Raw genomic sequence first — 72,089 nt, forward strand, 5'->3', positions numbered from 1 at the left:
ACACACAAACACGCAGCCACATGACTTTACACATTAATCTCCATGGTGTAAAGTACCATTTTATATCAAATTAAAGTTATTTTAGTATTATTAACATACATCTCCAATACATATATTCCAGTGTAAAATGAAACAGAAAAAAAATAACACTAAGCAACTGGGTTGGTTTGTAATCCCTTTAATTCAGTCCTGGACTAAGAAGCATATTCAATGAAGATTCTCCATTTAAAGTAGTTTATAGTCCGGGACTAGACTTAATCTATGTCCAGGAAAACTAACCCATAATGTATGCTGTGGATGTTAACGCAGAGTACTAGCTATATTTCACTGTATTTGAGGACCAAAAGCTCTGGAAACCTCTTCTCAAAGCTACGGATCTGGATCTGTTTCTGGTTCTGTTTTTACACACACACATTATTTCTACGTAGCTGCTGTTCACACTCAACCTCCCTTCACGTTTCTCTCTTTACTCACCATCCTCTGAACCATGAGGATGTAGCCTAAGTCTCTGCCTCATTTGAACGAACAGGTTACAACCTTCTCTGTCTGTTTTAAAGGCAATTGTAGTTGCACCGGAAGGATGCAGTCTCCACACATTGCATTGGAGCAAATACAATCTGCGTTTTGTGTGATGATGTAGGCTAATCTTTGTAGTTGCTGCCATATCGTAGCCAGAGTTGCTGAAAAGCAAGACATGTCAACCATGTCCGTTTTGTACAACATTTAGTTTGTAGGCTACACCCATAGATATAGTCAGAGGAAGCAACATTGTATCTATCCGATTATGGCGTCTATGAGAGCATCTCCATTTTGAAGTAGTAAAGTTCTTCTTCTACTACTTTTATGAGTTGGTAAACAAAATGAATGTGTTATTTGAACAGGTATAAACCAAGGTTGGCTATTTACTGCCACCTGCAGTTATGGAATATTTGCTCACAATTATAATTCATTGTCTGATCCCTCCTGAAGACCTGGATGGAATTATGTGATCCTTCCTTAACCTTTTATGGCTGCAGGGGCAGTATTGAGTAGATGGATAAAAGGTGCCCATTTCAAACGGCCTCGTACTCAATTCTTGCTCGTACAATATGCATATTATTATTACTATTGGATAGAAAACACTCTCTAGTTTCTAAAACCGTTTGAATTATATCTGTGAGTAAAACAGAACTCATTTTGCAGCAAACTTCCTGACAGGAAGTGGAAAATCTGAAAATCGATGCTCTGTTCCAGGGCTTCCCTATTCTTTTGCTGGATTTTTATTAGTATACATGCACTTCATACGTCTTCCACTAGATGTCAATAGGCAGTGAGAGAAGAAATGGAGTGTATATTTTGATCTGAAGTCGAATAAGAGCTCTTGGAATGACATGTCACCAATTTCCTGTTTCCTGGAAAGCGCGAGAAGGAACCTGGGATTGCCTTCTGAAAAGCTGTCGTTATAGACTGCTACTATCTCCGGCTTTGGTTTTATTTGATAAATGTGACAATATCATCGTAAAGTATGTTTTTTCAATATAGTTTTATCATATTATTGAAATTTTTTCGGGAGGTTAGGCGTGTTGCTTTCTCTGCGTTTGTTCAGGAAGGAGAGCTTCGTGCCACTTGGCTACTGTGCTTGCTAATTCAAGAGGGAAAAAGGACATTCTAAAACCAAACAACGATTGTTCACGACAAAGGACCCCTTGTACAACATTCTGATGGAAGATCTCGCCATAACGTAAGCCTTATGTCGTAATGAAGTTATTTTTCGAATTCTAACACGGCGATTGCATTAAGAACTAGTGTATCTATCATTTCCTATACAACATGTATTTTTTAGTAAAGGTTATGAATAGTTATTTGGTCAGAATAGGTGAGTGTCATAAACATACCCGGACATTCTGGGAAAAATATGCTACGTTACCACAATATATAACCACTGATATCAGCTCTAAATATGCAAATTTTCGAACAAACCATATATGTATTGTGTAATATGATGTTAGAGGACTGTCATCTGATGAAGTTTATGAAGGTTAGTTAAATAATTAATATCTTTTGCTGGTTTATTCGCTATCGCTACCGTTTGCCTTGAATCAATGCTGTTGTGTGGTTGGCTATTGTAGTAAGCTAATATAACGCTATATTGTGTTTTCGCTGTAAAACACTTAACCCATAGAAGTCCCACCCAGTTGACTTCTTCAAAATCGTGAAAGCCCTCAATGGCGCTGACCATGCTAAAAAACTATTTTGGGCACTATAGTTCTCTATCTATCTCTATGGCTACACAAGCCAAAGGCGATCATCTACAATCAAGGAGGGGAAGCGGCAGTGGAGCGCTGCGTCAAATCGGGTTTCCAGAAAATCCAGAACTGCAGCGACTCCGGTATGTGAGCTTTTGTCCACAGGACAAATGCTTTTAGTCATCATTGACTGCCATATCTGTAGTTCCTCCACATAACCAGCTGGATGTGACAGATACCTTTTATAGTTATATTTGTAAATATGAATTCTCATCGTATAAAATAATTAGACATACAGTATGTATAAAAAAAAAGAAACATTATTACATAGTCGGTAGGTTGTTGCTTGCTTGATTTATTTATTAATTGAATGATTGGTTTATGTATTTACTTATTGATTGGTCAATTTAAATGATTGGATGGGTTTCCCATTTTCACTTCAGCTGTTTTGTTTACACATTTTATTTTGAAGCATGTACAGTGATACTGTATTCATCTGCATGTTTTAGTTTTCATTTACAGAAATAAGACAGTATGCAAAACGCTCTACCTGTAACACTTCCAGTGGTGGAATAAAAGAGTCAGGTGCAGAGAGCCGGAATATCTTCAACAAGTGGATGTTTATTTCCTTATAGAAATAACATACAATACGGCGACGCCACACAAAACACTGGGCGCGTAAAGAATACTGTCCAAGGAAAATGTATCATAGAAATCCACTACTGAACACCACCAACACGAAACAGAAAAACAAGCCCGCACAAAAGTCAGCGGGCAAACTGGGTTTAAATAACCCCTAACCTAAACACACCACAGGTGAAACAAATTAGACCAACTCAAAGGAAAACAGAAAAGGGGATCGGTGGCAGCTAGTAGACCGGAGACGACGACCGCCGAGCGCCGCCCGAACGGGAAGAGGCACCATCCTCGGCGGGATTCGTAACAGTACCCCCCTCCCGACGCGCGGCTCCCGCAGCGCGCCGACTCCGGCCTCGAGGACGACCCGGAGGGCGAGGAGCAGGGCGCTCCGGATGGAGGCGGTGAAAGTCCCTCAAGAGGGACGGATCCAAAATGTCCCCCACCGGTACCCAGCATCTCTCCTCCGGACCGTACCCCTCCCAGTCCACGAGGTACTGCAGGCCCCTCACCCGGCGTCTTCAGTCCAGAATGGCTCGTATCCTATACGCCGGGGACCCCTCGATGTCAAGAGGGGGAGGAGGGACCTCCGGTACCTCACCTTCCTGCAGGGGACCAGCTACCACCGGCCTGAGGAGAGACACATGAAACGAGGGGTTAATACGATAATAAGAGGGAAGTTGTAACCTATAACACACCTCGTTTATCCTCCTCAGGACTTTAAATGGCCCCACACACTGCGGCCCCAGCTTCCGGCAGGGCAGGCGGAGGGGCAGGTTTCGGGCCGAGAGCCAGACCCTGTCCCCTGGTGCGAACACAGGGGCCTCACTGCGGTGGCGGTCAGCGCTCCTCTTCTGCCGTTCACTGGCCTGCTTGAGAGAGTCCTGGACCGCTCGCCAGGTCTCTCTAGAGCGCTGTACCCACTCCTCCACCGCAGGAGCTTCAGTCTGGCTCTGATGCCACGGAGCCAGGACCGGCTGGTACCCCAGTACACACTCGAAGGGCGACATGTTCGTTGATGAGTGGCGGAGTGAGTTCTGGGCCAACTCCGCCCACGGGACGTACCTCGCCCATTCTCCTGGCCGGTCCTGGCAGTACGACCTCAGAAACCTACCCACCTCCTGGTTCACTCTTTCCACCTGCCCATTACTTTCGGGGTGATACCCAGAGGTGAGGCTGACCGAGACCCCCAGACGCTCCATAAACGCCCTCCATACCCGGGACGTAAACTGGGGACCTCGATCAGATACGATATCCTCCGGCACCCCGTAATGCCGGAAGACGTGGGTAAATAGAGCCTCCGCAGTCTGTAGGGCCGTAGGGAGACCAGGCAATGGGAGGAGACGACAGGACTTAGAGAACCGATCCACAACGACCAAAATGGTAGTGTTCCCCTGAGATGGAGGAAGATCCGTCAAAAAGTCTACCGATAGATGAGACCATGGCCGTTGTGGAACCGGAAGGGGTTGTAACTTCCCCCTCGGTAGGTGCCTAGGAGCCTTACTCTGAGCGCATACCGAGCAGGAGGAGACATAGAGTCTCACGTCCTTAGCCAAGGTGGGCCACCAGTATTTCCCTCTAAGACCACGCACTGTCCTCTCCACCCCCGGATGACCCGAAGCAGGTAGTGTGTGAGCCCACCGAATCAATCGATCACGGACACCAAGCGGTACGTACCTAAGGCCAGTCGGACACTGGGACGGCGCAGGTTCTACCCTCAACGCCCGCTCGATGTCCGCGTCCACCTCCCATACCACCGGAGCCACCAGACAAGAGGCGGGAAGGATGGGAGTCGGATCGATGGGCCGGTCATCCGTGTCATAGAGACGAGACAGCGCGTCGGCCTTAGTGTTGAGGGAACCTGGTCGGTAAGAGATCGTAAATCTAAAACGAGTAAAGAACATGGCCCACCTCGCCTGACGCGGATTCAGTCTCCTCGCCTCTCGGATATACTCCAGATTGCGATGGTCAGTCCAGATGAGAAAAGGGTACTTGACCCCCTCAAGCCAGTGTCTCCACACCTTCAGGGCTTTTACCATAGCTAGTAGCTCCCTGTCCCCCACATCATAGTTCCGCTCCGCCGGACCCAGCTTCTTAGAAAAGAAAGCACAGGGACGGAGCTTCGGTGGCGTGCCCGAGCGCTGTGATAGCACGGCTCCAACACCAGCCTCGGACGCATCCACCTCCACTATGAACGCTAATGAAGGGTCCGGATGCGCCAACACGGGAGCCTCAGTAAACCGTGCCTTCAACTGGTTGAAAGCTCCCTCTGCCTCGGCCGACCACTGTAGACGCACCGGCCCTCCCTTTAGCAGTGAGGTAATGGGTGCCGCCACTTGGCCAAAACCCCGGATAAACCTCCGGTAGTAATTGGCAAACCCTAAAAACCGCTGCACCTCCTTTACCGTGGTTGGAGTCGGCCAATTACGCACGGCGTTAACGCGATCACTCTCCATCACCACCCCTGAGGTGGAAATGCGATAACCCAGGAAGGAAACGGCTTGTTTGGAGAACACACATTTCTCAGCCTTGACGTATAGGTCATGCTCCAGCAGCCTCCCAAGGACCCTGCGCACCAGGGAGACATGCGCGGCGCGTGTAGCAGAATAGATCAAGATGTCATCAATATACACTACCACACCCTGCCCGTGCATGTCCCTGAGAATCTCATCTACAAAGGATTGGAAAACGGCTGGAGCATTCTTTAACCCATACGGCATGACGAGGTACTCATAGTGGCCTGATGTGGTACTAAACGCTGTTTTCCACTCGTCTCCTCCCCGAATACGCACCAGATTATACGCACTCCTGAGATCCAGTTTTGTGAAGAAACGTGCTCCGTGGAATGATTCCACCGCCGTAGCGATGAGAGGTAGCGGATAACTAAATCCCACTGTGATTGAATTTAGACCTCGATAATCAATGCACGGACGCAGACCTCCCTCCTTCTTTCTCACAAAAAAGAAACTCGAGGAGACGGGTGACATGGAGGGCCGAATGAACCCCTGTCTCAGAGCTTCCGTGACATATGTCTCCATAGCCAACGTCTCCTCCTGTGACAAGGGGTACACATGACTCCTGGGAAGTGCAGCGTTCTCCTGGAGGTTTATCACGCAATCCCACCGTCGATGAGGTGGTAATTTGGTCGCTTTCTTCTTACTAAAAGCGATAGCCAAATCGGCATATTCTGGGGGAATGCGCACAGTGGAAACCTGGTCTGGACTCTCCACCGAGGTGGCACCGATGGAAACTCCCACACACCTACCTGAACACTCCTCTGACCACCCCTGAAGAGCTCCCTGTCTCCAGGAAATGAGGGGATTGTGAATGGCTAGCCAAGGAACCCCCAACACCACCGGAAACCCAGGTGAATCAATAAGGTAGAAACTAATCTGCTCCCTATGATCCCCCTGCGTTACCATGTCCAGCGGAATCGTGGCCTCCCTGATCAGCCCTGACCCTAGCGGTCGGCTATCTAAGGAGTGCACAGGGAAAGGAGGGTCTATCTGTACCAACGGAATACCCAACTTACGGGCTAGACCGCGATCCATAAAACTCCCAGCTGCGCCTGAGTCTACTAGCGCCTTATGCTGGAGAGAAGGGAAAAACGCAGGGAAAAAAATAACCAAAAACATGTGACCGACAGGAAGCTCTGGGTGAGTCTTGTGCCTACTCACCTGAGGTGACCGAGAAGTATTCCGCCTGCCATCTCTAATCCCAGAGGCGCTTCTCCAACACCGGTCTGAAGTGTGTCCTCTCCTGCCACAATAGGTGCAAGAGAAGCCACCTTCTCCGGCCCCCCTAGATGCAGCCCCTCCCAACTCCATCGGAGTTGAAGCGGGAGGGCTGGGAGGTGGAACTGACAGGACCCCCTCTGAACGCCCGCGGGCAGCTAGCAGGTTGTCCAGTCTTATAGACATGTCAATTAACTCATCGAGAGAGAGTGTAGTGTCTCGACAAGCTAGCTCCCGACGGACGTCCTCCCGAAGGCTACATCGATAATGGTCCATCAGGGCCCTGTCATTCCACCCCGCACCAGCAGCCAAGGTCCGGAACTCCAAGGCGAAGTCTTGCGCACTCCTCGTCTCCTGTCTGAGGTGGAACAGTCGCTCACCCACCGCTCGGCCCTCCTGAGGGTGGTCAAATACGGCCCGAAAGCGGCGGGTGAACTCTGGGTAGTGGTCTCGAACCGAGTCTGGGCCGTTCCAGACCGCATTTGCCCATTCCAGGGCTCTACCCGTCAGACAGGAGATGAGGAGGCTAACACTCTCCTCTCCAGAGGGAGTCGGATGAACGGTGGCCAAGTAGAGCTCCAACTGGAGCAAAAACCCCTGGCACCCAGCCACCGCTCCGTCGTACTCCCTTGGGAGCGCGAGACGCAATGCGCCTGAACCAGATGCCGACGTTGATGGAGAAGGTTGCGCCGTCTGGGAAGGAGCTGGTGCAGATGTCGGGATACCACTCCTCTCCCATCGTTCCATCCTCTCCATCATCATGTCCATCGCTGACCCTATCCGATGGAGAACGGCGGTGTGATGAAGGACACGCTCCTCCATCGATGGAAGAGGGGTGGTTGCTGCTTCTGCTGACTCCATTACGTGGTGCGGGCTTCTGTAACACTTCCAGTGGTGGAATAAAAGAGTCAGGTGCAGAGAGCCGGAATATCTTCAACAAGTGGATGTTTATTTCCTTATAGAAATAACATACAATACGGCGACGCCACACAAAACACTGGGCGCGTAAAGAATACTGTCCAAGGAAAATGTATCATAGAAATCCACTACTGAACACCACCAACACGAAACAGAAAAACAAGCCCGCACAAAAGTCAGCGGGCAAACTGGGTTTAAATAACCCCTAACCTAAACACACCACAGGTGAAACAAATTAGACCAACTCAAAGGAAAACAGAAAAGGGGATCGGTGGCAGCTAGTAGACCGGAGACGACGACCGCCGAGCGCCGCCCGAACGGGAAGAGGCACCATCCTCGGCGGGATTCGTAACACTACCGCTCAAGGGGAAATCTGCAGTTCAAATAATAACAATGCCTGCACCCTGCCACCATTTTGTTTTTACAATTGCAATGTTTACAAACAATGGAGTTAAACAAGCATATGTTGTATTCTGCATGAATCAATAGTTATATACAATTCATGTAAAAGTACGTAGCAATCGCAGATTGCCACTTTGAATTTGGATGAATTTAGACATAAACAAACAAAACAAAATTGTCAGAATTCTCTCTCCTTCATCATTTCCCCTATGTTTGCATTCTGTACCTGAGTCTATGGGTTAAATCTTAATCAATGTAACATCAGTGGGTCTCTGAGAAGGATGGAGGGGTAATCTCCTATTGTGCAGTACACCGTGTCTGGTTTCTTTAGATTATTTCCTTTGCCCACTGGGTGGCGCTGTGTTGCAGCTGGTATCTGTAGGGTGCTGTAGAATGTGTCTGCCTGTGGGGGGGACTGTGGTTCTTTCCTCTCTTCTGGTGAAGTGTACTCCTTGTCCACTGGATGCCCCTCTTCTCCTTCTGCTGCTGCTGGTACTGCTCCTGGTCTCCCTGCAGTAACGTAGATAGATGTCACCTCAGATCCAGGGGTGTTCTGTAGTTCTGGTCTCCCTGCAGTAACGTAGATAGATGTCACCTCAGATCCAGGGGTGTTCTGTGGTTCTGGTCTTCCTGGTATAGTGCTCACTGGGTTGTCAACTTCTGGAACAACGGCCTGTTAGGAGATGAGTAATCATAACAAGCAAATGTTGTATACATTTCTCAAGAGTCTAAGACGTTGGGGAATTGCTTTAAGATGGTCATACCATGGGCCATTTAGCTATTTGATTTAGATTTTATAAATGTTTTGATAAAATATTGAATTTGGCCTTGACACATATTTAACAAATTTTTGTGGTGGGCACAAAAATACCTCCATACTTTCATAATTTTTTTTAACCAATACCGATAATTATTATTTGACCCTGCTGGTCATCTATGAACATTTGAACATCTTGGCCATGTTCTGTTATAATCTCCACCCGGCACAGCCAGAAGAGGACTGGCCGCCCCTCAAAGCCTGGTTCCTCTCTAGGTTTCTTCCTAGGTTCTTTCTAGGGAGTTTTTCCAAGCCACCGTGCTTCTATACCTGCATTGCTTGCTGTTTGGGGTTATAGGCTGGGTTTCTGTACAGCACTTTGTGACATCAGCTGATGTAAGAAGGGATTTATAAATAACAGGTCAAAGAGCAAAATGGAGAACAACCAAATCTCCCCTTTCCTCAGTGGGGTCACATCAGTTTGTAGCCCAAACCGTTCAGACGCTACAAACGTTTTCCTGAGACAACCGATTTCAGGAATGTCTTATGGTCTGACAAACACTGCTGTAGTATGGGCTGCATCTCAATCTACCACATCCGCCTATGGCGGCATTCCGCATCTGCGGTTGATTGAGATGCAGCCCATGCAAAAAAAATGACATCTCTAGCTTAACCTGACAGATTTGTATGTGGATTTTATTATTATGTTACTTAAATTTACGCACCGGTGCATCAATAGACTCTACGGTTGTTTAAACATAGATTAATGATGTAGAGGGTACCTTCAGTAGCAGTTTTTCTTTAGGGGATCGCCACCTTCTGGTTGATATGATGCATCCTACACCAACTAAGAATAATCCACCAGTAACAATGCCCACAATGATGCCAACTAGTGATGCTGCAGCGATCCCCTTCTTCTCACCAATACCTGAGATGTCACACACACACACACACAAACACACATATACACACAAAAAACAGCATTATCAACATTTTTGCAGGAGAAATATATAACTGCAATGATGTTAAAACTTTGTTGATTTTTTTTTCTAATGATAGACGAATGCACAGAAAGTGGAAGTGAGTTAATTTAACCTACATATGTTCTTCATTCGTTGTGATTTGGTCTCTGCACTGACGTGATTGTTGACGATACACTGGATGAATCCATTACCACTGGAGACGGTGATGTTGACCTCAGAGACTGACAGAGAATCCTGGTACAGTGGGCACTGACCTCCATCACAGACAGAAAACTTCCAGCCTGAACAATTCACTGTGATGGTACAAAGTCCTGTACTTGAGTTGTAGTAGGTCACCTGCATGGCTGGAATGGGAACAGCTTCTACAACAACCAACACAGTTCAGATAGATACATTTGACATGTATGACTGGTGAAGACACTAAAGGAGATTAGCTATTTCAAGCAAAGCAGAAACACATAGCAGACTACCAAAACACAACAAATCACAAAACTCACCCAACACCTTAAGCCTGTATGAAGACGTTGAATCTGTCCAATCTATTTTCTTTGCATTTGCAATGTAAATTCCACTGTCTGTGTCCGTCAGATTCTTAATGCACAGTGTTTGGTTCACTGGGTTATAATCCACCTTCTCCTTGTATTTCGGAGAGATCTCTTTATCATCAACTATTACAGTACTATTGACCTTCCAGCTAAATCCTTTAAGTTCCTCAGGTGGTTCTGCAACAGCCAGACACACCGAACCTCCCTTCAAGCCATACTGGTCTATTGGTCGGTCTTCAGCCCAGGTCCCTAAAGAGAGAGGAAGAGGTTCACTGGGCTCTGAGTTTGCACCTGTTTATTCAGATGGGGATAATCTTAATAAGTGTTAATCTAGAAATACATGTTTTTACTGAGTTACAGTTAATTTAAGGAAAACAGTCAATTGAAATACATTTTATTACAGACAGAAATACTCCTCAGCACCGGATGTGGAGGTCTTGGGCTGCAGTTGTGAGGCCGTTTGGACGTGCTGCCAAATTCTCTAAAATTATATTGGAGGTGGCTTATGGTAGAGAAATGAACATTAAAGTATCTGGCAACAGCTCTGGTGGACATTCCTGCAGTCAGCATGCCAATTGCATGCTCCCTCAAAACGTAAGTCATCTGTGGCATTGTGTTGTGTGACAAAACTGCACATTTTAAAGTCGCCTTTTATTATCCCCAGCACAAGGTGCACCTGTGTAATGATCATGCCGTTTAATCAGCTTCTTGATATGCCACACCTGTCAGGTGGATGGATTATATTGGCAAAGGAGAAATGCTCACTAACAGGGATGTAAACCAATTTGTACAGAATTTGAGAGAAATAAGCTTTTTGTTCACATGGAACATTTCTGGGATCTTTTATTTCAGGACCAACACTTTACATGCTGTGTTTCTATTTTTGATCAGTATAAAAGCTTTCCACAACGCAATTCTCACATTACTTTTAATATGATTGTCTTCTCATTTCTTTTCTTTTTTTTTACTGTTACTGAATCCGACTATTCTTACTTAATATCTCATAAGGATCCGCCCCTTTTTTTCAATTTTAGCCTAAAATGACATTCCCAGATCTAACTGCCTGTAGCTCAGGACCTGAAGCAAGGATATGCATATTATTGATACCATTTGAAAGGAAACACTTAGAAGTTTGTGGAAATGTGAAAACAATGTAGGAGAATATAACACATTAGATCTGGTAAAAGATAATACAAAGAAAAAACAGTATTTTTTTACATTTCTTTTGTACCATCATCTTTGCAATGCAAGAGAAAGGCCATTTTAGGCGAAAATTTAAAAAAAGGGTCAGATCCTTAAAAGATATTAAGTAAGAACGGATCCTTAAGAACTCAATGTCAATAGTGAGATCGGTCATGAGATTGTAGAATACATGAGATGTATTACTAAACAATCATAAGACGAATGTTATGGTTGGAATACCTCAGAGGAGCTGGTGAAACCAAAAAAAATTAAAAATGTTTTCACATTCTAACACTGACACACCAAGTATACACATACTGGAACAAGCTTTAAGATGTAGGATAACAATACATATAAGAGAGCAATACGTCAGCAGAGGACAGATTTGAAATCAAGCAATGATTATGAGGTTAACTTCCAGACTGTAAGCTTTAATGTCATTGTATTTTCATCCACATCGTGTGAACCATTTAGAAATAACAGCACTTTTTTGTACATAGTCCCCCTATTTTAGGAGACCAAAAGTAGTCAGACAAATTCACGTATGTGTATTAAAAAAGTTAAAAGTTAAGTGGTCCCATATTCATAGCATGCAATGACTACATCAAGCTTGTAACTCTACAAATCTGTTGGATGCATTTGCTATTCGTTTTGGTTGTGTTTCAGATTATTTTGTGCAAAACAGAAATTAATGGTATATAATGTATTGTGTTATTTTGGGGTCACTTTTATTGCAAATAAGAATACAATATGTTTCTAAACACTTCTACATTAACTTCTTATGGCTGCAGGGGCAGTATTGAGTAGCGTGGATGAAAGGTGCCCAGAGTAAATGGCCTGCTCCTCAGTCCCAGTTACTAATATCTGCATAGTATTAGTAGTATTGGATAGAAAACACTCTAAAGTTTCTAAAACTGTTTGAATTATGTCTGTGAGATTAACAGAACTCATATGGCAGGCAAAAACCTGAGAAGTTCCACTTCCTGTTTGGATTTTTTCTGGGGGTGCCATATTTTCAACCAAGCTCTCATTGAAAATACAGAGAGATATGGATGGGTTTTCACTTCCTACGGCTTCCACTAGATGTCAACAGTCAATAGAACTAAGTCTGATGACTCTAATGTGAAGGGGGGTCGAAGGAGACAGAAATTAGTAATCACTGCCATGAGGTGACCATGCATTCAACACGCGCGTTCACGTGAGAGGCAGCTCCGTTCCATCTCTCAATTGAAGTCGATGTAATTCTCCGGTTGGAATGTTATTCAAGATGTATGTTAACAACATTCTAAAGATTGATTCAGTACATCGTTTGACATGATTCTACTGACTGTAACAGAACGTTTGGACATTTCGTCATGTTATAGTGGTCGCGCTTTGAGACTTTGGTTAGGGTGTTTGGTAAACAATTCGAAAGTAGCTAATTTGACATGAATAACGGACATTAACAAACAAATCAAGCATTTATTGTGGACCTGGGATTCCTAGGACTGCATTCTGATGAATTCATCAAAGGTAAGGAAACATTTATCATGTATTTTCTGGTTTCTGTTAAGTCCAACATGGCGGCTAATTTGGCTATTCATCTGAGCTCCGTCTCAGATTATTGCATGGTTTATTTTTCCGTAAAGTTTTTTTGAAATCTGACACAGCGGTTGCATTAAGGAGAGGTATATCTATAATTCCATGTGTATAACTTGTATTATCATCTACATTTATGATGAGTATTTCTGTTGAAAAGATGTGGCTATGCAAAGTCACTTGATGTTTTTGCAACTAGTGAATCTAACGCCTCAATGTAAACTCAGATTTTTTTATATAAATATGAACTTAATCAAAGAAAACATGCATGTTTTGTGTAACATGAAGTCCTATGAGTGTCCTCTGATGAAAATAATCGAAGGCTAGTGATTAATTTTATCTCTATTCTGATTTTTGTGAAAGCTATCTTTAGCTGGAAAAAATGGCTGTGGTTATTGTGGTTTTGTGGTGACCTAACATAATCGTTTGTAGTGCTTTCGCTGAAAAGCCTATTTGAAATCGGACACTTTGGTGGGATTAACAACAAGATTACCTTTAAAATGATATAAGACACATGAATGTCTGAGGAATTTTAATTATGAGATTTCTGTTTTTTGAATTTGGCGCCCTGCACTTCGACTGGCTGTTGTCATATCGATCCCGTTAACGGGACTGCAGCCATAAAAGGTTGTTAATGAGTATGCTGCAATGATTATGGATAATCCTGAATGAATCGTGAATAATGATGAGTGAGAAATTTACAGACACACAAGCATACCCCCTGCTATTGAAAGGTTAGGTTGTCTTGGGGGAATTTATTTAACCAGGCAAGTTATTTAAAAACAAATTCTTATTTACAATGACAGCCTAGGAATTGCCTTTTTCAGGAGCAGAACAACTGATGTTTACCTTGTCAGCTCTGGGATTTGATCTAGCAATCTTTCGGTAACTGGCCCAACGCTCTAACCACTAGGCTACCTGCTGCCCACATTTCACTCATAATTATTCGCAAATCAACTTCCATGTAGTTCACATAATCTGTTGTAAACAAACCAGTTTAAAATCTATAGGTTTACCAAACAGTTAAGTGATTATTAAATAAGTTCATCCTTTAAATCAACATTAACAACAAACTCAATGAGAGAATTAAATACTATCTTTGCCTCTCTTTAAAAGGTGTAAGACTATTCTCAAGAGCCATAATCAAATTCTCAAGATGGCTAGATCAGCTTTAAATGTCTGTCAAGAGTTTAGTCTAGTGTAATTCTAACTTTGTGATGAGAATGCCATTTTAGAGGCACATTTTCTAAATCCAAACTAAATCTGTACCGCTGAAGAGACGCTTTATAGCACAATTGAAATGTAAAGGTTTCATCAGACCAGAGAATATTGTTTCTAATGGTCTGAGAGTTATTTAGGTACCTTTTGGCAAACTCCAACCGAGCTCTCATGTGCCTTTTACTGAGGAGTGGCTTCCATCTGGCCACTCTACTATAAAGGCCTGATTGGTGGAGTACTGCAGAGATGGTTGTCCTTCTGGAAGATTCTCCAATCTTCACAGAGGAACTCTGGAGCTCTGTCGGAGTGACCATCGTGTTCTTGGTCACCTCCCCGACCAAGCCCTTCTCCCCCTATTGCTCAGTTTGGCTTGGCGGCCAGCTCTAGGAAGAGTCTTGGTGGTTCCAAACTTCTTCCATTTCAGAAGGATGGACACCACTGTGTTCTTGGGGACCTTCAATGCTGCAGATCTGTTTTGGTACCCTTCCCCAGATCAGTGCCTCAACACAATCATGTCTCAGAGATATACGGACAATTCCTTCAACCTCATGGCTTGGTTTTTACTCTGACATGCATTGTCAACTGTGGGACCTTATATAGACAGGTGTGTGGTTTTCCAAATCATGTCAAATCAATTGAATTTACCACAGGTGGACTCCAATCAAGTTGTAGAAACATCTCAAGGATGTTCAATGGAACCAGGATGAACCTGAGTTCAATTTCGAGTCGCAAAGCAAAGGGTCTGAAAACATATGTAAATTAGGTATTTATGTTTTTAAGAATAAGGCTGTAATGTAACAAAATTTGGAAAAAGTCAAGGGGTCTGAATACTTTCCGAGTGCACTGTATATACACACATGGGAAACGGTGATTATTACATGGCAGTCTACAACCATATACTGTATTATAAGTTGTTATTAATAAGATGCAGAAGGTTTGATTTGCTTGCTGGGGGAAGTCTACAATCATATCTTATTAAACTTTAGAAATAAATAACTCTGTCATGAAGTAAGAAATAAAATACAAAGATAACTACAATTGAGGACATATCTGTAGTTGTCCTTGTCTTATTGTTTAGCGTTGATGCTTTTTTAAGGGAAGACATATAAACAATAATTGGATACAATCCAGTATCGCCTTAAATTAAATGAATCACATGCATCTAGCACAGGATCATAAGATCTTGCTTTCTGGAAGCACTGCAAGAGCTGCTGACCCAACCACACCAATGACACACACATCAAATATATGTGAATGTGTTTCATTAAAAACATGCAGCATCAATATATGGTATCACACACCACGAAAAAACTAACAAGAAGTTAGAGAAAGCTAACTGTATTCCTAACTTTATCATGCAAGTAACACTTTAACACACAATCACTGATGACTAGTCATCCTACAGTACATTCAACACACCATGTAAAAACCAACAAAGAAGTTAATTGTTTAACTGTATTCCTAACATTATCATGCAAGCAAGCACATTTAATAGATACAAAACATGAGCAGGAGAAAGTAAATAATCCATACAAAACCAACCATAGTGGAGGACAGAGAGTAGGAGTATTCCCTGTTTGGAGAAGCAGGAGAGGGGACCACCGGACATCTTTGTTAGGAGTTGTAAGTCTGTTTTCTCTATGACTGACTAGTAGCTTGCTAGACTCACCAAAACACACAGAGAAGAGAGATTAGAGAAGAGATTTATTTTGATGAGACAGGTAGCTAGTAGAAGGGGGCCTTTGTCATGTTAGTTGAAGGGGGGCGTTGTATGTTAGCTGAAAAGGAAGTCACACTATAGTCATTCTCTGAAAATCCCCCTTCACTCAGCTTGAGAGTTAGACCATCATGCGTGGGTTTGTTTGGGGTCTGTTATTGTGCTGATCAGACTGATGGTTTCAGAACAGTGTCTGTGTGTATTTTCATGTAGGTGTCGTATGCCTGCAGAAGGGTTTGCATGAGTTCTCCTGCATGCTTATTGTTCAGTGTGGCTGAGGTACATGAAACACCCGCCCACTTGTGCGTTTTCAGGAGGAAGTGGGTCCTATCTTACTGACAAAGTCCCCCTTATTTTTAATACATTTGCAAACATTCTAAAAACCTGTTTTTGCTTTGTCATGATGGGGTATTGTGTGTAGATTCATGAGAAAAAAAAAATATTTTATCAATTTCAGAATAAGGCTGTAACGTAACAACATGTGGAAAAAGGAATACTTTCCAAGTCCACTGTATTTCTTTAGGCTGTTATAACAAGGCATATGCCATCATTGTAGGCCTTCTGCCTCTGCCCAGATTAATACTAGGCTTTGATGGCAATGGCCGTTAGAGCTCACTTTGCCGTGTATGAGCCCTGGTTAGAGTCCCTGTTGCAGCTTTAACTTTCTTCAGTTACATTGGTGGCAGCGTTGGAATCACGTCCAGCTCACGTCTAGGTATGTGATCTAGTGGTGGGAAGGATTCTTTTTTTCCAGTTTGAGTTGGGTGTAATTCCATTGATATTTCTAGTGAACAATGGATAAGCAACAATGAGCATGACAGACAGAAGTAGTCACTCCAGCTGTGATCAAAGTTGCCTGAAGCTGAATGGAAAGTGCTAAGCGCTGATCAGTTATACAGTAGAAAATCCTCTGTGACTGTCTAATTTAAATAAGTTAACTTACCAGTGTTGACCCAAAACAAACACATTCTACACATTTACAAACTACCTGTTTAAAGTGTTATTTCAACCATGTTGTTAGTTTGTTACTGAAGCTTATATATCTAATAACCCGACAAAATCCACATCATATGGGTAGACAAATGATGTAAGTGTGTTATGAAGCAAAAAGAAATACTATAATTTTTTGGGATGCAAACCAGTAATATGAATCACTGTTGATCCATCCCGTTCTGATTTGATGTGATGGATGTAGGATTTTCTACAGCCTAGAATCTAGGCCTTTCCCAATCATGAAGGACAAAGCTAGGCTGCTCTTGGTTCTCATTGGCGAATACTTTTTTGTCAGACTCTCCTATATCACTTTGCCCAACATGTTATTCCCCAGAGGTGGTGTGTATTATAATTTCCCATCATAAAAGGTATCCCCATTCCCCAATCAAATACCTTAATCGATACCACAAAAAAAAGATCTGTATTTTTTTTACAATCTGATAACCTTCATAAATTCAACATAGCTTTGTATAAAATGCATTATGAAAGAAATGGTGTAACATCCATGAAAAAGTGGAGACTTGTACTCAATGCATTTAAGAAGATTGTGTAATGTAAGCTCCACGGAATATGAAATGCGTTATGAAGAAAATCGCGTAGGCCTAATGTTGCCTACAAAAAAAGGCAGTGTAGAACACCATTGCTCATCATGCATTGCTCTAATAACTTTCAAAAGACTGTTCCGAAGTTTGCCCCCCAAAAATGTTTTTTCCTATGAATGAAGTTGCACGAAAATGTGTGTCTTTTTCTACGAATTACGATACCACACAAAAACCTGACAAAAGCGATTTTTTACTCCAATCTGGCAACCCTCATAAAATATTAAGCGAAAACAAGCATAGAAAACAGTATTGATATTAATAATAAAACATTTAAAAACATAAGTCTACTATTATATTATAAGTATTTCGGTGACAACCTGGTTGATTAACAATATTGGGTTGTTAACACATTTGTATTTTTATATCAATAAATATGGGACACAAAAAAAGGCAGTGTAGAACACAATTTTCCACAATGCATTGCTCCCAAAACTTTCGAAAGGCTGTTCCGAAGATTGTCCGCCCAAAAATTTATTTTTCTATGAATTAAGTCGCACAAAATGTATTTTCACATGAATTGCGCCACACAAAAATGCACAAAAACACACAAAATCTGCTGAAATACTTTTAGTACATATTTGCACTAATTTAGTGTGAGATTGTGTTGGATATAAACACATAGACACAGCATTCCCCTAACAGGAACAGTGGCCTTACCAACCATGAAGGGACACTGTCATTAATCACGGTGACCTTGTCTGTAGGATGGTGTGGCTATGAGCAAGACCTGGTCAGGTAGTTTATACATGGAATGTAACACAGTAATGGAAATATTGATACTATTTCCATGTAGATACCACACCCAATCTTATGAGTCTGACCTTGCGTTTGTTGGTTGTTCAAAATGTTCAAAATGTGCACTTATAAATCATAAAATTTTTAATCAAAATACAGCTGTAGACAGAAGTCAAAGATCAAACATCAAACATACAACTGATGTCTGTCCTGAGTTCTGCAAAATAGGAAAAGTCCAAGTTGCTTTTAATATGCTTGCAGTCAACCCCTAGTGATGTAACTGCCTATGTCAAAACCTTCTACTCATGAGACCAAGACCATGCATATACAGTTTTACAAACTTGCAGGAGAGACAATAGTTCCAGTGTTTTCTAAGGACTCAGCAATAATCTTCCACTCTCCTAGTTGCTCTATAGTGGTATGTCTGACTAGTCTCTTATCTCTTTCACTCCCCTGCAGGGTTCTGTGTCTATGAATCTCTTTTAGCCTTGAGGCGCTTTCTCACAGACACCCTGTTTTGACTGCAATAACTCACACATCTCTCAGACCATTTCTTATAAGAAGCAAAGACTATAAATGAACTGGGGAACAATATTAAACCTTATAATGAATATGTATATTGCTAATCTGTAGTCCAGGACCCTATAAATGTAGTGGGGGAGGAGTCTTATAGCCCTTCCCCTTCTATTAATACAACATAAGCATAATCAATTATTATAATACATCAAACATTTGGTGCAGCCCCTATCATGACCCCAAGTTGACCCCATCATGTTCTTGGAAGACCCCTTTGCAATCACATGTCACAAAATTAAAAAACCACAAGGTATTTGTGTGTGATGGTTTTAGAACAACAGTAGTTTAATGTTAAAGTATAGTGCAAGGTCCTTTAATTGCCATGATGGCACCGCTATGGCAGCCATGGATGATCGCGCCCATCATTTTATTTAATTTTTTACATATAATCATATTTAGTTGTTTTTTACCGGTCCAATGTCACTGATTTTATCTTAATACCAAATCATTTCTGGGTAACAATTAAGTACCTTATAGTTTCTTAGCAAAGAGTGATTTCCCAAGCAACAATGTTGCTAGGACTGACTGTTAGTGGTCTGAGTGGGGAGGGGAAAACTAAATTGGTGATGTCACCAGGTAGGCCAAAACGTCATACCACCAAAACAGGCTGAAATATCAGGCAGTCCTTTCAAACATCTAACACTAAAAGGGTATTATCATTTTCACAGTATTATTCCAACCTCATAGGGTGGATATATATACGTATATATAACTATCACAGGAAATCACGTTTTCGACTGCGCTGGGCCTTCAAGTATTTTCGTATTGCAATGTTTATCAGCTTTTTGATTGCTTTTTCAGAATCCGTGAATAATAATTGAATTTTAAGTTCGACTGTGCCAGTTTCTTGGCTTACTTGCTAGCTTGGAGACTTTTGATTTGAATGGACTAGAATGCCACAACACTGGCTTGGAGAGAAGCAGAAGAAGTGACAGGACTGCATGAGGAGATAGCTGGGACTAGTGGATAAGATACTCTGACTGCTAATGTTATTCTTCTAGTGGGAGTTACATAGAGTTAGTGGAGAGGAGTGGCTAGCCAGCTAAGCTAACCATCACCAGCCCAGAGCACAGAGGACATGAGGGGACAGCATGGTGCTCTGCTGAGGCTACGGACACTGACTGTCTTTCTATTCTGACCGGCTCCCTCCTCTGTTCATAGTATCATCAGACCATCAATGCTGCTTCCCTGATCATTCATCATCTCTTCCAGTTCCATTACTCACAATTTATAGATTTGTTGATGTTTTTTGTTTGTGCTTCTATAAGCAATTCCGTTTTTAGCTGCTATGTATTGAAATAAAATATATAATCTAAACTAGGGCAACAGCTAGCCTAGTGGTTAGGAGCAACCAAAATGTTGCTGGTTTGAATCCCCGAACTGACTAAGTGAAAAATGTGTCTGTACCTCAATGCATTTAACCCTAATTGCTCGTGTAAATCACTCAGGATAAGAGCATCTGCTAAATGACTCAAATTTAAAAAGCAACAATACAATACAGATACAATTGCTGTAGCTGCAGATGAGATCCATCATCATAACACCATATCATTGTTTAAAAAGCTGTTGCAGTTATACACAATTAAACCATGATTCAATAAAATATGTGTTTAACAAAAAAAAAATTTTTTACAATGTATTATTGTGTGTGTGTGTGCGCGCGTGTGATTTTGTTTGTATGTGTGTATGTGTGTGCGCATGTGTGTGTATAATCCACGTTCACAGGTTTCTCCTGCTCCTCCTCTAATGGTGTGTCCTTCCATCTCCCTCAAGGACCTGTAACATATCACCACACAACATGTTTTTTAGAGGTTTACTTTAAATAGGTACAGCATACTTTGATATCAGAGCATTAGTTCCATAAGTTTAATACAGGTGTAGGATCTTAATTTGATCACACTGTATTAAAGAGGATTCTAGAATTCTAGACTTGATTTTGCCTAACTACCAATGTATCAAGCCCTGCAAAAATGTCCATTAGTTATTATACACACAATAGTTCAGATTTCCTTTTGCTGCAGGATTACTTTCCTTATGTGAGAAACTGGTCAAATTAAGATCCTACACCTGTACAACTGTCAATAGCATTTGACAGCATCCAGTACAACCCCCTTACAGGGGGTTGTACTGGACTGCCGAGGCGCAGTGGTGGTCCCGGGCTGGGGACACGCACCTCAGGGCGAGTGCGAGGAGCAGGAACAGGGCGTACTGGACTGCCGAGGCGCACTGGAGGCCTGGTGCGTGGTGCCTGCACTGGTGGTACCGGGCTGGGGACACGTACCTCTGAGCGAGTGCGGGAGGAGGAACAGGGCGTACTGGACTGCCGAGGCGCACTATAGGCCTGGTGCGTGGTGCCGGCACTGGTGGTACCGGGCTGGGGACACGCACCTCAGGGCGAGTGCGAGGAGCAGGAACAGGGCGTACTGGACCCTGGAGGCGCACTGGAGGCCTGGTGCGTGGTGCCGGCACTGGTGGTACCGGGCTGGGGACACGTACCTCAGGGCGAGTGCGAGGAGCAGGAACAGGAACAGGACACACCGGGTTGTGAAGGTACACTGGAGACCTGGTGTGTATAGCCGGCATCAATTGTTCCGGAACTTTAACACATGTTTCAGGATGAGTACGAGGAACTGACACAGGTGGCATCGGACAGCTAACACGCTCCTCAGAGCGAATGCTGTGCATACTACACCAAACCAACAGCTCTCTCTCTTCACTCTCCTCCAATTTCATCAACAACTCCTCGAATGTCTCATAATCTCCCCTCCATTCACTCTCCTCCAATCTGTCCAATAACTCCTCGACCATCTCAGACTCACCCCTCAACTTCGCCGACTGCTCTTCGCCGACCGCTCCTGTGGCCTACCTCCCGACGTCGTTGCTGTCCTCTCTTACTTCGCCGTTCCTCCTGCATTGTTTCCACCCGCCTCCATGGTAGACGATCCTCTCCTGCCAAAAAAAACACCCCTAGATATACAAAACCCCATAGATATACAAAAACCCTAGACAGGACAAAAACACATAGACAATACAAAAACTAAACCAACCACCCTCGTCACACCCTGACCTAACCAAAATAATAAAGAAAACAAAGATAACTAAGGTCAGGGCGTGACAATCCAGAATAATAAACAGAATAATATCCAGAATAATAAACAGAATAATATCCAGAATGATAAACAGAATAATATCCAGAATAATAAACAGAATAATAAACAGAATAATATCCAGAATAATGTACAGCTATTCTGGTGTAGAGTCTGGTCTGTGTCTGTACCAGTAAAACCTCCATCCAGAATACTCTACAGTACAGATCAGTGTCACACTGTCTCCTGTGAACACGTCCTCTTTGTCAGAACTCAGTGTAGCTGTCGGACGACTATCTGTTGGAATCAAGAAACGTGTTTGATGCATCTGGAAAACATGGATCTGATCTGCTGCATGATATGTCCTCTTGATGGGTAACTGATCATAAATTCAGTGAGGCAGAATAGTCTACAGACACACAGAAAATGTCTACATGATTGACTCAGAAACAACAGTGTCTATCTTTCTGCATGACAAGAGAGAGAACAGAACAAAGTAATTTACCTTTTACAGTGAGAGTAATAGCATTACTTGGTTGTGAAGATGTGGGTCTAGACACTCTGTTCCCTTCACACCAGTACTGACCCTGGTCAGACTCATCAGCTCTACTGATGTGAGAGACTCCAATGTTACTGTAACCAGACTGGGACACTACATTATCATTCCTGTCTTTGTACCACTGATAGTTACAGATACTGTCAGACCCTACTGAACACGTCAGAGTAACTGTCTCTCCAGGGAACACAGGGTTGGGTTTTACAGTCAGTGTAGCTTTGTGCAGAGTGGTGAAAATAGAGCACAAAACATCTTGATACCTACGTGGTAATTCAGCTGATGCTGAAACGTTGTGATAAAAAGTATATTTTACATATGGTTATGTTGACTCCATACAGTTAGAATTTACAGTGTATATATCTGTATTTAGATTAACCCTCATTGGCTCTGAATTTACATAGTCCAGATTGAAGACAAACAATGAGCTCACCAGTGATGATGATGGGGAGAGCTGAGCTGTGATATGACTTCTGGGGCCGACCTCTCCTCATCCCAACACACTGGTACTGACCAGCCTGGTCAGGGAGAGAGATGGTGATGGTTTTTCTGGTCTGAATGGGAGGCTCTTTATTGTATCTGAACCAGCGGTACGTCCAGTCTGTGTAGTCTGATATGTCACGCTGCAGAGTGACTGTCTCTCCAGGGTAGAGGAGACCCTGTGGAGTGACTATCTTCACTGAGGCCGTGGGCAGAGCTGTGGAAACAGTTATATGAAGACAAATGCAGTCAGAGCACCAATCTTTCAAAAGTATGATCTGACTTCAGTAGGTAATATTGTCACTTTTATTTGGGATTTACATACAGACCAGCAAACCCTCTAAACTGCGCACATGCGGACCAGGGGAACTGCCACACAGACAATGTCCCCTCTAAGCTGCGCGCACATGCGGACCAGGGGAACTGCCACACCGACAATGTCCCCTCTAAGCTGCGCGCACATGCGGACCAGGGGAACTGCCACACCGGCAATGTCCCCTCTAAGCTGCGCGCACATGCGGACCAGGGGAACTGCCATGTGCAGATGAAATATCAACTAGATTGAACTTCACAGTTTTCTCCTTTAGGTAACACTATCAACGTTGCGCGCTACAGTGGGAATTGTGATCGAATCAACACAATATTAGCCACTTTCAATATAACATATCAAAACAAAACAATCTATGCAAGACTTAGTATGCAAAACTAACCGTGTTAGAGATGTTCCTGTAGGCAGAGGACAGTACTCTACACAGACCACATAACCAATCAGAGCTGCAATAGGCATATTATGCAAATAGCCATTGCCATATGGATCTGAGCCATTCACTTTGAACTGGACTGTATGAGAGGTCGCAAGTAGATGAGCTTGTTTTGAGCTCAAGGTGAAAGCGACATGTGGCAATGTGTGCACATCTGTTCATATTCTTTGCTGGTTAGTGAGTTATTAGCCCAGTTATAACTCATTTCTAGTCAACAATGGGGGAGTGGTGGCTTCCTACAAGAGCACAACATGTGTACATTTCTAGCCCTCTTTGAAAAAGGAGTCAGGTAAAGAGCTATTTTTATCTTAAAGGGGCAGTGTTGTATTTTGAGACGGCCTTGAATAAGTTAAGTAGCCAATAGGCAGAGCGCAGCATAATTTGTCTGATTTACTAATAATGGTAATGGTATATTAACTAATGACATTTTGAGAGAGAGAGAGAGGTGTTGTGCGGATGTGGGTGGGTTTCTTGATTAATAGATCCATTGAATATACACCATCAACAATACATCCATTATTCATTTGTTTAGGCAGGTCTTAAGTAAACTTATAAGACTAATAAAAATGTATTGTAAAACCAATAGAATGACATATTTAGAGTTGAATTATGTTAGGTCCAAACTTCATTATTTTGTTCATTAAGCATTCAAGACACACCTACCCCGATCACAGTCAACACACATATATTTGGTAATAAGATTTTAATGGAATACAACAGAATAAAACAGAAATAATATTTTTTCCCACACAACTTGCGTCACGGGAACATATGGAACCTCTGTCATATAAAAAAGTGCTATTTTGCAATCATGCTAAATGTTTCTGATCAGTGATAGATGATCAACCGAATAGATGAGCTATACCACCTTCCCTTATTTCCCCAGCCAGACACCAGATGAACTAAATAGCCTACAGATGGAGAATCAGTGAAACAAAATCCCATTGATAAAGACAAGTCAGTGAAGTCACAGGCTTTAGGTCAGGAGTAGGACTAGTCTACACATGTTAAACTACATAACATGCTGGCTAAAGTTTCTAATAAATGAGCCAACTAGACAACATGATCATGGGCAGCACTCACATCAACTTAGCTAACATTTCCACAGCCTAACTGTAGCCTAACCAATATCCAAATGGAGATTCAGTAAAAACTCAAATCGGAGTCCCCACAGTGCGATGGCGCTGTCCCAATCAAAACGGTGCTTAAGTTGTCATCTAGTTGAATACACACGGGTAGGCTATTGCTTCAAATGTATTATCATGATTGGATGACTTAGGAGGTTTCAGTAAGCAACAATTGGATACATGACTTCTATTGCATTAGTCTACTTTATTCCAATATTTTCTAGGTTCAGTGATTTTTATTCTCACAGTAATTCTTTATGGATCCATCCAGTTGTGGTTAAGAAAACAGTGCGTGCTTAGTGGTGGGCTATGTTAAAAGATGGGAGAAGTGACATGCCTCAAAGATAAGAACTCGCAGGAGGATGTTTAACTGGCGCTGCCTAGCAACCATCAAGGGTTTACAGTGCCTTCAGAAAGTAGTCATACCCCTTCACTTATTCCACATTTTGTAGTGTTACCTTCAAAATGGATTTAATTTCTTTTTTCTCACCCATCTACAAACAGTACCCCATAATGACAAAGTGAAAATATGTTTTTAGAAATGTTTACACATTTGCTGAAAAATAAATACAGACATATCTCATTTAAATAGGTATTCACACCCCTGAGCCAATTGTTTTAATTTAATTATTATAATTACTAATATTTTTGAATTTTTTTACTTTCTAGGTAAATAGCTAATAGTTTCCACACCTGGATTGTGCAACATTTACCCATTATTCTATTAAAAATTCTTCGAGCTCTGTCAAATTGGTTGTTGTTAGACAACCATTTTCAGGTCTTGCCATAGATTTCCAAGTAGATATATGAAAAAACTGTAACTCAGCCACTCAGGAACATTCACTGTCTTCTTGGTAAGCAACTCAAGTGTAGATTAGTATTGTGTTTTAGGTTATTGTCCTGCTGAAAGGTGAATTAATCTCTGGAAAGCAGACTGAACCAGGTTTTTCTCTAGGATATTGCTTTTTTATTCCGTACAGGCTTTCTTCTTTTCACTTTGTCAATTAGGTTAGTATTGTGGAGTAACTACAATGTTGTTGATCCATCCTCAGTTTTCTCCTATCACAGCCATTAAACTCTGTAACTGTTTTAAAGTCACCATTGGCCTCATGGTGAAATCCCTGAGCAGTTTCCTTCCTGTCCGGCAACTGAGATAGGAAGGACGCCTGTGTCTTTGTAGTGACTAGGTGTATAGATACACCATCCAAAGTGTAATTAGAAGCTTCACCATGCTCAAAGGGATATTCAATATCTGCTTTTTTTTAGCCATCTACCAATAGGTACCCTTCTTTGCTAGGCATTGGAAAACCTCCGTTACAGATAATTGTATGTTTCAGAACTCAGGATAAGACCCAGATGCAGACAGCTAGATTCACAGAAGTTTATTGACCTGAACAGGGGTTAGGCAAAAGACAGGTCAAAGGCAGGCAGAGGTCCGTAATCCAGGGCAGAATCAATAAGGTACAGAACAGCAGGCAGGCTCGGGGTCTGGACAGGCAGAGGTTCTTAACAGGTCAGAGTCAGGCAGGTACAGAACGGCAGGCAGGCTCGGGGTCAGGGCAGGCAGAATGGTCAGAACTGGGGAAACTAGTAAACAGAACTTGAGAAATCAGGTAGATGGGAAAACATGCTGGAAAGACCTGACAAATGAAGACAAACTGGCAACAGACAAACAGAGAAATACTGGGGATAATGAGGAAGATGGGCAACACCTGGAGGGGTGTGGAGACAAGCACAAAGACAGGTGAAACAGATCAGGGTGTGACAGTATGTGTGGGGTACAGAGATGAAGTAGTCATTAAAAGTCATTGATAAGCACATTTACGCCATCATTTATTTAGGCTTGCAATAAAAAAGGGGTTGAATACTTATTGGCATATATAAGACACTTATAAGACATTTCAGATTTCATTTTTATTAATTTGTAAATCTTTAGAAAAACAGAATTTCACTTTGACATTTCGAGGATTGTGTGTAGGCCAATGACAAAAAATAACAATTTAATCAATTTTAAATTCAGGCTGTAACACAACAAAATGTGGAAAAAGTCAAGGGGTGTGAATATCTTCTGAAGGCACTGTATATTGTGTGCTCCCCCCCAACAAATTGGGAAATTGTTTTATAAATGATTGCTCAGAGAAGAGATTGTGTTTAGGTGAAACTGGAGGGAGCGCAATTCAAATAAATAATCATAAAAATTGTGTATATTAAGTATGTAGGAACATATTTATATCGGTTAAAAGCTTAAATTCCTGTTAATCTAACTGCACTGTCTGATTTACAATAGACTTTACAGCGAAAGCATTCCATGCGATTGTTTGAGAATGGTGCCCCACATCAAAATATTTTTCAAATAGCGATTAAATATTCACTTACTTTTTGAAAATCTTCCTCTGATTTTTCATCCAAAGGGCCCCAGCTACAACATGTAGTGTTGTTTTGTTAGATAAAATGCTTCTTTATAGCCCAAAAAGTCAGTTTAGTTGGCGCCATTGATTTGAGTAATCCACTCGCTCAACATGCAGAGAAAGGAATCCAAAAATCTACCGCTAAACTTTGTTAAAACAAGTCAAAATACGTTTCTATTCTATTCTATTCAATTCCACAGGTACCCTAAAATGTAATTAAACTATAATATTTCATACGGAAAGAAGTATGTTCAATAGGAAAATGATATTAGCAGGTGCGCATCCTCTTCATCACACACGCACAGATTGATTTCCAAGTCTGTATCCCAGTATTAAAGCTCATAATTCTTCTTCGTTTGGGAAGAAACAAGCCTGAAACCTTGAACAAAGACTACTGACTTCCAGTGGAAACCATAAGAATTGCATACTGGGAGCTAGATTAAATATTTTCCCTATACGTTCTAATGGAAGTGCATGGGCTCTCAAAAAAAAAATTCTGGTTGGTTGTTCTTTAGATTTTCTCCTACCATATCTATATCTAACATTTCTACAAACTACCGAGCGTTTTCTTTCCAATGGTACCAATTATATGCATATCCTGGCTTCAGGGCCTGAGCAACAGGCAGTTTACTTTGGGCACGTCAGTCAGGCGGTAATGGAGAAAAATAGACCCTAGCCTGAAGAAGAATAAAAAAACAAATTCTCAAAAAGGTAGAAGTCAAAATGATTGTTCGTTTTGGTTGTGTTTCAGATTATTTTATGCTCAATAGAAATGAATGGTAAGTAATGTATTTTGTCATTTTGGAGTCACCTTTACCTAATCAAATCAAATCAAATTGTATTTGTCACATACACATGGTTAGCAGATGTTAATGCGAGTGTAGTGAAATGCTTGTGCTTCTAGTTCCGACAATGCAGTAATAACCAACAAGTAATCTAACAATTCCACAACTACTACCTTATACACACAAGTGTAAAGGGATAAAGTATATGTACATAAAGATATATGAATGAGTGATGGTACAGAACGGCATAGGCAAGATGCAGTAGATGGTAGAGTACAGTATATACATATACATATGAGATGAGTAATGTAGGGTATATAAACATAAAGTAGCATAGTTTAAAGTGGCTAGTGATACATGTATTACATAAAGATGACAAGATGCAGTAGATGATATAGAGTACAGTACATACATATATATATGAGATGAGTAATGTAGGGTATGTAAACATTATATTAAGTGCCATTGTTTAAAGTGGCTAGTGATACCTATAAGTACCTAGGTGTCTGGCTAGACTGCAAACTCTCCTTCCAGACTCATATCAAACATCTCCAATCCAAAATCAAATCAAGAATCGGCTTTCTATTCCGCAACAAAGCCTCCTTCACTCACGCCGCCAAACTTACCCTAGTAAAACTGACTATCCTACCGATCCTCGACTTCGGCGATGTCATCTACAAAATAGCTTCCAATACTCTACTCAGCAAACTGGATGCAGTTTATCACAGTGCCATTCGTTTTGTTACTAAAGCACCTTATACGACCCACCACTGCGACCTGTATGCCCTAGTCGGCTGGCCCTCGCTACATGTTCGTCGTCAGACCCACTGGCTCCAGGTCATCTACAAGGCTATGCTAGGTAAAGTGCCGCCTTATCTCAGTTCACTGGTCACGATGGCTACACCCACCCGCAGCACGCGCTCCAGCAGGTGTATCTCACTGATCATCCCTAAAGCCAAAACCTCATTTGGACGCCTTTCCTTCCAGTTCTCTGCTGCCTGCGACTGGAACGAATTGCAAAAATCTCTGAAGTTGGAGACTTTTATCTCCCTCAACAACTTTAAAAATCTGCTATCCGAGCAGCTAACCGATCGCTGCAGCTGTACATAGTCCATCTGTAAACTACCCACCCAATTTACCTACCTCACCCCCCATACTGCTTTTATTTATTTACTTTTCTGCTCTTCTGCACACCAGTATCTCTTCTTGCACATGATCATCTGATGATTTATCACTCCAGTGTTAATCTGCTAAATTGTAATTATTCGATTTATTGCCTACCTCATGCCTTTTGCACACATTGTATATAGATTCCCTTTTTTTTTCTACCATGTTATTGACTTGTTTATTGTTTACTCCATGTGTAACTCTGTGTTGTCTGTTCACACTGCTATGCTTTATCTTGGCCAGGTCGCAGTTGCAAATGAGAACTTGTTCTCAACTAGCCTACCTGGTTAAATAAAGGTGAAATAAAAAATAAAAAATTAAAAAAATAAATTTTTACATTAATTTCCATCAATTCCCATTATTAAAGTGGCTGGAGTTGAGTCAGTATGTTGGCAGCAGCCACTAAATGTTAGTGGTGGCTGTTTAACAGTCTGATGGCCTTGAGATAGAAGCTGTTTTTCAGTCTCTCGGTCCCTGCTTTGATGCACCTGTACTGACCTCGCCTTCTGGATGATAACGGGGTGAACAGGCAGTGGCTCGGGTGGTTGTTGTCCTTGATGATCTTTATGGCCTTCCTGTGACATCGGGTGGTGTAGGTGTCCTGGAGGGCAGGTAGTTTGCCCCCGGTGATGCGTTGTGCAGACCTCACTACCCACTGGAGAGCCTTACGGTTGTGGGCGGAGCAGTTGCCGTACCAGGCGGTGATACAGCCCGACAGGATGCTCTCGATTGTGCATCTGTTTGTGAGTGCTTTTGGTGACAAGCCGAATTTCTTCAGCCTCCTGAGGTTTCTTCAGCCTTCTTCACAATGCTGTCTGTGTGGGTGGACCAATTCAGTTTGTCCGTGATGTGTACGCCGAGGAACTTAAAACTTACTACCCTCTCCACTACTGTCCCGTCAATGTGGATAGGGGGGGTGCTCCCTCTGCTGTTTCCTGAAGTCCACAATCATGTCCTTTGTTTTGTTGACATTGAGTGTGAGGTTATTTTCCTGACACCACACTCTGAGGGTCCTCACCTCCTCCCTGTAGGCCGTCTCGTCGTTGTTGGTAATTAAGCCAACCACTGTAGTGTCGTCCGCAAACTTGATGATTGAGTTGGAGGCGTGCATGGCCACGCAGTTGTGGGTGAACAGGGAGTACAGGAGAGGGCTCAGAACGCACCCTTGTGTGGCCCCAGTGTTGAGGATCAGCGGGGTGGAGATGTTGTTACCTACCCTCACCACCTGGATGTGGCCCGACAGGAAGTCCAGTACCCAGTTGCACAGGGCGGGGTCGAGACCCAGGGTCTCGAGCTTGATGACGAGTTTGGAGGGTACTATGGTGTTAAATGCTGAGCTGTAGTCGATGAACAGCATTCTCACATAAGTATTCCTCTTGTCCAGATGGGTTAGGGCAGTGTGCAGTGTGGTTGCGATTGTGTTGTCTGTGGATCTATTGGGGCGGTAAGCAAATTGGAGTGTGTCTAGGGTGTCAGGTAGGGTGGAGGTGATATGGTCCTTGACTAGTCTCTCAAAGCACTTCATGATGACGGAAGTGAGTGCTACGGGGCGGTAGTCGTTTAGCTCAGTTACCTTAGCTTTCTTGGGAACAGGAACAATGGTGGCCCTCTTGAAGCATGTGGGAACAGCAGACTGGGATAAGGATTGATTGAATATGTCCGTAAACACACCAGCCAGCTGGTCTATTCATGCTCTGAGGACGCGGCTGGGGATGCCGTCTGGGCCTGTAGCCTTGCGAGGGTTAACACGTTTAAAGGTTTTACTCTCGTCGGCTGCAGTGAAGGAGAGTCCGCAGGTTTTGGTAGCGGGCAATGTCAGTGGCACTGTATTTACCTCAAAGCGAGCAAAGAAGTTATTTAGTCTGTCTGGGAAATTTGTAATCAGTGATTGACTGTAGACCCTGCCACATACCTCTTGTGTCTGAGCCGTTGAATTGCAACTCTACTTTGTCTCTATACTGACGCTTAGCTTGTTTGATTGCCTTGCGGAGGGAATAGCTACACTGTTTGTATTCGGTCATGTTTCCGGTCACCTTGCCCTGGTTAAAAGAAGTGGTTCGCGCTTTCAGTTTCACGCGAATGCTGCCATCAATCCACGGTTTCTGGTTTGGGAATGTTTTAATAGTTGTTGTGGGTACGACATCACCAATGCACTTTCTAATGAACTCGCTCACCGAATCAGCGTATTCGTCAATGTTGTTTTTGGACGCAATGCGGAACATATCCCAATCCACGTGATCGAAGCAGTCTTGAAGCGTGGAATCAGATTGGTCGGAACAGACCTTGAACAGACCTGAGCGCGGGAGCTTCTTGTTTTAGTTTCTGTCTGTAGGCTGGAAGCAACAAAATGGAGTCGTGGTCAGCTTTTCCGAAAGGAGAGTGGGGGAGGGCCTTTTATGCGTCGCGGAAGTTAGAATAACAATGATCCAGGGTTTTACCAACCCTGTGTCACGTTCTGACCATAGTTCTTTTGTATTTTCTTTGTTTTAGTGTGGTCAGGGCGTGAGTTGGGTGGGTAATCTATGTTTTCTATTTCTGTGTTGGTTTTCTGTGTTTTGCCTGATATGGTTCTCAATCAGAGGCAGCTGTCAATCGTTGTCCCTGATTGGGAACCATATTTAGGTAGCCTGTTTTCTGTTGGGTTTTGTGGGTGGTGGTTTTCAGTCTTGCGGCTGTGATTATAATCGAAGAGAATTTCCTTGGTAGATAATGCGGTCGACATTTGATTGTGAGGAATTCTAAGTCAGGTGAGCAGAAGGACTTGAGTTCCTGTATGTTGTTATGATCACACCCCGTCTCGTTAATCATAAGGCATACCCCCCGCCCCTCTTCTTACCAGAAAGATGCTTGTTTCTGTCGGCGCGATGCGTGAAGAAACCAGCTGGCTGCACCGACTCCGATAGCGTCTCTCGAGTGAGCCATGTTTCTGTGAAGCAAAGAACGTTACAGTCTCTGATGTCTCTCTGGAAGGCAACCCTTGCTCGGATTTCATCAACCTTGTTGTCAAGAGACTGGACATTGGCGAGTAGTATGCTCGGGAGCGGTGCGCGATGTGCCCGTCTCCGGAGCCTGACCAGTTGTTTAGGTTCGCCGGCTGAGATCAGATCCATTGTCCTGGGTGGAAGGCAAAACACTGGATCCGCTTCGGGAAAGTCATATTCCTGGTCATAATGATGGTGAGTTGACGTTGCTCTTATATTCAGTAGTTCCTCCCGACTGTATGTGTAACGGGTGTCTAGATCTTCCTCCTCCTCGGACGAGGAAGAGGAGAGAAGGATCGGAGGACCAAAATGCAGCGGGTTGTGAATACATAATGAATTTATTGACAAGACGAAAACGAACACGAACTACACTTGAAATGATACAAAATAACAAACGACGTAGACTGACCTAAACATGAGAACTTACATAGACACGAAGAACGCACGAACAGGAACAGACTACATACAAACCGAAACAGTCCCGTGTGGTGCGACATACACAGACACGGAAGACAATCACCCACCAACAAACAGTGTGAACAGCCAACCTATATATGGTTCTCAATCAGAGGAAAACGTCAAACACCTGTCTCTGATTGAGAACCATATAAGGCTAATTACAAGTGACCTAAACATAGAAACACAAAACATAAAATGCCCACCCCAACTCACGCCCTGACCAACTAAACACATACAAAAATAACATAAAACAGGTCAGGAACGTGACAGAACCCCCCCCCCCCCTCAAGGTGCGAACTCCGGACGCACCACCAAAAGTCTAGGGGAGGGTCTGGGTGGGCATCTGTCCACGGTGGTGGCTCAGGCTCTGGGCGTGGTTCCCATCCCACCATAATACATCCCCGCTTCTTTATCCCCCTCACAATGCCCACCCTCCAAATAACCCCACCTAAATTAAGGGGCATCAACAGGATAAGGAGCAGCACCGGAATGAGGGGCAACACCGGAATGAGGGGCAACACCAGAATGAGGGGCAACACCAGAATGACTGGCGGATCCTGGCTGGCTGGCTCTGGCGGATCCTGGCTGGCTGGCTCTGGCGGATCCTGGCTGGCTGGCTCTGGCGGATCCTGGCTGGCTGGCTCTGGCGGATCCTGGCTGGCTGGCTCTGGCGGATCCTGGCTGGATGACGGCTCTGGCGGATCCTGGCTGGTTGACGGCTCTGGCGGATCCTGGCTGGATGACGGCTCTGGCGGATCCTGGCTGGATGACGGCTCTGGCGGATCCTGGCTGGATGACGGCTCTGGCTGGTCATGGCTGGATGACGGCTCTGGCTGGTCATGGCTGGATGACGGCTCTGGCTGGTCATGGCTGGATGACGGCTCTGGCTGGTCATGGCTGGATGACGGCTCTGGCTGGTCATGGCTGGATGACGGCTCTGGCTGGTCATGGCTTGATGACGGCTCTGGCTGGTCATGGCTGGATGACGGCTCTGGCTGGTCCTGTCTGGCGGAAGGCTCTGGCTGATCCTGTCTGGCGGAAGGCTCTGGCTGATCCTGTCTGGCGGAAGGCTCTGGCTGATCCTGTCTGGCGGAAGGCTCTGGCTGATCCTGTCTGGCGGAAGGCTTTGGCTGCTCCTGTCTGGCGGAAGGCTCTGGCGGCTCCTGTCGGGCGGAAGGGTCTAGCGGCTCCTGTCTGGCGGAAGGCTCTAGCGGCTCCTGTCTGGCGGACGGCTCTGTAGGCTCATGGCAGACGGGCGGCTTTGCAGGCTCATGGCAGACGGGCGGCTTTGAAGGCTCAGTACCGAAGGGCGGCTTTGAAGGCTCAATACAGACGGGCAGTTCATGCGGCGCTTGGCAGACGGATAGTTCAGACGGCGTTGGGCAGACGGACAGTTCGGGCGTCGTTGGGCAGACGGGCAGTTCAGGCGCCGCTGGGCAGACGGCAGACTCTGGCCGGCTGAGACGCACTGTAGGCCTAGTGCGTGGTACCGGAACTGGAGGTACCGGGCTAAAGACACGCACCTTCAGGCTAGTGCGGGGAACAACAACAGGGCACACTGGACTCTCAACACGTACTATAAGCCTGGTGCGTGGTACCGGAACTGGTGGTACGGGCTGAGGGCACGCACATCGGGGCGAGTACGGGGTGAAGGAACAGTGCGTACAGGACTCTGGAGACGCACATGAGGCTTGGTGCGTCGTGCCGGAACTGGAGGCACTGGGCTGGATACACACACCACAGGGAGAGTGCGTGGAGAAGGAACAGGGCTCTGGAGACGCACTGGAAACCTGGTGCGTGGTGTAGGCACTGGTGGTACTGGCCTGCAGCGGGGAGGTGGCGCCGGAAATACCGGACTGTGCAGGCGTACTGGCTCCCTTGAGCACCGAGGTAGCCCAACCTTACCTGGTTGAATGCTCCCCGTCGCCCGACCAGTGCGGGGAGGTGGAATAACCCGCACCGGGCTATGTAGGCGAACCGGGGACACCATGCGTAAGGCTGGTGCCATGTAAGCCGGCCCGAGGAGACGCACTGGTGGCCAGATATGTAGAGCCGGCTTCATGGCACTTGGCTCAATGCTCAATCTAGCCCTACCAGTGCGGGGAGGTGGAATAACCCGCACCGGGCTATGCACACGTACAGGAGACACCGTGCGCTCTACTGCGTAACACGGTGTCTGCCCATACTCTCGCTCTCCACGGTGAGTACAGGGAGTAGGCGCAGGTTTCCTACCTGACTTCGCCACTCTCCCTTTAAGCCCCCCCCAATAAGTTTTTGGGGTTTACTCACAGGCTTCCTTGCTAGTCGTGTACCCTCATAGCTCCGGTTCCTCTCTCCGGTTGCCTCTGCTCTTGTAAGGCCTGGGTGTCGGAGTGTGGAGTCAACACGCAGGAAACAGCAGGTGCCAAATACAGAATGTTCTTTAATGAACACGGACCATCTAGTCCACCCTATTAACACACTGGGTGTACTCTCTAACCAACCCCAGACACGGGGAAAAGGAACACAGTCCAGAAAACACGTAGCACACAATCAACACCACCACTTACAAGCAAACAATCCCGCACAAAGAAACGTGCGGGCCGGCTGACTAATAAGCCCCAACTAATTAGCCCTCATACAAAACAGGTGCACCCAATAAACACATAGGGAGGGGGAGAAAAAGATCAGTGGCAGCTAATAGGCCGGTGACGACGACCGCCGAACGCCACCCGCACGGGAAGGAGAGCCTGCCTCGGTCGAAGTCGTGACAGTACCCCCCCTCTGACGCGCGGCTCCCGCAGCGCGCCGACACCGGCCTCGAGGTCGACCCGGAGGACGAGGTGCAGGGCGATCCGGATGGAGGCGATGGAAATCCCTCAGCATCGACGGATCCAAAATGTCCCCCACCGGTACCCAGCACCTCTCCTCCGGACCGTACCCCTCCCAGTCCACGAGGTACTGAAGGCCCCTCACCCGGCGTCTCGAGTCCAGAATGGCCCGTATCGTGTACGCCGGGGACCCCCCGATGTCCAGAGGGGGAGGAGGGACCTCCGGCACCTCACCGTGCTGTAGGGGACAAGCTACCACCGGCCTGAGGAGAGACACATGAAACGAGGGGTTAATACGATAATAGGAAGGGAGTTGTAATCGATAACACACCTCGTTTATTCTCCTCAGGACTTTGAAGGGCCCTACACACTGCGGACCCAGCTTCCGGCAGGGCAAGCGGAGGGGCAGGTTTCGGGTCGAGAGCCAGACCCTGTCCCCCGGTACAAACACGGGGGCCTCACTGCGGTGGCGGTCAGCGCTCCTCTTCTGCCGTCCACTGGCTTGTTGGAGAGATTCCTGGACGGCCCTCCATGTCTCCTTGGAACGCTGCACCCATTCCTCCACCGCAGGAGCCTCGGTCTGGCTCGGATGCCATGGTGCCAGGACCGGCTGGTACCCCAATACACAGTGAAAGGGGGACACGTTAGTAGAGGAGTGGCGTAGTGAGTTCTGGGCCATTTCAGCCCAGGGAATGTATCTCGCCCACTCCCCTGGCCGGTCCTGGCAATACGACCGCAGAAACCTACCCACCTCCTGGTTCACTCTCTCCACCTGCCCATTACTCTCAGGGTGATACCCGGAGGTCAGGCTGACCGAGACCCCCAAACGTTCCATGAACGCCCTCCATACTCGGGACGTGAATTGGGGGCCCCGATCAGAAACGATGTCCTCCGGCACCCCGTAGTGCCGGAAGACGTGGGTGAATAATGCCTCCGCAGTCTGTAGGGCTGTAGGAATACCGGGCAACGGGAGGAGACGACAGGACTTCGAGAACCGATCCACAATCACCAGTACCGTAGTGTTTCCCTGAGACGGTGGAAGATCGGTCAGAAAATCTACGGACAGGTGCGACCAAGGCCGTTGTGGAACGGGGAGGGGTTGTAACTTCCCTCTAGGAAGGTGCCTAGGAGCCTTACTCTGGGCGCATACCGAACAGGAGGAAACATAAACCCTAACGTCTCTCGCCAAGGTAGGCCACCAATACCTCCCCCGAAGACTCCCCACCGTCCTCTTCACCCCAGGGTGACCCGAGGAGGGTAGAACGTGAGCCCACCGAATCAATTTGTCCCGAACACCAAGCGGCACGTACTTCCGCCCCACCGGACACTGAGGAGGAGCGGGTTCCGCCCGTAACGCCCGCTCGATGTCCGAGTCCACTTCCCACACCACTGGTGCTATCAGCCTTGAGGCGGGAAGGATGGGAGTGGGTTCGGTGGGCCGATCGTCCGAATCGTAAAAACGGGACAGTGCATCCGCCTTTACGTTCTGAGAGCCCGGTCTATATGTTAACGTAAACTGAAATCGGGTAAAGAACATGGCCCACCTTGCTTGACGTGGGTTCAGTCTCCTAGCTGCCCGAATATACTCCAGATTCTGGTGGTCGGTCCAGATGAGAAAAGGGTGCTTAGCCCCCTCAAGCCAGTGTCTCCACACCTTCAGGGCACTGACCACTGCTAACAACTCCCGGTCCCCCACATCATAGTTACGCTCCGCTGAACTGAGCTTCCTCGTGAAGAAAGCACAGGGGTGGAGTTTTGGTGGCGTACCAGAGCGCTGTGATAGCACGGCACCTACCCCAGCCTCGGACGCGTCCACCTCCACTATGAATGCTAGAGAGGGATCCGGATGCGCCAACACGGGCGCATCCGTGAACAGCGCCTTCAACCTGTTGAAAGCTCCGTCCGCTTTTGCTGACCACTGCAGCCGCACCGGACCCCCCTTCGGCAGTGAGGTAATGGGAGCTGCTACCTGACCAAAACCCCGGATAAACTTCCGGTAGTAGTTGGCAAAACCCAAAAACCGCTGCACCTCTTTTACCGTGGTCGGAGTCGGCCAATTACGCACGGCCTTAATGCGGTCACTCCCTACCACCACGCCCGAGGTGGAAATGCGATAACCCAGAAAAGAGACGGCTCGTTTAGAGAACACACACTTCTCAGCCTTGACATATAGGTCATGCTCCAGCAGTCTACCAAGCACCTTGCGCACCAGAGACACATGTGCGGCGTGAGTGGCTGAATAGATCAGAATGTCATCGATATAAACAACCACTCCCTGCCCGTGCAGGTCCCTGAGAATATCGTCTACAAAGGATTGGAAAACGGCTGGAGCATTCTTTAACCCATATGGCATGACGCAGTACTCATAATGGCCCGATGTGGTACTAAATGCGGTTTTCCACTCGTCTCCTTTCCGAATACGCACCAGACTATACGCGCTCCTGAGATCCAATTTTGTGAAGAACTGCGCTCCGTGAAATGATTCCATTGCCGTAGCAATGAGAGGTAGTGGGTAACTAAACCCTACGGTGATGGCATTTAGACCTCTATAATCAATACACGGATGCAAACCTCCCTCCTTTTTCTTCACAAAAAAGAAACTCGAGGAGGCGGGTGAGATGGAGGACCGAATGTACCCCTGTCCCAGAGACTCAGTGACATATGTCTCCATAGCCACCGTCTCCTCTTGGGACAATGGGTACACGTGACTCTTGGGAAGCGCAGCGTCTACCTGGAGATCTATCGCACAATCCCTACCCGGTCGATGAGGTGGTAATTTAGTCGCTTTCTTTTTACTGAAAGCGATTGCCAAATCGGCATACTCGGGGGGAATGCACACCGGGGAACCCTGGTCTGGACTTTCCACCGACGTGGCACCGATGGAAACTCCCAAACACCTTCCAGAACACTCCTTTGACCACCCCTGGAGAACCCCCTGTCTCCACGAAATTTTAGGATTGTGCCGGGCCAGCCAGGGAATCCCTAGCACCACTGGAAACGCAGGTGAATCAATAATATAAAAGCTGATACGCTCCTTATGATTCCCCTGCGTCACCATGTCCAGGGGAACAGTGGTCTCCCTGACCACCCCTGACCCTAATGGCCGGCTATCTAGGGAGTGCACGGGAAAGGGAGAATCTATCGGCACAAGCGGAACCCTTAACCTAAGAGCGAGTCCGCGATCCATAAAGTTCCCAGCTGCGCCTGAATCGACTAGCGCCCTATGCTGGGAAGAGGGGAAACATTTCAGGAAAAAAATCAAGACAAACATGTGACTAACAGGGGGTTCTGGGTGAGTTTGGTGCTGACTCACCTGGGGTGATCGAGAAGCGTTCCGCCTGCCATCTCGACTCCCAGACGGACCCCCCCAGCACCGATCGGCCGTGTGTCCTCTCCGACCACAGCTGGTGCAGGGAGAGCCTCCTCCTCCGGTATCCCTCGGCCCAGCCCCTCCCAACTCCATGGGAATAGGAGCGGAGGGGCTGGGTGGTGGAACGTACAGGACCCTCTCAGAACGCCCGCGGGCAGCCAGCAGATTGTCCAGACGGATGGACATGTCAATCAGCTCATCCAGAGAAAGAGCGGTGTCCCGACATGCTAGCTCCCTGCGGACGTCCTCCCGGAGACTACACCGGTAGCGATCAATAAGGGCCCTGTCGTTCCACCCAGATCCTGCAGCCAGGGTCCGGAACTCCAGCGCGTAATCCTGGGCGCTCCTCTTCTCCTGCCTAAGGTGGAACAGTCGTTCTCCCGCCGCTCGGCCCTCTGGAGGATGGTCAAATACGGCCCGAAAACGGCGGGTGAATTCTGGGTAATGCTCCTTCGCCGAGTCTGGGCCATTCCAGACCGCGTTGGCCCACTCCAGAGCACGACCCGTGAGGCAGGAGACGAGGACACGCACCCTCTCCGCTCCCGAGGGAGTGGGTCTTACAGCGGCAAGGTACAGTTCCAGTTGGAGTAGGAACCCCTGGCACCCCACCGCCGATCCATCATAATCCCTCGGGAGTGTCAGACGGATAGCGCTGGAGCCGAGGAATGAAGAGTCCTGGGCTGGAGGAGCCGAAGGTGGAGAGAGGAAACCACTCCTCTCCCATCGATCCATTCGCTGCATCATCAAATCCATCGCTGTTCCAATGCGGTGGAGAACAGTGGTATGCTGGAGCACCCGTTCCTCTATCGATGGGAGAGGATTGGCTGCTGCTCCTGCTGACTCCATTTGTTGGTGCGGGATTCTGTAAGGCCTGGGTGTCGGAGTGTGGAGTCAACACGCAGGAAACAGCAGGTGCCAAATACAGAATGTTCTTTAATGAACACGGACCATCTAGTCCACCCTATTAACACACTGGGTGTACTCTCTAACCAACCCCAGACACGGGGAAAAGGAACACAGTCCAGAAAACACGTAGCACACAATCAACACCACCACTTACAAGCAAACAATCCCGCACAAAGAAACGTGCGGGCCGGCTGACTAATAAGCCCCAACTAATTAGCCCTCATACAAAACAGGTGCACCCAATAAACACATAGGGAGGGGGAGAAAAAGATCAGTGGCAGCTAATAGGCCGGTGACGAAGACCGCCGAACGCCACCCGAACGGGAAGGAGAGCCTGCCTCGGTCGAAGTCGTGACAGCTCTCCTAATCGCCTCCAGCTGTTCCCATGGGAGGCGATCTCTTCCAGCTCGGATCTCCTCCCATGTGTAGCAACCCTTGCCGTCCAATACATCCTCCCATTTCCACGAGTCCTGTTTTTTTTTGATTCTGTAACGGGTGTCTAGATCTTCCTCCTCCTCGGACGAGGAGAGGAGAGAAGGATCGGAGGACCAAAATGCAGCGGGTTGTGAATACATAATGAATTTATTGACAAGACGAAAACGAACACGAACTACACTTGAAATGATACAAAATAACAAACGACGTAGACTGACCTAAACATGAGAACTTACATAGACACGAAGAACGCACGAACAGGAACAGACTACATACAAACCGAAACAGTCCCGTGTGGTGCGACATACACAGACACGGAAGACAATCACCCACCAACAAACAGTGTGAACAGCCAACCTATATATGGTTCTCAATCAGAGGAAAACGTCAAACACCTGTCTCTGATTGAGAACCATATTTACATTTACATTTAAGTCATTTAGCAGACGCTCTTATCCAGAGCGACTTACAAATTGGTGCATTCACCTTATGATATCCAGTGGAACAACCACTTTACAATAGTGCATCTAACTCATTTAAGGGGGAGGGGGGGGGGTAGGAGGAATACTTTATCCTATCCTAGGTATTCCTTAAAGAGGTGGGGTTTCAGGTGTCTCCGGAAGGTGGTGATTGACTCCGCTGACCTGGCGTCGTGAGGGAGTTTGTTCCACCATTGGGGTGCCAGAGCAGCGAACAGTTTTGACTGGGCTGAGCGGGAACTGTACTTCCTCAGAGGTAGGGAGGCGAGCAGGCCAGAGGTGGATGAACGCAGTGCCCTTGTTTGGGTGTAGGGCCTGATCAGAGCCTGAAGATACGGAGGTGCCGTTCCCCTCACAGCTCCGTAGGCAAGCACCATGGTCTTGTAGCGGATGCGAGCTTTAACTGGAAGCCAGTGGAGAGAGCGGAGGAGCGGGGTGACGTGAGAGAACTTGGGAAGGTTGAACACCAGACGGGCTGCGGCGTTCTGGATGAGTTGTAGGGGTTTAATGGCACAGGCAGGGAGCCCAGCCAACAGCGAGTTGCAGTAATCCAGACGGGAGATGACAAGTGCCTGGATTAGGACCTGCGCCGCTTCCTGTGTGAGGCAGGGTCGTACTTTGCGAATGTTGTAGAGCATGAACCTACAGGAACGGGTCACCGCCTTGATGTGAGTTGAGAACGACAGGGTGTTGTCCAGGATCACGCCAAGGTTCTTAGCGCTCTGGGAGGAGGACACAATGGAGTTGTCAACCGTGATGGCGAGATCATGGAACGGGCAGTCCTTCCCCGGGAGGAAGAGCAGCTCCGTCTTGCCGAGGTTCAGCTTGAGGTGGTGATCCGTCATCCACACTGATATGTCTGCCAGACATGCAGAGATGCGATTCGCCACCTGGTTATCAGAGGGGGGAAAGGAGAAGATTAATTGTGTGTCGTCTGCATAGCAATGATAGGAGAGGCCATGTGAGGATATGACAGAGCCAAGTGACTTGGTGTATAGCGAGAATAGGAGAGGGCCTAGAACAGAGCCCTGGGGGACACCAGTGGTGAGAGCACGTGGTGCGGAGACAGATTCTCGCCACGCCACCTGGTAGGAGCGACCATATAAGGCTAATTACAAGTGACCTAAACATAGAAACACAAAACATAAAATGCCCACCCCAACTCACGCCCTGACCAACTAAACACATACAAAAATAACATAAAACAGGTCAGGAACGTGACAGTATGTAATAAAACCTAAGATTACTTGGGGTACCAATGTAAGAAATAACATGTAAAAAAACAAAATAATGCATAGTTTCCTAGGAACGCGAAGCGAGGCGGCCATCTCTGTCGGCGCCGGAAGTTAATGTCTCGGGGGTATTATCTTTGACACTCTGTAACTTTCTCACTCATCAATATTCACAATTCAATCAGGATTATCTATAATCGTGATAGCAGCCACATTAATGTAAGTGTTGAGAAACATATTCTATACTTATTAATAATCAAAATGACTCCAAATGACACAATATATGAATGACCATTCATTTCTGTTAGGCACAAACTAATCTGAAACACAAAATTGATATAGTCATTGAGTCATTGCGTGCTAGAAATATGGGACCAAATACTAAACTTTTGACTACTTTATTTATGAATCTTTAGGGGTGTCTATAATTTTGACCTTTTAGAGAGAAGAAAATTACTTGTTAATAAACAAAATATCTTTCTCTGTGCAATTGTATTTGTATAAAATTACATAAATTCCCCCTTGCTTTGTATACAATATATCTCAGAATTTTAATGATTTATTTAAACAGTCATTATTGCTCATCATTTTCAAGGCTGTCAATAATTTCGGTCCCAACTCTAACTATCTGTAACTATCTGGAGGTAAACGGTGTGTATATCTTGAGAAATGAATAACATTGCCAAAAAAGCAACACACACTTTTTCCATGTATAGGCCTGCTCATCAGCATCTACAACCATTTCTCTATATGTCTCTCTCTGCCCACAGTGGAAAAAGACAGCTTCACACGCACACCGACCTCCTTCACAAACCCTCACTGCTAAAGAGGAAGGGATCAAACCATAACCACTCAACTCGTCTCTGTTTGAGGAGGGTTGTTGGTTTGTGGTAACTATGACAAACGAGTGTAACGTTTCACAGTCTTTGTGCACAGTATTTTATGTCTTGAGAGGCATAGACACAAACAACTGACTTAAGTAGTCCAACCTTTGTTTTGAATCAGTCAGAAAGCTTACCATTAAAAACAATTGTCACAGTTCCGGTCTGCTTAATCCTGAAAGGTGCAATATTCAGAAATTGCTTCTCCATTTCCAGGATGAAAAAATTCTAATAGTTTGTCTAATTTCCATTTATGTGAGAGAACAAATAGCGCATAGTGCAGGAAATAATTTTACCATCTAAACCGCTGTGAAACATATTTTCAGTAACCAAAACTATTGTATTTCAGCTGGTGTACAAAACCGAAAGTAAAAGACGAGAAAATGTAACTTAAGAACGGGAAGGATAGAAATGGCGCCCATGGAACAGATCTACTGTACAACTTCTTAGACATGCTTTCAATGAGAACGACAGATCTATAACTCACAGTTCTATGTGAATGTGGTTGGGTTGCCCAAAAAGTTACATGTTGCAGCTTTAAGGCGTGGCTCTCCCATAGACACCAATGGAATAGCAGCTGGGTCTGATCTGCTTAATTCATAGACTGACTGTATATGAAGCACAAAAAAGGAGCTACTGAGATATCTCGCTTGTTCCTACGTCTCTGCTACTACCACTGTTGATGATGTACGTAACTATTGTAAATAATGGGACTGATGAGACACCTAGTGGAATGTAGTGAATTGGATGTACACTACAGTAGACACAGACAGTATCATATGAGTGTAATGTGGACAACTGATGACAGTATCTTTTAAGTTAGATGGTAGATGGAGCTCAACATGTCTTCTCCATGTAACACATTACAGAGTTCTTTCATCTGACAACAGTAACATGACATTGATGCACTGACACGCATCTCTCTTTTTGTTGAGTCATGCTAGAATAACACAGTGGGAAACAGTAATATTTGTCAAATGTATTGTAGGACATGCTTGGTAGTAGTAGTAGTAGTAGTAGTAGTAGTAGTTTAGTTTTTCAGACACATAGGTCCATATTTGTTCATTTTAAAACCATGAAAGAGGATCAAATGACATAATACCTCATCTGAATACACCTCACCACATCATTTACCTGCCTTGGACAACAGGCTGCAGATACAGTATGTAAATATGAGAACAGTGTCACTGTCACCGGTTATACAAATAGATTTACAGAAAACAACAGTTGTTTCCACAGCTGTCAGTATGGAGCTCCAAGAGAGCCCTCAAAAAGAGTCAAATTGGCAGGAGCTGTCATTATGAAATGATTATTATAACACATAATTTGATGATATTTGATGTTCTATAATATATTAGGATTATAGAAATAATGTATTATCTGCTGTCTCGCTTTAACCAACTATCACAAATGAAACTTATCTGAAAGATAATATTTTATATCGCTATATAATTACAGCTAGCTAGAATCCTACCTAAAGTAAATTCTACAGGCCATGTTTGAATGACGATGACAAGCCAAATTTCTTGGTACTGCCTTTAAAAATGATATCAGTAATACAGATCAATGACAGGGTTGCTAGTTTACCACAACTTCAAATGAAGCCCAGCGGTAAATATGAACTGAATATGAGTTTTTTATTGCACCTCCCTACCCCACTGCAGTTCCTCATCATTCTCCTGGGACGGGTGAGTGTGTGAGTGTGTGAGTGAGTGAGTGTATGAGTGAGTGAGTGAGTGAGTGAGTGAGTGAGTGAGTGAGTGAGTGAGTGAGTGTGTGAGTGAGTGAGTGAGTGAGTGAGTGAGTGAGTGAGTGTGTGAGTGAGTGTGTGAGTGAGTGTGTGAGTGAGTGTGTGAGTGAGTGTGTGAGTGAGTGTGTGAGTGAGTGTGTGAGTGAGTGTGTGAGTGAGTGTGTGAGTGAGTGTGTGAGTGAGTGTGTGAGTGTGTGAGTGTGTGAGTGTGTGAGTGAGTGAGTGAGTGAGTGAGTGAGTGAGTGAGTGAGTGAGTGAGTGAGTGAGTGAGTGAGTGAGTGAGTGAGTGAGTGAGTGAGTGAGTGAGTGAGTGAGTGAGTGAGTGAGTGAGTGAGTGAGTGAGGGAGTGTGTGTCTGCGGGCATTCGTGCGTACATGTGTGTGTGTGTGTGTGTGAACATGTGTGTGTGTGTGTATTTCGTAACAGTTGTGTTTGTGTACTGCTAGTGTGTGTGTGGTTGAGTTTTTGAGTGTTTATGGGATTTAAATGAGTGAGTGTGTGTGTTGAGGGCCTTCTTCCTCTTCTGGTCTCCACTCTGAAAGAGAACTTAGAGCAGTGATGATGTCTGGTGAAATCATCTACTCCGATGTTACATTCACTCGGCATCAGAACCAAGATACTGGAGCAGAAAGTGAAGCTTCTAATGGTGAGTTCTCGCTCATTTATATTGTTTTATTAGTTTTCAAGCATAAGTTTACAACACAACATTTCATCACTTTGTGGGGCGAGGGTGGAGATGTCATAATTCAACAAGGACTTAGTAACAGAAGAAGGCTGCATAGACTGTTGTTAACTGGATTTATAATTATAGTGATGATGATTTACTGTGTGGTTGTGTCACGAACACTGTGTAAACCCAGGGGATATAGGGAAAAGAAGACCGTATCTTGGTTGGGATCATAATGAGCTTTTCTGAAATGTATTTGTAACTTTCCTTTTAATATGAAATAGTACAATATGTTTAACGTGTGGTATTGTATGAGTCACTGGGCATCTATTTAGAATGTACTATAGCAAAATGTTGTATTGTGCAATGTTTGTGTTTTATTTATGACTTTCAGACATGTTCGTTTCCTTTTGAATACATTCCACACGGCCTCAACAATGGTTCTCCATATAGAATTCTATTTTGAAGGATATGTACAGTATTAGTGCAATATAAAGGGCATAAGAAGATGAAAGTTCCATCTAAATGAGTTGTTACTCGTCACACTCTGGACATATCTGTTGGATTTCACACTGTCAACCATCTTACAGACAGACAGACAGACAGACAGACAGACAGACAGACAGACAGACAGACAGACAGACAGACAGACAGACAGACAGACAGACAGACAGACAGACAGACAGACAGACAGACAGACAGACAGACAGACAGACAGACAGACAGACAGACAGACAGACAGACAGACAGACAGACAGACAGACAGACAGACAGACAGACAGACAGACAGACAGACAGACAGACAGACAGACAGACAGACAGACAGACAGACAGACAGACAGACAGACAGACAGACAGACAGACAGACAGACAGACAGACAGACAGACAGACAGACAGACAGACAGACAGACAGACAGACAGACAGACAGACAGACAGACAGACAGACAGACAGACAGACAGACAGACAGACAGACAGACAGACAGACAGACAGACAGACAGACAGACAGACAGACAGACAGACAGACAGACAGACAGACAGACAGACAGACAGACAGAGCATCAACCTGTAACATTTGGTTTATGGCCAAAAGTGTTTCCTCATTTCTCAAAACAATGTCCGCTTTTCTTCAGACATGTTGAATTAGAATATTAGACATTGTATTATTTGGTTAGTTACCCTAACAGCTAATAAAGTGATTTGCATGTTGGACCTTCCAGTCAAGATACTGTAACCTAGTAGAGCTCAATGGAATGTTGATATAGTGGATTGTAAGAGAGAAACTAGAATGGTATATTTCTAACAGAATGTTGATATAGTGGATTGTGAGAGAGGAATGAGAACGGTATCTTTCTAATAGAATGTTGAGATAGTGGATTGTGAGAGAGAAACTAGAATGGTATATTTCTAACAGAATGTTGATATAGTGGATTGTAAGAGAGGTACTAGAATGGTATATTTCTAAAATAATATTGAGATAGTGGATTGTGAGAGAGGAATGAGAACGGTATCTTTCTAATAGAATGTTGAGATAGTTGATTGTGAGAGAGGAAGTATACTGGTATATTTCTAAAAGAATGTTGATATAGTTGATTGTGAGAGAGGAACTATACTGAACAAACATATAAATGCAACATGCAACAATTTAAAAGAGTTTACTTAGTTACAGTTAATATGAGGAAATCAGTCAATCGAAATCAATTCATTACACTCAAATCTACGGATTCCACATGACTGGGAATGCAGATATGCATCTGTTTGTATCTGTATCTAAAAAAAAATGGGCCTCACAATTGGCCTCAGGATCTCGTTATGGTATTTTTGTACATTCAAATGGCTAATCAATAAAATGTAGTTGTGTTCGTTGTCCGTAGCTTATTCCTGCTCATACCATAACTCCTCCACCAACACGGGGCACTCTGTTGTTGACATGTTGACATTAGCAAACTGCTTGCCCACACAACGCCATACGCATGGTCTGCGGTTGTGAGTCTGGTTGCAAAATTCTCTAAAACGACATTGGAGGCGGCTTATGGCAGCGATGAACATTGAATTCTCTGGCAACAGCTCTGGTGTCATTCCTGCAGTCAGAATTCCAATTGCATGCTCCAATTGCATGATGGATGACAAAACTGCACATTTTAGAGTGGCCTTTTATTGTCCCCTGCACTTGTGTAATCATCATGCTTTTTAATCCGCTTCTTGATATGCCACACCTGTCAGGTGGATGGATTATCTTTGCAAAGTAGAAATGCTCACTAACAGCGATGTAATTTTGTGCACAAACTTTGATAGCAATAAGCTTTTTGTGTGTATGGAACATTTCTGGGATCTTTTATTTCAGCTCATGAAACATGGGACCAACACTTTACATTTGTTCTGTGTAGACCGATACGTTTCTAATATAATGTTGAGACAGTGGGTTGTGAGAGAGGAACTAGAATGGTACAATTCTAACAGAATGTTGAGATAGTGGATTGTGAGAGAAACTAGAATGGTACAATTCTAACAGAATGTTGAGATAGTGGGTTGTGAGAGAGGAACTAGAATGGTACAATTCTAACAGAATGTTGAGATAGTGGGTTGTGAGAGAGGAACTAGAATGGTACAATTCTAACAGAATGTTGAGATAGTGGATTGTGAGAGAAACTAGAATGGTACAATTCTAACAGAATGTTGAGATAGTGGGTTGTGAGAGAGGAACTAGAATGGTACAATTCTAACAGAATGTTGAGATAGTGGGTTGTGAGAGAGGAACTAGAATGGTACAATTCTAACAGAATGTTGAGATAGTGGGTTGTGAGAGAGGAACTAGAATGGTACAATTCTAACAGAATGTTGAGACAGTGGATTGTGAGAGAGGAACTAGAATGGTACAATTTTAACAGAATGTTGAGATAGTAGATTGTGAGAGAAAAACTAGAATGGTACAATTCTAATAGGTGGTCATCACCATGAGGTTAGTTTTAGTGAAGTAATATAATCACACATGGGGTGCAATATATATAAAATAAGTGAAAAAAATGCACCATCTCTTTCTTCATCTCTCTGTAACCATAGGAGTAGCCGAACGTGAAGAAGATGTCACATACTCTGAGGTTAGAAGACCAGGAGGTAGAGCTAGTGAGCAGGAGGATCCTGGGAAAGGTGAGGTGTGTGTGTGTTACAGTTAGCTAAGGGTTACATTAAGTACCCCTTATTTAACCTGTTAGGTTCTAATTGTTCAGAGTAAATAACTCACGGACACTAGAGAAGCTTTAACCAAGTTAAATTCTTCCCAAAGGTTCGTTACAGCTGTAATTCAGACAAAAACATGTTCTCACCATCCCAAGTAGATATACTCCACTTCGGACACTCCTCCTTCTCTAATCCTTACATTTTATGGTTCCACGGGAAGAGGGTACTGGGATAATAAACCCTTATTTCCTTCAAGCGATCTGACCTGACATCCTGACCTCAACCCCTCCTTCGCCTAATCTACAGATGTCCATCCGCTTCCCCTATAGCAATCCTGTGATCTCCTCACGTCCACCCAACACATTCCAAAGCCGTCTGTCTTTCTACAGAGACCCACTACCTCCTGACATAAAACCCAGTTTCTTTCACTCCTTATACACTATGTGTCTGATCTATCATGTCTTTAATGCCTCAATGTTCAAAGTTTACCCCAAATCTAACAAACCTTTCGACCTTTTAACCTCTGACACCCACTCCTTTTACAGGAAGGGACCCTGGCAATAGTGACCCCACTCCCCTAGTGGGGTCAAAGGCTACAATCCCTGAGGGAGGGTCTGGGAGAGTTCCCGTGGTGACCCTGGTGTGTCTCTGTGTTCTACTGCTGGGCCTGGCTATCACTCTGGGAGTCCTCTGTGAGTATAGAACCATTATACTGATCCCTGACCCTTGTACACTACTGAACCCTTTTACACTACTGAACCCTTTTACACTACTGAACCCTTTTACACTACTGAACCCTTTTACACTACTGAACCCTTTTACACTACTGAACCCTTTTACACTACTGAACCCTTTTACACTACTGAACCCTTTTACACTGCTGAACCCTTTTACACTACTGAACCCTTTTCCACTACTGAACCCTTTTCCACTACTGAACCCTTTTCCACTACTGAACCCTTTTACACTACTGAACCATTTTACACTACTGAACCCTTTTACACTGCTGAACCCTTTTACACTACTGAACCCTTTTACACTACTGAACCCTTTTACACTGCTGAACCCTTTTACACTGCTGAACCCTTTTACACTACTGAACCCTTTTACACTATTGAACCCTTTTACACTGCTGAACCCTTTTACACTATTGAACCCTTTTACACTGCTGAACCCTTTTACACTACTGAACCCTTTTACACTACTGAACCCTTTTACACTGCTGAACCCTTGTACACTACTGAACCCTTTTACACTACTGAACCCTTTTACACTACTGAACCCTTCTACACTACTGAACCCTTTTACACTACTGAACCCTTTTACACTGCTGAACACTTTTACACTATTGAACCCTTTTACACTGCTGAACCCTTTTACACTAATGAACCCTTTTACACTACTGAACCCTTTTACACTGCTGAACCCTTTTACACTATTGAACCCTTTTACACTGCTGAACCCTTTTACACTACTGAACCCTTTTACACTGCTGAACCATTTTATACTGCTGAACCCTTTTACACTGCTGAACCCTTTTACACTAATGAACCCTTTTACACTACTGAACCCTTTTACACTGCTGAACCCTTTTACACTATTGAACCCTTTTACACTGCTGAACCCTTTTACACTACTGAACCCTTTTACACTGCTGAACCATTTTATACTGCTGAACCCTTTTACACTGCTGAACCCTTTTACACTACTGAACTCTTTTACACTACTGAACTCTTTTACACTACTGAACCTTTTTACACTACTGAACCTTTTTACACTCTGAACCCTTTTACACTACTGAACCCTTTTACATTACTGAACCCTTTTACACTACTGAACCATTTTACACTACTGAACCCTTTTACATTACTGAACTCTTTTACACTACTGAACCCTTTTACACTACTGAACCCTTTTACACTACTGAACCCTTTTACACTACTGAACTCTTTTACACTACTGAACCTTTTTACACTACTGAACCTTTTTACACTCTGAACCCTTTTACACTACTGAACCCTTTTACATTACTGAACCCTTTTACACTACTGAACCATTTTACACTACTGAACCTTTTTACACTACTGAACCCTTTTACATTACTGAACTCTTTTACACTACTGAACCCTTTTACACTACTGAACCCTTTTACACTACTGAACCCTTTTACACTACTGAGCTGAGCTGGACTGGTTATGCATCCACCATAGTTGCTGGTCTGGAACTCTGCTGAAAAGGACAATGTGCAAAGAAAATATCCATTCCAGCCCAGACCAGTACATTTCAGGTGGGTTCGATAGTGACAAACACCAGAGAAAAACCACAACCCTCCATCTTGTCTCATTGTCTCTGTTCCAGATGCTTCCAACATGACTAATCTTCAAGCTGAGGGGGCCCTCTTTGCCCAGATGAAAGAGAATCTAACAGGTGAGAAAATCAATGATCCAGAGATCTTCACCATGATCAACCCCTTATAGAAATATTGCAGAGAATCCTTCATATAAATCATTAACATGCAGTTTGTCAATGGAGGACTGACTCAGATTAAAATACTGCAGTTTCACTGTAATAGATAAATAAAATAATGTTTCATTTAAATAGGACTATGGTTAGATAATAGGTAATTCTAGATTGGACAAGGTTTACTTACTTACTTTATGGTTAGATATGTAAATAAATTAATGTTATTCCTCCATATTATTTGCTCTTTCATAACAGGGAAACTGCATGACCTGCAAGATAGCTATAAGAGACTACAGAATAAGACCCTCATCATAACAGGTAGGTAGTATAGAGCAGGACTCAACTGAACTACAAGACAGCTATAAGAGACTACAGAATGAGACCCTCATCATAACAGGTAGGTAGTCTAGAACAGGACTCAACTGAACTACAAGACAGCTATAAGAGACTACAGAATGAGACCCACATCATAACAGGTAGGTAGTCTAGAACAGGACTCAACTGAACTACAAGACAGCTATAAGAGACTACAGAATGAGACCCTCATCATAACAGGTAGGTAGTCTAGAACAGGACTCAACTGAACTACAAGACAGCTATAAGAGACTACAGAATGAGACCCTCATCATAACAGGTAGGTAGTCTAGAACAGGACTCAACTGAACTACAAGACAGCTATAAGAGACTACAGAATGAGACCCTCATCATAACAGGTAGGTAGTCTAGAACAGGACTCAACTGAACTACAAGACAGCTATAAGAGACTACAGAATGAGACCCTCATCATAACAGGTAGGTAGTCTAGAACACGACTCAACTGAACTACAAGACAGCTATAAGAGACTACAGAATGAGACCCTCATCATAACAGGTAGGTAGTCTAGAACAGGACTCAACTGAACTACAAGACAGCTATAAGAGACTACAGAATGAGACCCTCATCATAACAGGTAGGTAGTCTAGAACAGGACTCAACTGAACTACAAGACAGCTATAAGAGACTACAGAATGAGACCCTCATCATAACAGGTAGGTAGTCTAGAACAGGACTCAACTGAACTACAAGACAGCTATAAGAGACTACAGAATGAGACCCTCATCATAACAGGTAGGTAGTCTAGAACAGGACTCAACTGAACTACAAGACAGCTATAAGAGACTACAGAATGAGACCCTCATCATAACAGGTAGGTAGTCTAGAACAGGACTCAACTGAACTACAAGACAGCTATAAGAGACTACAGAATGAGACCCTCATCATAACAGGTAGGTAGTCTAGAACAGGACTCAACTGAACTACAAGACAGCTATAAGAGACTACAGAATGAGACCCTCATCATAACAGGTAGGTAGTCTAGAACAGGACTCAACTGAACTACAAGACAGCTATAAGAGACTACAGAATGAGACCCTCATCATAACAGGTAGGTAGTCTAGAACAGGACTCAACTGAACTACAAGACAGCTATAAGAGACTACAGAATGAGACCCACATCATAACAGGTAGGTAGTCTAGAACAGGACTCAACTGAACTACAAGACAGCTATAAGAGACTACAGAATGAGACCCTCATCATAACAGGTAGGTAGTCTAGAACAGGACTCAACTGAACTACAAGACAGCTATAAGAGACTACAGAATGAGACCCTCATCATAACAGGTAGGTAGTCTAGAACAAGACTCAACTGAACTACAAGACAGCTATAAGAGACTACAGAATGAGACCCTCATCATAACAGGTAGGTATAGAACAGGACTCAACTGAACTACAAGACAGCTATAAGAGACTACAGAATGAGACCCTCATCATAACAGGTAGGTAGTCTAGAACAGGACTCAACTGACATGGGACTGACTGGCTGCTGTTCTCCTATTCATATCATATATTCATGAATTATTAATGTGAAGTTTAAAAGTGGAAGTTGAACCCAATTTAACTCAAACTTCTCATTTCAGTACAAAGTTCCATGTTATCAAGGTTAGGATTACATTTACAGTAGTATTGCTTCCCCAAAACATATTATTTGAATATTGTATATGCTACCATTGTAATGTGTATGAGAAGCAGAGGGGGTTTACTTGACTAGGAAAGACTTCTGGCCCTAATGGAAACCTAGTCATATCAGTGGTGAAGTGTATTGGAAAGTCATTTTGTGTAAGGACCGACGCTGGAGACGAGCAGCAGGTACGGGGAGTTGACATTTAATTAGGAACAGACAAAGAGCAAGACAGAAACAGCGTCAGCACACAGATACATAACGACAATCAATGCAGCAGCGGGGAACAGAGATGGGGAAATGACAAATATAGGGGAGGTAATAAACATGTGATTGAGTCCAGGTGAGTCCAATAACACGTTGATGCGCGTGACGGGGAAAGGCAGGTGTTCGTACTGATGGTGGCAGGAGTGCGTAATGCTGGGGAGCCTGACGCCTTTGAGCACCAGGGAGCGGGGGCAGGCGTGACAATTTTGTACTTCAAATGTTTTGTTCGTCAAAGACATACCTTTGTATTATGGCCTTAATTCAACAGTTATTTTATAATAAAGGAAAATATATTCAAAAAATATATGTATATATTTTGATTCGATTAACACTGTCACGTTCCTGACCTGTTTTCTGTTGTTTGGTATGTGTTTAATTGGTCAGGGCGTGAGTTTGGGTGGGTAGTCTATGTTATGTGTTTTCTATGTTGGTTTTGGGTTGCCTGGTATGGCTCTCAATTAGAGGCAGGTGTTTGGCGTTTCCTCTGATTGAGAGTCATATTAAGGTAGGTTGTTTCACATTGTTTGTTGTGGGTGGTTGCCTTCCGTGTCAGTACATGTTACCACACGGGACTGTTTCGGTTTGTCTGTTCCTGTTCGTGTGTTCTTCGTTTCATGTAAGTTCGTAAGTTTAGGTCTGTTTAGTTCGTTTTGTTATTTTGTATTTCTAAAGTGTTATTTCGTGTTTCGTCGTTGTGTCTAATAAATCATTATGTCATCATACAACGCTGCGTGTTGGTCTGATCCATGCTCCTCCTCATCCGAGGAGGAGGAATATGACGACGATCGTTACAGAACCACCCACCAAACCCAGATCAAGCAGCGGGTTAACGGACAGCAACGACAGCAGCAGTGGGTCAAGGAGGATTGGACATGGGAAGAGATTCTGGACGGAGAAGGACCCTGGGCAGAGCCAGAGTAGTGTCGCCGTCCCAAGGCGGAGCTGGAGGCATCTAAAGCGGAGAGGCGACGATATGAGGAGGCAGCACGGAAGCAAGGCTGGAAGCCCGCAAGTACGACCCAAACATTTCTTGGGGGGGAGGCTAAAGGGTAGTGTGGCGAAGTCAGGTAGGAGACCTGCGCCAACTTCCCGGGCTTACCGTGGAGAGCGAGAGTACGGGCAGACACCGTGTTACGCAGTAGAGCGCATGGTGTCTCCTGTACGTGTTCATAGCCCGGTGCGGGTTATTCCACCTCCCCGCACTAGCCGGGCTAGAGTGAGCATTGAGCCAAGTGCCATGAATCCGGCTCAACATATCTGGCCTCCAGTACGTCTCCTCGGGCCGGTGTACATGGCACCAGCCATACGCATGGTGTCCCCGGTTCGCCAACACAGCCCAGTGCGGGTTATTCCACCTCCCCGCACTGGACGGGCTACGGGGAGCATGCAACCAGGTAAGGTTGGGCAGGCTCAGTGCTCAAAGGAGCCAGTACGCCTGCACGGTCCGGTATATCCGGCGCCACCTTCCCACCCCAGCTCAGTACCACCAGTGCCTACACCACGCACCAGGCTTCCAGTGCGTCTCCAGAGCCCTGTTCCTCCTCCACGCACTCTCCCTGTGTTGCGTGTCTCAAGCTCAGTGCCTCCAGTTTCGGCACCACGCATCAAGCCTCAGGTGCGTCCTCAGAGCCCTGTACGCACTGTTCCTTCTCCCCGCACTCGCCCTGAGGTGCGTGACCTCAGCCCGGTACCACCAGTGCCGGCACCACGCACCAGGCCTACTGTGCGCCTCAGCGGGTCAGAGTCGGCCGTCTGCCCAGCGCCTTCTGAGCCATCCGTCTGCCCAGCGCCTTCTGAGCCATCCGTCTGCCCAGCGCCTTCTGAGCCATCCGTCAGTCAGGAGCTGCCAGAGCCGCCAGCCAGTCAGGAGCTGCCAGAGCCGCCAGCCAGTCAGGAGCTGCCAGAGCCGCCAGCCAGTCAGGAGCTGCCAGAGCCGCCAGCCAGTCAGGAGCTGCCAGAGCCGCCAGCCAGTCAGGAGCTGCCAGAGCCGCCAGCCAGTCAGGAGCTGCCAGAGCCGCCAGCCAGTCAGGAGCTGCCAGAGCCGCCAGCCAGTCAGGAGCTGCCAGAGCCGCCAGAAAGTCAGGAGCTGCCAGAACCGCCAGAAAGTCAGGAGCTGCCAGAACCGCCAGACAGTCATGAGCTGCCCTCCAGTCATGAGCTGCCCTCCAGTCATGAGCTGCCCTCCAGTCATGAGCTGCCCTCCAGTCATGAGCTGCCCTCCAGTCATGAGCTGCCTTCCAGTCATGAGCTGCCCTCCAGTCATGAGCTGCCCTCCAGTCCGGAGCTGCCCTCCAGTCCGGAGCTGCCCTCCAGTCCGGAGCTGCCCTCCAGTCCGGAGCTGCCCTCCAGTCCGGAGCTGCCATTAGTACAGAGTTGTCCCTCTGTCCTAAGCTACCTCTCTGTCCGGAGCTACCTCTCTGTCCGGAGCTACCTCTCTGTCCGGAGCTACCTCTCTGTCCTGAGCTACCTCTCTGTCCTGAGCTGTCTCCTCTATGTAGGAGGGGCCTTAGTGAAGGTTCCTGGACCATGGTCGGGGGCGAGGGTCACCACTCAAAGGACGCGAAGGAAAGGGACAAAGACAGTGGTGGAGTGGTGTCCTCGTCCACCGCCGGAGCCGCCACCGCGGACAGATGCCCACCCAGACCCTCCCCTTGAGTTGTAGGGGTGCGCCCGGAGTTCGCACCTTGAGGGGGGGGTTCTGTCACGTTCCTGACCTGTTTTCTGTTGTTTGGTATGTGTTTAATTGGTCAGGGCGTGAGTTTGGGTGGGTAGTCTATGTTATGTGTTTTCTATGTTGGGTTAATGGGTTGCCTGGTATGGCTCTCAATTAGAGGCAGGTGTTTGGCGTTTCCTCTGATTGAGAGTCATATTAAGGTAGGTTGTTTCACATTGTTTGTTGTGGGTGGTTGTCTTCCGTGTCAGTACATGTTACCACACGGGACTGTTTCGGTTTGTCTGTTCGTGTGTTCTTCGTTTCATGTAAGTTCGTAAGTTTAGGTCTGTTTAGTTCGTTTTGTTATTTTGTATTTCTAAAGTGTTATTTTGTGTTTCGTCGTTGTGTCTAATAAATCATTATGTCATCATACAACGCTGCGTGTTGGTCTGATCCATGCTCCTCCTCATCCGAGGAGGAGGAATATGACGACGATCGTTACAAACACTTTTTTGTTACTACCTGATTCCATATGTGTTTTTTCATAGTTTTAATGTCTTTACTATTATTCTACAATGTAGAATATAGTAAAAATGTATGAAAAACCCTTGAATGAGTAGGTGTGTCCAAACATTTGACTGGTACTGTACATATTTTAAATAATATATACACTACCGTTCAAAAGTTTGGGGTCACTTAGAAATGTCCTTGTTTTTAAAAGAAAAGCAACTTTTTTGTCCATTAAAATAACATCAAATTGATCAGAAATACAGTGTAGACATTGTTAATTTTGTAAATGACTATTGTAGCTGGAAATGAAAGATTTTTTATGGAATATCTATATAGGCGTACAGAGGCCCATTGTCAGCAACCATCACTCCTGTGTTCCAATGGCACGTTGTGTTAGTTAGTCCAAGTTTATAATTTTAAAAGTCTAGTTGATCATTAGAAAACCCTTTTGCAATTATGTTAGCACAGCTGAAACTGTTGTCCTGATTAAAGAAGCAATAAAACCTGCCTTCTTTAGAATTGTTGAGTATCTGGAGCATCAGCCTTTGTGGGTTCGATTACAGCCTCAAAATGGCCAGAAACAAAGCCCTTTCTTCTGAAACTCGTCAGTCTATTCCTGTTCAGAGAAATGAAGGCTATTCCATGCGAGAAATTGCCAAGAAACCGAAGATCTCGTACAATGCTGTGTACTACTCCCTTCACAGAACAGCGCAAACTGGCTCTAACCAGGATAGAAAGAGGAGTGGGAGGCCCCGGTGCCCAACTGAGCAAGAGGACAAGTACATTAGAGTGTCTAGTTTGAGAAACAGACGCCTCACAAGTCCTAAACTGTCAGCTTCATTAAATAGTACCCGCAAAACACATCAACAGTGAAGAGGCGACTCCGGGATGCTGGCCTTCTAGGCAGAGTTGCAAAGAAAGAGCCATATCTCAGACTGGCCAATAAAAATAAAAGATTAAGATGGGAAAAATATTCTAATAAGATATCAATCTATTCTGTTCTCAGTCCAGAGAGAGCTGTTATCCTCAGAGCTACAAGACTGTAATGCCAACCTTACTAGGGTCAAAGATCTCCTGGCAACCATCCAAGGTTAGTTCTATCCTCCTCCCATGCATGAGAGTACAAAAGTGGATGCCTCATGGACATTTATAATATACCATATATTGTAGTACTGAATATTATACTGTATTATATTGTACTTATATTATTATGCTGTATTTACTGGATATACATATAAATATAGGATATACTGTAGTACTGAATATTCTACTGTATTATACTGTATATCCTGGATATACATATAAATATAGTATATACTGTCGTACTGTAAGTCATCAAATACAAATTGCATCTCATTGTCTCTTGTCTCCTTGTCTTCTGGTGTGTTCTTGTCTCCCCTCTCTCTCTTCCAGGGAATCAGAAGAGATGTATCACAGGATATAGAAGTGAAAGTTATCACATTTCAATGATGTTATCTCTTCTCTCTTCTAGGGAATCAGAAGAGATGTAATACCAGTCAGCTGTGTTCTCCTGGCTGGGAGTTCCACAATGGATCATGTTACTACTTCTCTCAAGACAAACTGACCTGGGAACAGAGTCAGTACGCCTGCATCCGTGACGGAGGACACCTGGTCATCATAGAGAGTCAGCAGGAGCAGGTAAGATTGGAGGTGTAGTACACTATATATACAAAAGTACATGGACACCTTTTGACGTTGGTCAATTAGTCTATTTCAGCCACACCCGTTGCTGACAGGTGTATAACATTTATTACACAGCCATGCAACCTCCATAGACAAACGTTGCAGTTGAATGGCCTTACTGAAGAGCTCAGTGACTTTCAACGTGGCACCGTCATAGGATGCCACCTTTCCAACAAGTCAGTTCCATTTTTGCCCTGTTACGGCTGCCCTGGTCAACTGTGACTGCTGTTATTGTGAAGTGGCTCAGCCGCGAAGTGGTAGGTCACACAAGCTCACAGAACGGGACCGCAGAGTGTTGAAGCGCATAGCAGTCTGGACGAATCTGCGTTTGGTGGATGCCAGGAGAGCGCTACCTGTCCCAATGCATAGTGCCAACTGTAAAATCTGGGGCTATTTTTCATGGTTCGGGCTAGGTCCCTCAGTTCCAGTGAAGGGAAATCTTAAAACTACAGAATACAATGACATTCTAAACAATGTTGTGCTTCCAACTTTGTGGCTACAGTTTGGGGCCCGTTCCTGTTTCAGCATGTCAATGCCCCCATGCACAAAGCGATGTCCGTACAGAAATGGTTTGTCGAGATCGGTGTGGAAGAACTTGACGGGCCTGCTCAGAGCCCTGACCTCAACCCCATCGAACACCTTTGGGATGAATAGGAATGTCGACTGCGAGCCAGGCCTAATCGCCCAACCTCAGTGCCTGACCTCAATAAGGATCTTGTGGCTTAATGGAATTAAGTCCCCACAGCAATGTTCCAACATCTAGTGGAAAGCCTTCCCAGAAGAGTGGAGGCTGTTATAGAAGCAAAGGGAGGACCAAGTCCATATTAATGCCCATGATTTTGGAATTAGATGTTTAACGAGCAGGTGTTCACATACTTTTGCTCATTTAGTGTAATTTATTGCTACTTGACTCTCACATAATGGGCAGACTTCAAGTTAGGATACATCCTTCTTTTAGTATCTCTGTGTTTTGCATGTCGGTCTCAATTGGTTGACTTGAGTGGAAAACATACAGGGCTCTCACTCTTCAAGTTAAAAATATGGTTTATTTAGAATAGTATAAAAAATGAATGTTCAGCCATCAAGGCTTTCATCAGGATGAGAAGCGTTGTGTTGTTTTCTCCATAGGAGTTTATAAAACAGAGAGTTGTAACACTGGGAATTGATCCTTATGAACACTGCCCCTGGATTGGACTGACAGATGAGAAGCGTTGTGTTGTTTTCTCCATAGGAGTTTATAAAACAGAGAGTTGTAACACTGGGAATTGATCCTTATGAACACAGCCCCTGGAATGGACTGACAGATGAGAAGCGTTGTGTTGTTTTCTCCATAGGAGTTTATAAAACAGAGAGTTGTAACACTGGGAATTGATCCTTATGAACACAGCCCCTGGATTGGACTGACAGATGAGAAGCAAGAGAAAGTGTGGGTCTGGATGGACAATACAACTCTTAATGAGAACCTCAAGTAAGGATGTTTTTAAGGCATTTATTCGCACACATCTACACTCACAGGCACGTGCTTCACATTCAAACACACACACTCAAAGACACACACACACAAGGACAAAGCAGCTGTACACTCAAAAGCACAGCGTTGTATACATAGTTTTGTGAGCCTTGTACAGTTGAGGCCAAATATATTGGCACCCTTGCACTTTTATCAAATAATTCCATATTTCTTCTCAAATAAGTTGAAATAGAAAAAATACCTTTGAAATTCACACTTTGTTATTGGATGTTCATGGCATCGACAATGTGCTTGGAGCCAGTACTTGATTCCTTTGACCATCATAACTGAAGACAAATGCTTCTTGTAGCCACCAATGAGCTTGCTGCGCCTTTCTACTGGCAATTTGGCCCAGTATTTAGCAGCAAACCGCTCTAATTCTTCAATGTTTGAGGGGTGCCCTCCACCAACTGCTGTTTTGGCCGGCAGGTAGCCTAGCGAATAGAGCTAAACCGAAAGGTTGCTGATTGGAATACCCGAGCCGACAAGGTGAAACAATCTGTTGATGTGCCTTTGAGTTTCATTTGTGGCGTACTACTATAGCTGACCCTGTAAAACAACACATTTCACTACACCTATCCGGTGACAATAAAACATTTTTGGGAGGATATCGGCAATTAATTTTGGATGTGATTCAGATCTGGACTCATTGCTGGCCACTCCAGAACAGTCCAGCGTTTCTTCCCGAACCATTTCTGGGTGCTTTTTGATGTGTGTTTGGGGTTGTTGTCCTGCTGGAAGACCCACAACCTTCAATGGAGACTCAGTTTTTGGACACTAGGTTTAACATTGGACTCCAAAACACCTTGATAATCTGCTGATTTCATAATGCCTTGCGCACGTTCAAGGCCCCCAGGACGAGATGCAAACCTCCCCCATGTTTGATTGTAGGGAGGGTATTATTTTCGTTGAATGCTTAATTTGGTCATCGGTAAACACAGTGCTGATCTGTAACTCAAATGTAGTTTTGTTTGTTTGTGGCCAGCGAAGAGTCCAGATCTAAATCACATCCATAACCTATGGCCAGAGCAGAAAACAGCATTTGGTGGAGGGCACCACTCAAATTGAAGAATTAGAGCAGTTTGTTGCTAAATACTGGGCCAAATTGCCAGTCGAAAGGTGCAGCAGATTATTGATGGCTTCAAGAAGCATTTGTCTTGAGTGATCTTGGCCAAAGGCTATGCAACCAAGTACTAGCTCCGGGGTGCCAATCATTTTGTCCATGCCATTTGTCTTTATTTTCTAAATTAAAATTGTAAAAATCCATGGTGCCAATATATTTGGTCGCAAATATTTATTTATTCTGGGACATACTGTATGGAGTAATGGGTTCTCTTCTCCCTTTTCTAGGTACTGGAACTCTAACGAACCAAATAACTGTGGGCCTAAACGTGAAAAAGAAAACTGTGTCCGAATTGGTCAACAATGTCACCAAAAACAAAATTGTTGGTTTGACTTTCCATGTGCCGAACCATCTAAGAGAATCTGTGAGAGTCGTGCAGTCTGTGAAAGTCGGCCAGCCACTCCATAGTGAAGCCAAATGTAGTGTATTGAATGAGTAACCAGCACAAGGCACCGTATTGTTGAGTAGTATATAGGGCCAGTTTCCTTGACACAGATCAAACCTACACTCTTAGAAAAAAGGGTTCCAAAAGGGTTTTTCAGCTGTCCCCATAGGAGAACCATTTTTTACTCCAGGTAGAACCCTTTTTAACTCCAGGAAGAACACTTGTGTGTTCCGTGTAGATGAAGAACTCTCTGTTGAAAGGGTTCCACATGGAACCCAAAAGGATTCTACCTGGAACCAAAAACACTACTTCAAAGGGTTTTCCTATGGGGATAGACCAAAAAATATTTTAGGTTTTAGATAGCCCATTTTTTTCTAAGAGTGTATTGCTGGACTAAGCATGTTCAATGTCGTTTTGATTAATGCAGAGTACTACCTTCATTTGAGCTTATGTCCACACAACAAATACTTCTGCTTTTAGCTATAATTGACTGTCATACCTGTGTAGTTCCTCCACATAGCCAGCTGGATCTGACAGATACTACTGAAATGGATTTAACTGTTCTATTTATTTTGGTAAATATGCTTTCTCATGTAACATTTGACATTTTAGTTCATTAACAGACGCTGTTGTCCACAGTGACCTACAATTAGTACATTTTAGTGAATAATTAGATATACAGATCAATACAGTAGTATTAGAGAACATATTTAACCTGTATGGTTTAACCTGTGTGGGTTAGCTTACATGGTTTAGCCTGTATGGCTTAGCCTGTATGGTTTAGTCTGTATGGTTTAACCTGTATGGGTTAGCTTGCATGGTTTAGCCTGTATGGTTTAGTCTATATGGTTTAGCCTGTATGGTTTAGTTTGTATGGTTTAGTCTGTATGGTTTAACCTGTATGGTTTAACCTGTATGGTTTAGCCTGTATGGTTTAACCTGTATGGTTTAACCTGTATGGTTTAGTCTGTATGGTTTAGGCTGTATGGTTTAACCTGTATGGGTTAGCTTGCATGGTTTAGCCTGTATGGTTTAGTCTGTATGGTTTAGTCTGTATGGTTTAACCTGTATGGTTTAGCCTGTATGGTTTCGCCTGTATGGTTTAGTCTGTATGGTTTAACCTGTATGGGTTAGCTTGCATGGTTTAACCTGTATGGTTTAGTCTGTATGGTTTAGTCTGTATGGTTTAGCCTGTATGGTTTAGCCTGTATGGTTTAGCCTGTATGGTTTAGCCTGTATGGTTTAGCCTGTATGGTTTAGCCTGTATGGTTTAGCCTGTATGGTTTAGTCTGTATGGTTTCACCTGTATGGTTTAGTCTGTATGGTTTAGCCTGTATGGTTTAGTCTGTATGGTTTAGCCTGTATGGTTTAACCTGTATGGGTTAGTCTGTATGGTTTAACCTGTATGGTTTAGCCTGTATGGTTTAGCCTGTATGGTTTAGCCTGTATGGTTTAGCCTGTATGGTTTAGCCTGTATGGTTTAGCCTGTATGGTTTAGCCTGTATGGTTTAGCCTGTATGGTTTAGTCTGTATGGTTTCACCTGTATGGTTTAGTCTGTATGGTTTAGCCTGTATGGTTTAGTCTGTATGGTTTAGCCTGTATGGTTTAACCTGTATGGGTTAGTCTGTATGGTTTAACCTGTATGGACTGTCATCTCAACCTTCTATTCAGGAAAATGTAACTAGGTTGTTGTTCTAACGATAGGATAAAAAAAATGTATTCAGTTGATTTATAGATTTATTTCTAACAATGGGATTGATTAATTCAGCTGTTTTTACAGATTTATTTGTATGTGCATGTAAGGAGAAGCAGGTATGGGGAGTCAGACATTTATTCGGGAACAGACAGAACAAGACAGGAACAGTGTCAGCACACGGGTAACACGGACATATGACAAACAATGCAGCAGCGGGGAACAGAGCTGGGGAACTGACAAATATAGGGGAGGTAATAAACCGGTGATTGAGTGAGTCCAGGTGAGTCCAATATCGCTGAAGCGCGTGACGAGGGAAGGCAGGTGTGCATAAATGATGGTGGCAGGAGTGAGTAATGCAGGGCAGCCTGGCGCCCTCGAGCGCCAGGGGGGAAAGAGCGGGAGCAGGCGTTACAGTGCAGGTCTAATAGATGGAATTAGACATGAAGTAATACATAAATAAACATTTCATGATCTAAATGTTTTATGTTCAAAATTTGCTGTGTTTGCGGTTCAGTATCTGAGTCTATGTCAAGTCTCTGAGAGGGATGGAGGGGGAGTTTAGTAGGGTAGTTTATCTCATATTGTGAAGTACACTGTGTCTGGTTTGTTGACATTATTCCCAAATTCTTCTGCTTGATCTATAATTGACTGACTTACTTCTGTAGTTCTTCATACAACCAGCTGGATGTGACAGAAGTTTTTTATTTTTATTTTATTTCACCTTTATTTAACCAGGTAGGCCAGCTGAGAACAAGTTCTCATTTACAACTGCGACCTGGCAAAGATAAAGCAAAGCAGTGCGACAAAAACAACAACACAGAGGTACACATGGGATAAACAAACGTACAGTCAATAACACAATAGAAAATCTGTATACATTGTGTGCTAAGGAGGTAAGACAATAAATAGGCTATAGTGGCAAAGTAAATACATTTAATTAGTTTAGCAGGCGCTCTTATCCAGAGCGACTTACAAATTGGAAAGTTCATACATATTCATCCTGATCCCCCCGTGGGGAATGAACCCACAACCCTGGCGTTGCAAGCGCCATGCTCTACCAACTGAGCCACACAGGACCACAATTACAATTTAGCAATTAACACTGGAGTGATAGATATGTAGATGAGGGTGTGCAAGAAGAAATACTGGAGTGCAAAAGAGCAGAAAAAACAAAAAAACAAATATGGGGATGAGGTAGGTAGTTGGTTGGATGGGCTATTTACAGATGGGCTGTGTGCAGCGATCGGTAAGCTGCTCTGACAGCCGATGCTTGAAGTTAGTGAAGGAGATATAAGTCTCCAATTCGTTCCAGTCATTGGCAGCAGCGAACTGGAAGGAAAGGCGGCCAAAGACGTGTTGGCTTTGGGGATGACCAGTGTAATATACGTGCTGGAGCGCGTGCTACGGGTGGGTGTTGCTATGGTGACCAGTGAGCTGAGATAAGGCAGAGTTTTAACTAGCAAAGACTTATAGATGACCTGGAGCCAGTGGGTTTGGCAACGAATATGTAGCGAGGACCAGCCAACGAGAGCATACAGGTCGCAATGGTGGGTAATATAAGAGGCTTTGGTGACAAAACGGATGGCACTGTGATAGACTGCATCCAATTTGCTGATTAGAGTGTTGGAGGCTATTTTGTAACTGACATCGCCAATGTCAAGGATCGGCAGGAGAGTCAGTTTTACGAGGGTATGTTTGGCAGCATGAGCGAAGGAGGCTTTGTTGCGAAATAGGAAGCCGATTCTAGATTTAATTTTGGATTGGAGTCTGGAAGGAGAGTTTACAGTCTAGCCAGACACCTAGGTATGTATAGTTGTCCACATATTCTAAGTCAGAACCTTCCATAGTAGTGATGCTAGGCGGGCGGGCAGGTGTGGGCAGTGATCGGTTGAAGAGCATGCATTTCGTTTTACTAGCGTTTAAGAGCAGTTGGAGGCCACGGAAGGAGTGTTGTATGGCATTGAAGCTCGTTTGGAGGTTTGTTAACACAGTGTCCAAAGAAGGGCCAGATGTATACAGAATGGTGTCGTCTGCGTAGAGGTGGATCAAAGAATCACCCGCAGCAAGAGCGACATCATTGATGTATACAAAGAAAGGAGTCGGCCCGAGAATTGAACCCTGTGGCACCCCCATAAAGACTGTCAGATGTCCGGACAACAGGCCCTCTGATTTGACACACTGAATTCTATCTGAGAAGTAGTTAGTGAACCAGGCGAGGCAGTCATTAGAGAAACAAAGGCTGTTGAGTCTGCCGATCAGAATGTGGTGATTGACAGAGTCGAATGCCTTGGCCAGGTCGATGAAGACGGTTGCACAGTACTGTTTTTTATCAATGGCGGTTATGATATCGTTTAGGACCTTGAGCGTGGCTTAGGTGCACCCGTGACCAGCTCGGAAAAACCGGATTGCATAGCGGAGAAGGTACGGTGGGATTCAAGATGGTCGGTGATCTGTTTGTTCACTTGGCTTTCGAAGACTTTAGAAAGGCAGGGCAGGATGGAAATAGGTCTGTAACAGTTTCGGTCTAGAGTGTCTCCCCTTTGAAGAGGGGGATGACCGCGGCCGCTTTCCAATCTTTAGGAATCTCAGACGATAAGAAAGAGAGGTTGAACAGACTAGTCATAGGGGTTGCGACAATGGCGGCGGATAACTTTAGGAAGAGAGGGTCCAGATTGTCTAGCCCAGTAGGGATCCAGATTTTGCAGTTCTTTCAGGACATCAGCTGTCTGGATTTGGGTGAAGGAGAAGCGTGGGCCAGTTGCTGCGGGGGGTGCAGAGCTGTTGGCCGGGGTAGGGGTATCCAGGTGGAAAGCGTGGCAAGCCGTAGAGAAATGCTTACTGAAATTCTCGATTATTGTGGATTTATCGGTGGTGACAGTGTTTCCTAGCCTCAGTGCAGTGGCCAGTTGAGAGGAGGTGCTCTTATTCTCCATGGACTTTACAGTGTCCCACATTTTGGGGGAATTAGTGCTGCAGGATGCAAATTTCTGTTTGAAAAAGCTAGCATTTGCTTTCCTAACTGACTGTGTATATTGGTTCCTGACTTCCCTGAAAAGTTGCATATCGTGGAGACTATTTTGAAGCTAGTGCAGTGCGCCACAGGATGTTTTTGTGCTGGTCAAGGGCAGTCAAGTCTGGAGTGAACCAAGGGCTATATCTATTCTTAGTTCTACATTTTTGAAGGCACTTTTGAAGAACAACCAGGCATCCTCTATTGATGGGATGAGGTCAATATCCTTCCAGGATACCCGTGCCAGATCGATTAGAAAGAAGTGAAAGAAGTGTTTTAGGGAGCGTTTGACAGTGATGATGGGTGGTCGTTTGACCGCGGACCCATAACGAGCGCAGGCAATGAGGCAGTGATCGCTGAGATCCTGGTTGAAAACAGCAGAGGTGTCTTTAGAGGGCAAGTTGGTCAGGATGATATCTATGAGGGTGCCCATGTTTACGGATTTGGGGTTGTACCTGGTCGGTTCCTTGATAATTTGTGTGAGATTGAGGGCATCTAGTTTAGATTGTAGGACAGCCGGGGTGTTAGGCATATCCCTGACAATAGATGGGGGACAATCAATTCACATATGGTGTCCAGAGCACAGCTGGGAGCTGAGTGGGGTCTATAACAAGCGGCAACAGTGAGAGACTTATTTCTGGAGAGATGGATTTTTAGAAGTAGTAGCTCTAACTGTGGGCATAGACCTGGATAGTAGAACAGAACTCTGCAGGCTATCTCTACAGTAGACTGCAACTCCGCCCCCTTTAGCAGTTCTATCTTGACAGAAAATATTGTAATTGGGGATGGAAAGTTTGCGAATTTTTGGTGGCCTTCCTAAGCCAGGATTCAGACACGGCTAGAACATCAGGGTTTGCGGAGTGTGCTAAAGCAGTGAATAAAGTAAATTTAGGGATGGAGGCTTCTGATGTTAACATGCATGAATCCAAGGCTTTTCCGGTTACAGAAGTCAACAAATGAGAACGCCTGGTGAGACACAGGGCCTGGGTTAACCTATTCATAACCAGAGGAACAGAGGAGGAGTGGGATAAGGGTACGGCTAAAGGCTATAAGAACTGGTCGTCTAGTGTGTTCGGAACAGAGAGTAAAAGGAGCAGACTTCTGGGTGTGGTAAGATAGATTCAGGGCATAATGCACAGACAAGGGCATGGTAGGGTACGAGTACAGTGGAGGTAAACCTAGGCATTGAGTGACGATGAGAGAGGCTGCATCTCTGGAAGCACCAGATAAGCTAGGTGCGGTCTCCGAATGTGTGGGGGGTGGGGCAAGGGAGCTAACCGAGGCATGTAAAGTGGGACTAGGGGCTCCACAATAAAACAAAACAATGAGAGCTACCCTAAAAAAACAGTATACAAGGCATATTGACATTAGAGGGAGGCATAAAGCAATCACAGGTGTTGATTGGGAGGGCTAAGACAACAACGGGTAAACAGCTAAGACAACAACAATGGGTAAATGGCGATGAATGGGCAGATAGGGGTCAGTTAGCTACACGTAGGGCCTGAGTTCGAGGCTGGGGCCGACAGATAAACGAAATGAAGTCCCGAGTTAGTCAACAGTCCAGTAGGCATCAGCTTTGTAGCCGAGTGATCATAGGGTCCAATCAGCAGCAATGGACGAAACATGGAGCCGCTCAGCAGTTATCACTACGCTAGTCGAGCAGGAGACATGGCACTCAGAGAGTTAGCGGGCCAGGGCTAATAGCTGGGTCCTCACCGACATCAACGATGTAGTGGCCGGTTGAGAACACATCGGCCGAAATACATCAGTAGACCAGTTGTGATGGATCGGCGGAGCTCCGTGTCGGGGGAATGGGCCTGGGGAATGGGCCTAGCTCGAGGATAACTGTTGCTTGCTTCTGGACACTGGCGTTAACCACGATAGCCACTCGGTAGCAGCTAGCTAGCTGCGATGTTCCGGTGTAATGGTCCAGAGCTTGCGGCAGGAATCTGGTAATGTAGTGGGAAATAGAAGCAGTCCGATATGCTCAGGGCTGATATGGCGCTGTGCAGACTGACAGATATTATCCGGACTATCCGGGCTAAAGCGGCTAGTGTCTGTGCTAAAGGTAAAGACTGCTGGCAGTGGCTAACAATGATTAAATAGCTAGTAGCTAATTAGCTGGCAGATCCGTACCACGTTGGGTGAGGCGGGTTGCAGGAAGGTATATTTAATTTGAAAATGGAAAAAGACATTGAAATGTATACAAAAAAACAAAAAAAGCTGAATATTTACACGAGACAATAACGAACACGTCTTGCTGCTACGCCATCTTGGAAAACCAATCTGAAATTGATACTGAAATTGATAGATTTATAAATATGCCTTCTCATCCTCTTAATAATTTAGACACACAGTATATATCAGAACAATTATTATAGAAAAAACATGATATACTCAGATGACTGGTTGCTTAATTGGTTAATTGCTTAACTGATTGATTGATTGTGTGCTGTGATATTTTACCCGTTTTTTTATTGCTATTGTATGGTTTAGCCTTTAAACAATTTTTTGTTTTTTATCTTCACAATTTCCCATGTGTAAAAAATAAATAAAGTAGTTTAAGAAAATAACAATAACGAGGCTATATACAGGGGGTACCAGTACCAAGTTGTGCAGGTTAGTGATAATGGAATTATATGCTTAAAGGTAATGATTAGAATATTCCACCCTAAAACCATATAATTGTATGAAATTTATTAGAATCATAAAACTATAATATGATGATGTGTGTAGTTTTAGTTAGAATTTGAACAAGGACCTTTTGTTCCTTTTAAGTACGTAAGCAGGGTGCAAGTGTGAAACAAATGATAAGTGGAGCTATCAACAGACAAGCTGGACTACTGTGTTCCTTACAGGACATTCTGTCTCCACCCATAGAGGGGAGAAACTGTTAGGCTCACAGAAAATTATTGAAGCATGTTGCAGATTAAAGAAACAATGTATCTGTATAGTGGAAAAACACAGACTGTCTGAGCAAGGCGTAGCTTAAGATTTGAACTTGTATGTATGTGCGAAGGATACCTACTGTTTGTGTGGAAGTATGTGTGCAGCTATAAAATGGATGTCTTTGTATAATGGACTTCAGAACGTTCTCTGAATAAACTGTACTAGCCTTTTGCATAAACTGAGTCTTTGACTAATTATTATTAAACCCATGGTCTTACAAACCTCGGGGATTGGTCAAAGCTATTGATTGATTGATAGTTATTATCATTGGGATTGAAAATTCTCGTGACAGTTAGTCGAGGTAATTTCAGACTGTATCACAACCGACCGTGATAGGGCGGCGCACAATTGGCCCAGCGTCGTCTGAGTTTGGCCAGTGTAGGCCGTCATTGTAAATAAGAATTTGTTCTTAACTGACTTAGTTAAATAAAGGTTAAATAAAATATCTCAACAAAATTGGTAATATGTATATTTAGGTAGGGGTAAAATGACTATGCATAGATAATAAACAGTGAGTAGCAGCTCCCTAAAATTATATATGTATAAAAAAATTATACATGGTTCAATGTGCCAATAAATCAGCACAATCTACTTTTTCAAATTGCCAGCATCTTGAAGCAAAAATTGGGTTCATGTATTCTGTGCTAATGCACATACAAACAAATTGAGTTTGTTAGAGTTGCATGTTCCATTGGATGGCACTCTTGTACCGCTGGTTGCTGGGGGGGACTGTGATTCATTCTTCTGTTTTGGTGAAGTGCTCACTTTGTCCACCGGGTGGTGGACTTCTACTGCTTCTGCTGGTCTCCCTGCACTAACGTAGATAGATGTCACCTCAGATCCAGGGGTGTTCTGTGGTTCTGGTCTTCCTGGTATAGTGCTCACTGGGTTGTCAACTTCTGGAACAACGACCTGTTAGGAGATGAGAAATCATAACAACGTGTAAATTATAATTCTTTAAAAATGTGTTTAAACCAAATAAATGATTGACAGAGATTTTACCTGCAGTAGCTGTTCTTCTTTAGGGGATGGCCATGTTTTGGCAGATAGGATACCTCCTACAACAAGGAACACACCAACGAAGAAGAACACATCAATAACACTGCCAACAATGGTGCCAACTGGTGATGCTGAAGTTTGTCCATCCTTCTGACCTACCTGTTGTTCAAAATGGTCCTGGAGAACAATATAACTGCAAAGATGTTAAAACAGTTCAACGTATTTTTACAATGATAGAGGTATACACAGAAGGTGGAAGCTAGTAAATTAGACTTACATATGTCCTTCATGCGTTGTGAGTTGGTCTCTGCACCGAAGTGATTTCCCAGCTAGCAATGAGGAATCGGCCCAGAAGGGGCCCTCTTCCGGGGGGCCGAAACTGATTGAATCGGCTTGGAATCGGATGCCGACTTTGCCGGCATCTTACCAGAATCCCCCCAGAAGCGGCCCGATGTAAATTTAAATAAATGTATACACAATTACCTGATTTAGTCATTTTAAATATTACTATTATACATTTTATACATACAAATTATACCATCCACAAAAAAATATATTTGTATGTATTTATTACCCCTTTTCTGTCATATTCAATTGTCTTGTTACATCGCTGCAACTCCTGTACGGCCTCGGGAGAGGCAAAGGTCGATAGCCGACCATGTCAGCGTGCCTGAGCCTGGCACGCCACAAGAGTCACTACAGCACAATGGGACAAGGACATCCCGGCCGGCCAAACCCTCCCCTAACCCAGACGACGCTGGGCCAATTGTGCATTGCCACATGGGTCTCCCGGTCGCTGCCGGCACGGGTATCGAACCAGCATCTGTAGCATCACGCAGTGTCTTAGACCACTGCACCACCTGGAGGACCCATCCATCAAGTTTTTAATGATTTTCAATTTGCACAAAGTATCAAAATACTAAATACTTCTTAAACAGGACTCTTAAAGAATTGAATTTAAATGTTGATTACATTTTTTGATCACAGAAACAATGACAAAATATGGAAAAATAAATAAATAATGAAATGTTAATTATATAAAGCAGCCCATGTAATCATTTGCCAGAGAGTAGCCCCAATCGGCGCGAGCCCCAAGACTTACATTTGGGCCAGATAACTCACACCGGAATTGGCCCAAGCTGTCACGTTCTGACCTTTATTTTCCTTTGTTTTGTCTTTATTTTGTATGGTCAGGGCGTGAGTTGGGGTGGGCAGTCTATGTTTGTTAATCTATGTTTTTCTATTTCTGTGTTTGGCCTGATATGGTTCTCAATCAGAGGCAGGTGTTAGTCATTGTCTCTGATTGGGAACCATATTTAGGTAGCCTGTTTAGTGTTGGGTTTTGTGGGTGTGTGTTTCCTGTGTCAGTGTTTGTGTCACACGGGACTGTTTTCGGTTAGATTCACTTTGTTATTTTGTATTGTGTCATGTTCAGTTGATTCTATTAAAACATGGACACTTACCATGATGCGTTTTGGTCCGATCCCTGCTACACCTCCTCTTCAGACAAAGAGGAGGAAATCTGCCGTTACACAAGCTCAATCCCCGCATCCTAGCCATAAGTAATACTGCCGACGTCGGCCGAGTCTGACTCTCAGCCGAGTTCCCCAACTCTCAGCCGGAATCGGCCCAGATCCACTGTACTAGCTGGGTTCTGCCACTGCCACTGGAGATGATGATGTTGACTCTGGTGTGTGAAAGAGACTGCTGTGACAGTGTGCACTGACCTCCATCACAGACAGACAACACCCACACACCTGTAACTGAACAGTTCACTGTGACGTCCAGGAGTAGAGTTAGAGTAGAGAGAGACCACCTCCATGACTGGTCTGGAAACAACTTCTACAAGAACCAGTGGAGTTGGGAAATAATGTTGCATGACTTTAGACATTACGAGATATTACATAGTAAGCAGAAACATGCAGCAGATTGTACCAGAAATGAAACTGCACAAAACTCACCCTGCACTGTTAGTCTGTACATAATAGTTGACTCTTACCAATTTCTCTCATAGGTGGCAATGTAAGTTCCCCTGTCTTTTTCACTCAGATTCATAATGCAGTGTGTGGTTCACTGTATTATAATCCACCTTCTCCTTGTATTTAGGAGAGATCTCTTTATCATCAACTATTACAGTACTATTGACCTTCCATCGAAGTCCTTTAAGTTCCTCAGGTGGTTCTGCAACAGTCAGACACACTGAACCTCCCTTCAACCCATTTTTGTATTTAACTAGGCAAGTCAGTTAAGAACAAATTCTCATTTTCAATGACGGCCTAGGAACAGTGGATTAACTGCCTTGTTCAGGGGCAGAACGACAGATTTTTACCTTGTCAGCTCGGGTATTCATTCTTGCAACCTTCCGGTTACTAGTCCAACTCTCTAACCACTAGGCTACCTCCCACCCCATACTGGTCCATTGGAGGGACTTCAGCCCAGGTCCCTAAAGAGAGGAAGAGGTTGCACCTGTTTTTTCAGCGAGCGATTAAACACCAAAAAATCATG

The 72,089-nt window shown here is 44.5% G+C and overlaps 4 protein-coding genes across 8 annotated transcripts in view; 1 reads left to right on the forward strand and 3 right to left on the reverse strand.

The window, feature by feature from the left end:
* Nucleotides 1-2,357: 2,357 nt before the first annotated feature.
* On the reverse strand, nt 2,358-10,490 carry LOC139561093 (uncharacterized). The gene is made up of 5 exons (XM_071377942.1): nt 10,153-10,490; nt 9,772-10,017; nt 9,455-9,600; nt 7,872-8,588; nt 2,358-2,775 (listed from the first exon to the last, which is right to left on the reverse strand). Exons 2-4 carry the CDS (start codon nt 9,995-9,997, stop codon nt 8,166-8,168), a joined length of 795 nt encoding a protein of 264 aa, XP_071234043.1. The 5' UTR covers nt 9,998-10,017; nt 10,153-10,490; the 3' UTR covers nt 2,358-2,775; nt 7,872-8,165.
* Nucleotides 10,491-18,042: 7,552 nt separating this feature from the next.
* LOC139561090 (uncharacterized) lies at nt 18,043-43,095 on the reverse strand. 5 transcript variants are annotated; one of them, XM_071377935.1, is made up of 5 exons: nt 42,859-43,095; nt 22,874-23,137; nt 21,621-21,750; nt 20,975-21,283; nt 18,043-20,577 (listed from the first exon to the last, which is right to left on the reverse strand). In XM_071377935.1, the coding sequence occupies exons 1-5, from the start codon at nt 42,929-42,931 to the stop codon at nt 20,412-20,414; spliced, it is 942 nt and encodes a 313-aa protein (XP_071234036.1). In that variant the 5' UTR covers nt 42,932-43,095; the 3' UTR covers nt 18,043-20,411. The 5 variants fall into 5 exon arrangements, 3 of the variants coding, with proteins under 3 accessions (XP_071234036.1, XP_071234035.1, XP_071234037.1); XM_071377934.1 differs by having other exon boundaries at nt 20,975-21,364; XR_011672049.1 differs by having other exon boundaries at nt 20,975-22,296.
* Nucleotides 43,096-44,660: 1,565 nt separating this feature from the next.
* Nucleotides 44,661-59,180, forward strand: LOC139561582 (asialoglycoprotein receptor 2-like). The gene is made up of 8 exons (XM_071378805.1): nt 44,661-45,117; nt 48,200-48,286; nt 48,862-49,008; nt 50,675-50,743; nt 51,035-51,097; nt 57,214-57,297; nt 57,700-57,866; nt 59,040-59,180. The coding sequence occupies exons 1-8, from the start codon at nt 45,030-45,032 to the stop codon at nt 59,178-59,180; spliced, it is 846 nt and encodes a 281-aa protein (XP_071234906.1). The 5' UTR covers nt 44,661-45,029.
* A 10,020-nt stretch (nt 59,181-69,200) lies between these two features.
* Nucleotides 69,201-72,089, reverse strand: part of LOC139561296 (uncharacterized) — a 36,853-nt gene continuing 33,964 nt past the window's right edge. The window contains exon 5 of the mRNA XM_071378288.1: nt 69,201-69,497. Coding sequence (XP_071234389.1) covers nt 69,216-69,497 — 282 coding nt within the window. The 3' untranslated portion in view covers nt 69,201-69,215. The remainder of the gene's footprint in view (nt 69,498-72,089) is intronic.

This window comes from Salvelinus alpinus, chromosome 31, assembly GCF_045679555.1.
Source record: "Salvelinus alpinus chromosome 31, SLU_Salpinus.1, whole genome shotgun sequence".
NCBI lineage: Eukaryota > Metazoa > Chordata > Actinopteri > Salmoniformes > Salmonidae > Salvelinus > Salvelinus alpinus.

Bases quoted from the DNA above. Each gene is read 5' to 3' on its own strand.
- LOC139561093 (XM_071377942.1), bottom strand. From the start codon at position 9,997: ATGCAGGTGACCTACTACAACTCAAGTACAGGACTTTGTACCATCACA. The intron at 9,601-9,771 runs GTAGGTTAAATT...GTGACATCTCAG, and splicing joins ACAACGAATGAAGAACATAT to GTATTGGTGAGAAGAAGGGG. The intron at 8,589-9,454 runs GTACCCTCTACA...ATCTCCTAACAG, and splicing joins AAGAAAAACTGCTACTGAAG to GCCGTTGTTCCAGAAGTTGA.
- LOC139561582 (XM_071378805.1), top strand. From the start codon at position 45,030: ATGATGTCTGGTGAAATCATCTACTCCGATGTTACATTCACTCGGCAT. The intron at 50,744-51,034 runs GTGAGAAAATCA...CTTTCATAACAG, and splicing joins GATGAAAGAGAATCTAACAG to GGAAACTGCATGACCTGCAA. The intron at 57,298-57,699 runs GTTAGTTCTATC...TCTCTCTTCTAG, and splicing joins TCTCCTGGCAACCATCCAAG to GGAATCAGAAGAGATGTAAT.
- LOC139561090 (XM_071377934.1), bottom strand. From the start codon at position 42,931: ATGGAGAAGCAATTTCTGAATATTGCACCTTTCAGGATTAAGCAGACC. The intron at 21,751-22,873 runs GTGAGCTCATTG...TTTTTTTGGCAG, and splicing joins TCTCCCCATCATCATCACTG to GAGAGGATCGTCTACCATGG. The intron at 21,365-21,620 runs GTGAGTCTGAGA...TATACACACCAG, and splicing joins GCAGTCGGCGAAGTTGAGGG to GTCTCCAGTGTACCTTCACA.